Source organism: Dioscorea cayenensis, chromosome 17, assembly GCF_009730915.1.
Source record: "Dioscorea cayenensis subsp. rotundata cultivar TDr96_F1 chromosome 17, TDr96_F1_v2_PseudoChromosome.rev07_lg8_w22 25.fasta, whole genome shotgun sequence".
Lineage (NCBI taxonomy): Eukaryota > Viridiplantae > Streptophyta > Magnoliopsida > Dioscoreales > Dioscoreaceae > Dioscorea > Dioscorea cayenensis.
Window position 1 is genome coordinate 16,704,874 of NC_052487.1, and position 70,574 is coordinate 16,775,447.

A 70,574-nucleotide genomic window follows, 5' to 3' on the forward strand; every position below is an offset into this window, starting at 1 on the left:
AATTAAATGATTGAAGTACGTAACTTGGACATTAATGACAATTACAAGGGAATTACCACGCTCTCTTGTGTGCAATGATTATCTTGTGTAAATTTCTGAGCTGTTGCATCTCTCTTTGTTTGTGCCTTTTGCAAATAATGAGATACACTGGTCTGTAATAATTGCTTTAGGGAGCCTTGCCATGATTATTTACAATAAGGCACACCCAAACAATATCATCTGTCCATGATGATTTACACCAACAAACGGAGCAAATGGCATGTCATACTTATTCGTCAAGTATGTTGTATCAAAGGAAATCACATCACCAAAAAGCTTCATAAGCCGCTATAGACCTTGCATTCACCCAAAAGACATTTCTCAAACTTCCTTCTCATCCATGTCAATCAAATGGAAAAAGTTTGTGTTTCTTTGTTGCATGTGTGAGAAATATTTTTCAAGTGTCACGGAATCTCCAACGCCAAGCCTAAATTGCCTTGCTTTCACAATATAATTCCTTAGTGTATGTTAAATTTTCATAACATCCACTTTCAACCGCTAGAGAATGAAAAATTTTGCTTAGGCTTATCCCTACTTGGTTGTTTAATTCAAGCTTTCTTTTCACATATGCATCAATTTTTTTATTGCACTTTTGGAAATGAGCTTTTTTGTGGGCTAAGTGCATGATTATATTCCAAATTAACACTAGAAATAGTAAATCGCCCATCATTGCCAACAATGACATTAATCTTTGCCGGACAATTTACTTTGGTGGATAGCCTTGGGTTGAAGGAGTTTTTTGAAGTAGATATTCGTTTGCCACCTCTTGCACATGCTAGAGTGTAATATTTCAATTTTCCATCATCACCCAATCTCGTGCTTTTTTTCGTGATGCCAAACCCTTCACGCGGCGTATACTAGACATACAATTTATAAACTTCTTCTTCAGAATCAAGCATCATACCGGCCTCTGGCACAATATTTTCAATTAAATCCAAATCTGCCGGTTTTTCTTTGGCATGTATTTCATAACTTGAACATCCAACTTCTACATTATCTTTTCCTTCCTCAGATTACCCAAATACCATTTCTTCCATGTTCTTGCTTTAGGTATATGTCTAAACACAAATTAGACAAGCAATAAATTCATAAATAATTTGCATTATTTACTGATTTTAGAATTTACTTTAAAATAAATTTCATGATCAGATTACCAACCAATAGAAATCATATTTTAAAAGAAAAATGCACACTCATGCTTTGGTGGAAAGAGACAGTGAAAGATAAATAAGTATACCAAATGAGTGACATCATGGAGTTGGGGCACAGGCGAAAGAAGAGTGGAGGCACACGACAGAGGGGAGCAGCTACCAGGCACTCGTGCAGCAAGAGAGAGAAAAGCTGCGGTCAGGATCAGTGGTGCAGGAGAGAGGGGAGTTGGGAACCAATAGAGGGGGGGGGTACAAACACGAGGGATTCAAAAACATTCTCATTTTACTAAATTTTTTTAATTTTTAAAATAAAAAAAAGTAAGAGGGAAGAGAAAACCACTACCACGTCACCGGTCACATTGGTCGTGTGGCTTGTTCGTGTAAGCGGTTCACTCTATATAACATTACTTTTTTACTAACATCTGTTATTTTTGTTTCATTGTTAGGAACACGATTGTCATAGCACATTTGTATGGGTTTAAAATAAATAAATAAATAAATGATTGATTTATATTTTAAAAATACTTCTATTATGTGTTTTTGTTTCACTTTGTTCTGGATTGTAGTACATAAACACATTTTATTGCCACGTGCTTTCAAATTATCATCAGCTTTTGTCGTTGAATTTTTTTTTAATAAAAATATTTTAAAAACAATTATATAAATGAAAAATATAAGATATAATATTCAAAATAGTTCATTTATTTTAGTCAAAATGTCTTTTCTATTACTCTATGTGTTTGTTTGGGTGTATTTGGTTTTACATGTAAAACCAAATACTTTACTTTATAAAATTCATTGTTTGTTTGAGTGTATTTGCAAATCCTGATGTAATTGGGATTACATCACAATAGCTTTTTTGGTGTATTTGATTTTACGCCCAAATTGGACGTAAAACCAAATCCTGGGTGTTGAAAACCAATGTATATATATATATACGTACATGCATACATACACATACTGATGCGGGTCGTATTGAGGAGATGGCATGCGCTTTCATGCGGAAGTGGGACTCGAAGTGACTGAAGGGTATTTTAGTAATGCATGATTTCGGCCAAATTCCATCGTTTAGGCCTCGAAAACCCTGATTTTACTATTTTTAGTAATAATTGATTTCGCTATTAATTTGGCTAGAAATCTCTGATTTGTAAGCCGTTTATGGCGTTAGCATTTATTTTGTTAACTCTTTTATTTCTTGCCGGTATTTGAAAATTTACCATTTTTGGTATATTTTTGAATTATCTCCGTTTTAGGATTATTTTCATATCTTTGATTTTTTTACTATTTAATGTAAACCTATGGGCGAGAGTAAGATCAGTTTTGTAATAGTTATTCTCTTGAGTAATAAAATTTACTCTCTTTTTTTCCAATTCCTGGCTATCTTTGATCAACAGGTTTTGAAGACTTGTACTGGGTATTCGTGTGCGAATCAACAGTTCAAGTATACCGCTGCATCAGTTTGGTACCAGAGCCAAAGCGATCATGGCACCGCGAGGACGTGGTACGGGACGACCTACACAAAGGATGAAGGAGATCTACGATCGTGATGACGATGCTAGATTTGAGCAGTGTGTTGGCCGTGTCTTGGATGTTTGGATGGAGCGGATGATGGAGGAATTGACTGAACGGATTGCCCAATTGACGGGTGGCGGCAATCAAGGGCGTGTCTCCGAGAGTGGGAGTGATGACACCATGGAGGAAGACAATGATTACTTTGTGGACATCGCAGTGCGTCGAGGAGGACGAGATCGTGGGGTTGACACCCGTCACCACCGCGATGAAGATAGGCATTGGGAATCGGGCATACGGGTAGATATTCCAGAATCCCATGGTGGACTACAAGCGGAGAAGTTCCTTGATTGGCTTACCACGGTCGAGGAAGTCTTGGAGTTCAAAGGAGCCCCGGAGGATAAAAAAGTGGCGCTAGTGGCAACATGATTGCGTGGGCGTGCAACCGCATGGTGGCAACAACTGAAACTCAACCGCAGTAGGTTGGGAAAAGGCAAGATCAATTTTTGGGAGAAGATGAAGAAACACATGCGTTCCAGCTTCTTACCCCACAATTATCAGCGCATAATCTTCAGCCGATTGCACAATCTTCGCCAAGGAACGCACACTGTGGAGGAGTACACCACTAAGTTCTACCAGTTGTTGGCTCGGAATGAAGTTCAAGAATTAACAGATCAGTTAGTAGCAAGGTATATTGGTGGCTTGCGTACTCAGATCCAGGAGACAGTCAACCTGTTCGATCCAATCTCGATCTCGGCAGCCCATCAGCAAGCACTAATTATTGAGCGACAGCAACGACGATCATCCTCTATGAGCTCGGGTGGGGCTCCCAGCGGTAGCAGACAGATCGGCACTAGCCTGAGTGGTGTGACTCGGGGAGCGGCTCCCACCGCTCAACCGGCGGATGCCACTGCTGTCAGAGGAGGTAGTAACAATAATATACAATGCTTCAGTTGTGGAGAGAGAGGTCACCGCCAAGCCGACTGTCGGAAAGGGGGCAAACGAGTTATGTTGGCGGAGGAGGAATAAGACACAACCGAAGTACTTCCACCACTGTATGAATAGGGTGACCTCGATGAAGAGATAGTTGAGGGAGATGTGGGGACGGCTCTAGTGGTGCGTAAATCTTGCTTGACGCCTCGAGCTACGGAAGACGCATCGGTTGCGTAACCAATATCTTCCACTCCTCCCTGCATTATTCTTGGTAAGGTATGTCGGTTCGTAATTGATGCAGTAGTCGCGAAAACATCATATCTCGAAGAAGCTCGTGCGAAGCTCCGGATTTCCACCCGAACAACATCCCGCACCGTCATAAATTAGCATGGCTAAAGAGAGGAGGAGAGTTGACAGTATCCAAACGAGCTTTGGTTACGTTCTCCATGGGCGCGAAGTACAGGGATGAAGCATGGTGTGATGTCGTGCCATGGATGCGTGCCATCTATTATTAGGAAGACCCTGGCAATATGATCGGAGGGTTTTCCATGATGGGCGTAAAGTTGGTGCTAGTACCCAGCAAACCAATGGAGAAGCCACCATCAACCAACATCAACCTGTTGTCTTATGCACCATTCGAAAAGGAGTTGAAGGGGGCAGAAACGACGCTCATCTTACTCTGTAGAAGGCGCCATCGAAGGCTTGGAAGATGTAGAGATTCCAAAAGTTATTCTTCCTCTTTTGGAGAAGTTTCAGGATGTCTTCCCCGATGACCTACCGGAGGGCCTGCCACCTCTTCGAGACATCTAGCACCATGTGGATCTATAGCCGGGCTCTGTCCTGCCTCACCGACTACATTACCGAATGAGTCCAAGGGAGCACGAGGAATTAAGGCGACAAGTGGAGGAGCTGCTGGCGAAGGGGCACATCCGCGAAAGCATGAGCCCATGTGCGGTCCCAGCCTTGTTGACCCCAAAGAAGGATGGCACTTGGCGCATGTGTGTCGATAGTCGAGCCATCAACAAAATTACTATCAGGTACCAGTTTCCTATCCCTCGCTTGGATGACTTGCTCGACCAGATTAGTGGTGCTACGGTGTTCACGCGATTGGACCTGAAGAGCGGGTACCACCAAATACGCGTGCGGCCTGGTGACGAATGGAAGACCGCCTTCAAGACGTGTGAGGGACTATACGAATGGATGGTGATGCCATTTGGATTGTCCAACGCCCCCAGCACGTTTATGAGGGTCATGAATCAACTACTACGGCCCTTCATTGGCAAGTCAGTGGTGGTATACTTTGACGACATCCTCATCTATAGTCCAAACCAAGAAGCGCACCTTTTGCATGTTCGGGATGTCCTAGCTGTTCTTCAATCTCAACAGTTCTATGCAGTAAGAAAAAAGTGTGTTTTCTTCACACCCAAGGTATTATTTCTTGGTTATGTTGTTTCAGGAGCCGGAATACAGGTGGATGAGTCCAAGATCACGGCAATACAACAGTGGCCGACTCCCACAAGTATCACTGAGGTGAGGAGTTTCCATGGCCTCGCTTCATTCCACAGACGGTTCATCTCACATTTCAGCAGTATTATGGCACCTCTTACTGAGTGTGTGAAGGGAAGCAAGTTCTTATGGACACCTGAAGCAGATGCGGCGTTCCACCTCATGAAACAGCGCTTAACCATCGCACGGTCCCCGATCATCGCCGGACTTCAACCATGCATTTGAGTTGCATACTGACGCATCGAAGGTCGGCATTGGGGGTGTGTTAAGCCAACAAGGGCGGCCCGTCGCTTATTTTAGCGAGAAATTATCTGGGGCCCGCCTGAACTACAGCACATACGACATCGAATTTTATGCAGTGGTCCAGGCTATCAAGTGATGGAGATACTATTTGATTCATCGGGAGTTTATCTTGTACACTGATCATGCCGTTCTCCGACATATCCACCAACAAGATAAGTTGTCTGTGCGCCATGGCCGGTGGATGAACTTTCTCGATGAGTTCACCTTTGTTGTCAAGCATAAAGCTGGCGTCTCTAACCGTGTGGTGGACGCGCTCAGTAGGCGGAGCAACCTTTTGGTCACAATGAGAGTCGAGGTACCCGGTTTGACTCTTTTAGTGATTTATTTGCTACTGACCCATATTTTTCGGAGATTTTCTTGGATGTCCAAGCGGCAAAGTGAACGGATTTCGTGCTGCATGATGGGTACTTATTCGGGGGAAATCAGCTTTGTATTCCATATTGCAGCCTACGGATGCAGATCATTAGGGAGTTGCATGGCGAAGGGCATGTGGGACGGGACCGAACACTCCACTTGGTTCAGTCTTCCTACTTCTGGCCGGGCATGCGCAAGGAGGTGGAAAAATTTGTCCAACGGTGCCGGATTTGCCAGATCTCCAAAGGGGGAGCCACCAACGCCGGCCTTTTATACGCCACTGCCAAGATTTTTACTGGTCGTGATGTACATCAAGCATGGGCTTTTGTACTTAGACTACCCCGCACTCCAGCGTGGCAGTTGATTCAATTTTTTTGTTGTGGTAGACCACTTTTTCCAAGATGGGCGCACTTCATCCCCTCGCGAAAGAAAACCACTCGACGTCGCTAATGTCGCCCAACTCTTCTTTCGGGATGTCTACCGCCTCCATGGCCTTCCGTCTCCATTGTCTCTCGACGGGGATACACGTTTCTTAGTCACTTCTAGCTAAGCCCGTGGAAGATGTTGAATACGCAACTTAACATGAGCAGGTATATCATCCTCATCGGATGGGGCGGATCAAGTCGCCAACCGCCTCGGGTAACTTGTCACGCTGCCTTTGTGGGGGACCATCCGAAAGGGTGGGACATGAAGTTGAATCAGCAGTAGTTTGCTCACAACCATGCTACCAACAGAGTACTGTGGTTCACCCCATTTCGTGTGGTGTATTCGGCGCTTCCATCGTGGACCACTTGACCTCCTTCCCTTCCGTGCAAAGACTAAAGTCCATGGAAAGGTCGCGATTTTGTCACGGGGTTACAAGACATTCACAAGACCGTCTTTGACAATTTAACCTCCTCAAATGCATGCTACAAGAGGCATCGTCGACCAACACCACCGCCATAATGAGTTCGAGGTGGGTGACTTTGTGTGTCATGTGTTATCTAAAGAACGCTTTCTGCTGGGGAGTATAATAAGCTCAAGGTATTGGGCCCTGTCGAGATTATTGAGAAGATTAATTCCAATGCTCACCGGGCTTCAACTCCCTAGCCATATCCGAACGGCGGATGTCTTCAATATCAAACATTTGTTACCCTACTATGGAGACTCTTCAGATGATGAAAAATTCAGGGTCGAATTCTATCCCGCCTGGGGAGAATGATGCGGGCCGTATTGAGGAGATGGCATGCGCGTTCATGCGGAAGTGGGACTCGAAGTGACTGAAGGGTATTTTAGTAATTCACCGGGTGGTGGAGTTTTTGGGTTTCTTGGGCCTAGTCTGATGGGAAACGGGCCAACAAACACAAGTCACATTGTAATTAGAAATCCACTGCATTTAGAATTACATCCAACCAAACGCCCCCTAACATTTTGTGTTCGTAGAAGATTTTTCTTGTATTTCTTTTGAAAAAAGTTGGTTTTTTCATTAACGGCCGTTAGGATTTCCGTTGGGAAGCTGACATGGCATTAAATAATATTAAAATATTATATATATTATTTAGAAAATTATAAAAATTTCAAAAAAAAAAAAATATTTAAAATATTATTAAAAATATATAAAAAATAAAAATATATAAATTTTATTAACAAATTTAAAATATTTAAAATAAAATAATAATTTAATAATGACAATTTAAAAGGAGTAATTTTTATGCTTATATTTATATTTATATTTATATTTATATTTATCTATTTTGTTAAATGATTTCTTTAATTATACAACAATTTGTTATATTCCAAAAAAAGATTTATGTTATAATTTATTTATCCTAATTAAGCTTTGACATTTACATAATATTTATTTATCTTATTAATTTCATAGCTATGGATGATACATAATAAGTAAATTTATAAATATTTTAATGATAAATTTTAATATAAATTATATATATAGGATGCATCATCAGTGTACGTTCCTAGATTTTAAATCTACGAACGTTGCCATCAATCGTTGGATTTCGATTAAATGGTTCTAATTAGGTCTCACTGTAGCACCTTAATGATCACTATGCTCAACTGCGGACGTTCCTATGAACGTCTAAAGATAATGTTTTCTAATATATATATATATTTGAAAATTTTAATAATATCTTAATATTTTTAAAGTTTTTAGAATATTAATTAATATTTTAATAATTTTATAATATTTTCATATTATTTAATGCCACATTAGCTCTCCTAAGAAAAACTTGATGACATTAGGGATTAGTATCGGAGCTAGAAATTATAGACAAGGGGGCAAATGAAAACTTAATAAAAAAAGTTCAACTACAATTAAAATTATTAATCATTTTTGTTAAATAAGTCTTTTACATAAATAAATATTACAAATTATCAACAAAGCAAATTCACAATTGTCCCTACGAGTTTTAATATTTTGAAAATAATAAATGATTGTTTCATTACATATCAATATAATCAAAGATATTTTTCTTGATGTATATCACAAAGCAACAATTAATCACTAATTCTATTACGTAGTTGAGTTTTCACAATCTTCATTGCAGAGAAAACCCTCTCCACAATTACAGCTGAAATTGATAAAATTAGAGATAAATATAAAACATCAAATAAATACATAAATAAATAAATATTAAATAAATTTAATTTCTAATCAAACAGGAGTCACAGCTTCATCATTAGATAAGATGAGACTAGTCTAGTGGCGGAACCAAGGGGGGGAAAAGTGGGGGCTTCAGCCCCCCCTTAGCTCCAGAAAAACCATTGACATGTTGGTCCCTATTGCCACTACAACCCAACCCCCCCTCATTGCCCTCAATCAGCCCCCTTGGCCTTGAGCCATGTTTGGATCTTGGATGGCTTATGAGTCATGGCTGTGAATGAGTCATGAGTGAATCTCCATTGAGTCACTGACGTCGACGCGGACCACCGACGGGCGATGGTGAGCTGGACGCTGATGAGCAAATTAAGGACTCTCCTCAGGACCTCAACCACGTCCTGCGGATATCCACTTGTCCACCACCAACACCAAGTTACAAGTAATGCTGAGTCATTGACATTATTATGATTTATGGCCATGGGTGCATGAGTACATCAATGATTCAATGGGCACTAGACAAACAATGGATGATTTTGTTATGATGGTGTCATGGTGATGTGGTTGTTAACTAAACAATGAGAGACAGAGTAATTAAGAATTTAAGACGTAAATTTGTAATTAGTAAAAGCATGATTGGTTGTGAGCAATCATGAAGTTAGTGGGGAATGGGTTGGCATAACATATGTTTGTAGAAATGCCTCATAGAGTTATAAGAGCTACTACATCTTTGTAAATTTGTTGTCTTCTTATGTATGTACTCATCTATTACAAATTACAATGAAAGATTGAATCATTGAAACTTGAAAGGCAGCCAAATTAATTTGCATCATATTCTCTTCCTCTCTTTTTCTTCTCCTTCTTCATCCATTCCCTTCTCTTGCAAGCTGCAACCCATTTGGGCCATTTCACAAAATCTCAAAATCTCAAAATTGGCAACCTGGATTCCACCATTGCTGGACGCCGATGATAAGGCTAGCTGGTTAATGGTGTTAATGGTTATAACTTATAAGGTTATTAAATTTAGTTTCATGGAGCTAAAAGTCTAAAATGCTTAATGCTTATGCTTGTTAATGGTTATAACTCATTAGTCATTACTCATGTAAAGCAAGACTAGCAAGTTATATTTGTGTTAAGATTTTACATTTTAGCAACGAGATTTTTATAAATTGTGATTTTGTGAAGTGAATCATAGACTCATAGTTGATGTCCATGCAATGTTTTTTTTTTCTTTTGAAGAGATAATGTGGACCTCGTTATTGGTTAACATGTACATGTTGTGGGAATGATGGTGGAGGAAACATGCTTGGAGGGGATGGTTCAGTGGTTTGAGTGGGTTTATGAATTTATGATGGATTTGACTCAATGGTTTAGGACATAGAAAGTTAGAAAGGATGCATGATGCTTCTTATAAAATAACCCCACATTATGCAATCAAAGTGCTCTTTGACTTATTCAAATGTTGTGTGTCAGGTTGTCTTCATGAATGTTGGCACTTATGTGAGTATTCCATCTTTCCATGGGGGTTGGGGCAACAACAATGAATATATCATATATGGGCTTGGGATAAATAAAATATTTCTAGTTTACTTGTTAAATTGGTGAAAAAAAAACTATGAATTTTATGAGAATTTTATTAGGAAGAAAAAAAATGATTCCATACATACTCTCTTTTTGTCACTTGCCAAAAGTTGACTTGGAGAGTGGAGATCAGTTCCCATGAATTGACTATCTCTTTTTTGTCCAAAATCCATGAGACACGTAGGGTTCCATACATGAAAAAATTGTACTATGTATGTATTTGTACTATTTTATTTTATTTTTAATAAAAAATGTTTATTCTACTAAAAAAATATCTTGCTATGTGTTAAATTGCTCTTGTTAATTGATTTCTCTTGGTTATGTGCATTGTAGTGTGGAGAAAAGTTATTATTTATTCCTTATTGTAATCATGATGTGGAGGAGTTCCTAAATCTAAAGCCTAAATATTGTGCCATCATCTGTAAGTTGCTCGGTACTTATTTTTGAGAAAAAAACCCTTTATTATGCACCTAAAGTAGGTTATCTACTTAATTTTATTTTTCAATTTATTGAAATGTGAACTACGCAACTAATGAAATGGCATTCATTTATATATTACAAAAAATGTTTTAATTAAATTAGCAATATACACTTTTATTTATATATTTTTAGCTTTAAATGTCTAGCTATTATTTTATTATCAATTTTTTTATACTTGTTTGTTTTGTCTTTGGATAGCATTATACACTTTCATAGCCATTTGGACACGGATAAATTTTTAATTAAACGATCACAAAGTGAAGAGTCATCCACTTCTCCAAAAACACCAACAGGCTCCGAATCAAGTGAGAAAAAGACCAATGTGAATTTCAATTCTAATGACATTATTAGTGATCTGGGACTATGAAAACCAATTGAAGACTTTGATATTGCGGTTAGAGATCAAGTTCGAAGGGAATATTTAACTAGAGGGCCTTGCCAACCAATTGGCCATAATTTCCCACAAAAAAAGTATGGCAAACAAAGGAGGAGTTTTGAAGATGCTTAGTTTAAACAATATCCATGGTTAGAGTATAGTGTGACTAAAGATGCAACATTTTGTTTTTGGCGTTATCTTTTCATACCAAGCAGAGGAAATCGAGTAAGAGAAGATGCTTTCACTAAAACGGGGTTCAATAATTGGAAAAAAGCTCTAGAAAATTTTGTAGAGCATGTTGGTGCTGTGAACAGTGTGCATAATGATCCAAGAATACAGTTTCAAAGTTTCCAAAATCAAAGACAGAGTGTGTCACACCAATTGGCTGCACATTCACATGAGATGGAGGTTGAATACCGCACTCGTTTAATATCCGTTTTAGATGTGACACGTTGTCTCTTGAAGCAAGGATTGGCTTTTCATGGACATGATGAGTCCTCGAGCTCATTAAATAAAGGTGATTTCCTTGAGTTACTAGAGTGGTATAGCCTGCGGAATGATAAAGTTTTTAAGGCAGTTAATCAAAATGCTCCTGGAAACAATCAAATGACTTCACCAAAGGTTCAAAAGGAGTTAGCAAATGCTTGTGCAGCAGAAATTATATGTGCTATTGTTGATGATATTGGAGACAAGTACTTTTCTCTTATGATTGATGAAGCCCGGGATGTGTCAGTGAAGGAGTAAATGGGAGGCATTTTTGGAGGAAGTCAGCTCTTTTGGTAATGTGATAGAGCGGTTCCTTGCTATGGTTCATGTGTCAGATACATCAGCTATTTCATTGAACAATGCCATTGATTATCTATTTGCCAAACATGGGTTATCTCTTTCAAGACTGAGGGGACAAGGATATGATGGGGCTTCAAATATGCAAGGAGAATTTCAATGGTTTGAAGGCACTTGTCCTAAAAGAAAATCCATATGCAAGGTATATCCATTGTTTTGCTTATCAGCTCTAATTAGTGATTGTTGTTGTTGCTAAAGACAATCGAATTATGAGTGATTTTGTCCAATATGTTATTATGATTGTTAACGCGGTGGGAGCATCATGCAAAAGAAAAGACCAACTTTGGCAACATCACCATGATAGGTTGGTTCAGCAATTGGAAAGGGTAGAGATAGTTTAGTGGTAAAGGAAAACATCAAAACTCTAGCTTGGCAAGACCGGGTGATACTCGTTGGGGATCGCATTACACTACCATTCTCCGACTAATCTCAATGTGGACTTCAGTGTTAGATGTCCTCCAAAATGTGCATGATGATAGTGCTTCAAATGATAATAGAGGCATAGCGACAAGTTTGATTGAAAAAATGGAGAATTATTAATTTGTGTTTGTGATGTATTTGATGAGGCGTTTATTGGGAATAACAAATGAGTTATCACTGGCCTTACAACAAAAGGATCAAAATATTGTTCAAGCAATGTGTTTGATTGAAGTTGTAAAGGCTCATCTTCAAGACTTAAGGGAGACAGGATGGGAGGCATTTTTGGAGGAAGTCAGCTCTTTTTGTGAAGAAAACTCAATCCTGGTGCCTAATATGGGGGATAATATGCGAATCCGTGGTCGTTCTAGCGGGAAGGGTAAGTCATTATACCCATTTCCACCATTACCATGTTGAAATTTTTCTGTGCGGTTATTATTCTTTATATTTATTTGATTTTTTGTAAATCTCATTAATTTAGTTTCTTAGAAATATTTGTAATTTTATCATTGTTGCAATGTTAGGTTATTGATTTGATTTCACAAGAAATGCAAAACCGCTTCCCAGAAACTAGCACAAAATTACTTCTTCCGTCTGTCATGCCTTGATCGAAGGGACTCATTTTTTAAAATTCAACATCCACAATCTACTTCGTCTTGCAGAACTTTATCTCAAAGATTTCACAATGATTGAGCACATGATGCTTGAGGATCAACCTGATACTTTTATTTATGATGTGCGGCATGATACAGATTTTATAAATGTTGGGGACTTGGGAAGGTTTTGCTAGGAAGATGGTTGAGATAGGCAAACATATTATTTTTCCACTCATTTATCGCCTTATTGAGTTGGCATTGGTTTTACCAATTGTGACAGCTAGTGTTGAAAGAGTGTTTTTGGCGATGAATATTGTGAAAACTGACTTACGCAATAAAATGAAAGATGAGTGGATGAATGGTAGCCTAGTTGTCTATATTGAGCGCGAGGTTTTTGCAACTATAGACAACGAAGCAATTCTACAATGTTTTAAAAAAATGCAAACTCAGTGGATGCAATTACCTCCTCTTAGCCACATGGCTCACATTTCTAGCATTAACGCTGGCATTGTGTTCAAAGTGTATTTAAATAGCTATTGTATGTTTTTTTTTCCCTAATTATGTATTCAAAGTGTGGTTGTTTTAATCAAAAAATTTATTATCTCATTATTTACATCTCGGACAAATGCTTATTTAGATGTATTTTTATATATATATTTTGAATTAGCCCCCCCCCCACACCAACTACTAAATCTTGGTTCCGCCACTAGACTAGTCTATTTTTATTTTTAGTTAGTAAAAAGTTAAGGGGGTCAATTGTAAAATAGATGTGGGTAATTATATCATCAATTAATTAAATTAATATTAAATTAACTTATTCTCAAATTATAAGGGGGACAATTGCCCCTTTCTCCACCATGTGGCTCCGTCACTGTTAGAGAGACATGAATATTTTGTAAAATGATTAATAGGAGGTGCGTAAAAAAAATATTAGAGTGACAAAAATGTATTTTGACTATAGTGGAGGGATTATTCCCGGTGTAACTCTAAAATTTAATATTCCAATGCCATAGAAGGTGGATGATTCTATTATCATTATAATTGATTCACAATAATATCTATACATACTATTAAAATAGATGTATAATCTACTTCGAGAGTGTTTCAAAGAACAAATTTAATTTTTTTAATAACATTTAAGTTTTTATTTATATTACTTATAATATTAATAATTGAAAAACATTAATTACATATAATTATTTATATAATTAAATGTTCATAAGACTTTTTAAATCCAAGATATAAAATAGTTTCTATGATAGGAGTTGTTTAATTATATTTTTTTATATGATATTGTCTCAAAACTCACAAAATTTTAAAAACCCCGATGCGAAATTAGGGAAAATGCCTAGAATAATATTAATTTTTATGCATAAAGTTGATGCATGGTTCTAACTCTCTTTCAAAAAGTATGGCTAAAGATTCAATGCATGTATGTGAGGTAAATTATCTACTTTGTTAAAGAGAAAAAAATATTAATGATTCTTTGTGATGACTACTTTATAGATGTTATTAATTTTTCTTATTTATCTATTATCTATTATTTATTTTTGTCTTAAGAGTGCACCTTTGTGATGATCCATGAAATTCATGTGAAATTCATGTGAAATTCATGGCCTTATGTTATATTTTTTAAAATAAATATATTTAAATAACAATTGCCAACTTTTAAGTTGGAGAGATGCATACTCTCACATTTTAATATGAAATAAATCACTCTTCAATTATAAGAGCGCTCATACTTATTTTGTTTGGCCGGTCATATTTAATTCTGATTTTTAGATGTATTATATTTTTCATCTATTTATAACCATTATAATTATTATTGCCAAATATATATATATATATATATATATATATATATATATATATATATAACACTTAATAACATGTGGGGTGTATGGCAATTCCATTTTAAAGGGCGAATGAAAAACACTTGGAAAACCGCAGCAGCCAGAACTATTTTCTTGAATCTTTGGTTTGAAATGAATAGATGTATTTTTTATTCTTACTTTCGGGTTTTTCATATCTTAATTTAAAATTACTTATCTATTTATTTTTTAAGTATCTATAACTTTTGAGCACAAAAGACAAAGGTTGGAGGAGTTGGTCTAAACTGTGAATAAATGCTTGAAGTCTATTGAGCTCAGAGTGGGTGGGCCTAGTAGCCCTAGAGAGATGCACATCAGTATGGGACCACCCTGATTATCTTTTGTTCGGGCTACCGAGGGAAGCAAGTCTCCCTAGATTACATCTTGGTTCTGTTTATTTTGTGCTTTTTTTTTCTGAGTATTTATATACCACGTCTAGTGGGCTTTCTTTTTTTGTTCTGGTTCTTTGGACTCTCTTTGCTCAGAAACTGTTATTTTTTTATTATATTTTTTTTAATAAATTATGGTTTATCTATTTTTTTGAAAAAAAAATAACAAAAAACTAATGTTATCAGAACCAAACCGGACCGCCGGTCCAACTGGTTGAACCGGTGAATCGGTCATGAAACCAGTTCGGTTTTATAATTAACCCAGCGTTGCAATTGATCGAGGATGAACCGTGGTGAACCACTGATTTAATTAATAACCCATTGAACCACTTGATTTTTAATGAACTAGACCGGTTTTGTAAACCTTTAAAATGACATTATTGCTTTTAATAGAATTTTTGTATACGAAAAATACTAGGATTTTTCTATGCCATTTTAAACTTAAAATTTGTTGTTATTAATCATGAGGCTGTCTATTGAATGGATCATGGATGTGTTGATATTAATTATGTAGACTTTCAATTATTTTTTTTTCAATTTTAGTTTTTTAATTAAAACTTAAAATTTGTTGGTGGTATCATGTTTAAATTTATTTGTAAATTAATAATTTTTTACTTTTCAAACATTAAATTATTTAACATAATATTTTTTTTTTTTATCACATACTATGATAATTTATTATTAACATTTATATATATATATTGTTCTGATATTGATACGATTGACCTGTGATTGAACCGATAAACCAATGATCCCAGATCTCAAACTGTTCGATGTCCAGTCTGGCCATGATAATATCGCAAAAAACAATTGAAGTTTTTGTGGTTGAGATGAACCAAAGAAAGTTGAAAAAGAATGAGAAAAACATACAACAAACAGCATGGTACATGGTACAATGGAACAAAGACTGGAGTAATGATGAAAACCATCCAAATTCCAAAGCAAATGACACATCATAATCATCAAGAACAACAACAACAACAGTAATAATAACAACAGCATACTAGAGAAAGAGAAAAGGTGATCTAGTTGGGAAGAACCTCATGATCGGAGCACAAGAAGGCGTAAGTGTAAACGAGTCCGGCGATTCCACCGCCGATAAGAGGGCCAACCCAGTAGATCCAGTTGTCAGTAAAATTACCACTGGCAACGGCGGGGCCAAAGGAGCGGGCGGGGTTCATGGATCCGCCGGAGAATGGGCCGGCGGCGAGGATGTTGGCGCCGACAATAAGGCCGATAGCGATGGGAGCGATAGTGCCTAGGGATCCCCTCTTGGGATCAGCGGCGGTGGCGTAGACGGTGTAGACCAGTGCAAAAGTGATGATGATCTCCATCACCACTCCTTCCACTGCTCCCACTCCTGCCCCTAATCCATGCACTGGGGTTGCCTGTTTTCCAAATTTCATGCCAAATTTATTAATTTCCTATATATATATATATATATATTTAAAAAAACATTATATAATACCGTGAATAAAAAAAGGAACATGGGACCTGTGAGTTATACCCATTAATCTGGTCTAATATTATTCAAACTCAGAATTGATAATTATACTTAAATTATAAAATTTTTTTTTGGGGGGGAAAAAAGATAAACCACTTCAATTATTTATAGTTTATTTTTAACTTAAATTAGATTCTAAATAACAGAAAAATTATGAGTATGTGTAACTCTAACATTGAATAGGTACATCATATTAAAATATGGTGTATATATATATATTGGATTAATGCATGATTAACCATTATGAAAATAATCCAAAGACATGATTATTTGTTCGACATGTTGAAAACAATTACCATTCTCTAAAAGCAAGATGATTTAAACATACCAGTCCAGTAGAAAACTTGATGAGAAAAGCACCCACAACCGCACCAACAAGCTGAGCAATCCAGTAGAAAATCCCAGTAAGAATAGTAATATGCCCTCCAAGAGCCAACCCAAACGTCACCGCCGGGTTAACATGCCCGCCGGAAATGTTTGCTCCAATTGCCACCGCCACAAACAGCGCAAATCCATGTGCAATTGCAACCGCCACCAACCCAGCCGGATCCAACGCCGCATCCGCCGTCACTTTGTCTAATCCAAAACAAATTTATAATTAAAAAAATAATTATATCAAAATAATTTTAATTATATATATTTTTTAATAAATGTTAACAAGTTACGTATCTGGAGACATTCTGAATTTTTTTATGTATATACCAATAATACTTTACTTTATTAACACTGAATTTCATGTGTGCAAATTAATATCAGCAATCCAATCACTGTCGCGCAAGATGAAGATGTGCGATATGATTAAAAAAATTCACACACAATTTTGACTCATGGCTTATCAATATATATATATATATATATATATATATATATATATATATATTACTTACTGTATGCCATGGCAGAGCCAACGCCAGCAAAGACAAACAAAAGAGTGGAAATGAACTCGGCCAAATAGGCCTTAAGTGATGCTATGCTGAATGAATCATCAAAGCGGCCAAAAGCAATGCCGGGCATTTTGGATTTGGTTTCAAGAATTCAAAATAGAAGAAAGGGAGGTTAATCAATGAGTAAGGAACTAGGGGTGGTTATATATATAAGTGGGGTGAGATGAGGTGGAGGACTTATCCAATGGGGTCATGCCAGCTATGAAACAACGTGCATCGAGGTCGAAGCGTCGCGAAACCAATGAGTGAACTTGGTCCATGTGACCGACCGACCAATCAAATGTGGTGAAGGTGTGGTGGGACCGGGTATGATGGGATAGGACATGTTTTCATGTTGGACTTGAGATTCATGAGCTGTAATTGGAAATCAAATAATTCATGGATCAGTAATTGAACTGTAAAATAGTATTTATTCATTATGTATTGAATCTCACAATGAGAAGATTGGTTTTTCATTCTTTTATAATTACATGGTGGAAAAAGATTTATTAATTTAATTTCGGATTTAAAAATTTTATATGTGTACATATATAACATGACTCTAATTGTTTTATATATTATTTGATGGAATTAATAAATTTTTGAATTGTTAATTAAATCATTATACTTAATATGTCATCATTCTTTGACAAAATCTTGTGAGGGTGATGATTGTCATTTTATCAAATAATATCAATAATAAATAAATAAATAAAATGAGATGGGATTGGGATTGGATATGAAGGAATGGCCACAGATGGCACCGGCCATGTATGCAAGTTGATCACGTTGTTTTCATGTATGTCACTAGCGGTTACACATGACTCAAAATTTATGTCATGCAAGTTGATTCTATTTAGATTTTTTGTCTGTCTAATAGTTATGAAGGGATGATTTTTTTTTTTCAAGAAGATTTTTAATTTCAAAGACTTTAAAACTTAACAAAAATATTTACAGTGGATCATTATTTGTTATTTGCTTTCCAAAAAAAAATAATAAAATAAAATGTTTTTTACAATATTTTTTTATTTTTTAAGCAAAAAAATATCAATGGTTGATTTCACCATGTAGTAAAAAATTTTAAAAAATGAATTTGATTAATATTTTTAAAAATCAAATATTTATTCATTTTCAGTCGTTGATTTATATATTTTTTAATGTGATGTACTGTGAGTCTTATAAGAGGTAAATCTCTTCCAACAATTTTTTTTACATACACACAAGTTTTAACTCAAAACTAAATTGTTTGAATGCATTTCTTTTATTTAATAATAGATATATATTAAAATTAGAAATTCTTAAATTATAATTAAAATATTCTTTTTAAACATAGAATGGGAGAATGCTTAATTTATCACGTAAGGATGATGTGACTTATGAAATGTCTTAATCCAGATCTTATTAATCCACATAATAATAATAATAATAATAATAATAATAATAATAATAATAATAAAGGAATATCCCATGGATGGTTGGAGATGATGAGCTTGTGCACAGTATTTATGAATGAGTCACAAGGACAAAGACATGCATGGCCGGCAAGCAATGCATGAAAAAAGCTACAAAAGGATGTGAGGGAATCTTCTTCTCTCTTCCACCAACTTCTTCACTTGAGATTATTTATTATTATTGGTTCTAATTAGTTCCAGATAATTTAATTATGATATTGATAAGAGGCTCCAAACTCCAATCATTGATTGGTTGGAATTAGTTTAATAATTAAAGGGAGAATATTCATTTTGATATTCGTTGTGAATCCAAAGAAGCTATGGACCACAAAAGTAATAGGATTCCATAGAGCTAAAGCTTCCAATGAAGAATAGTCCAAGAGGAGGAGGTGAAAATTTGTTCACAATTGGAAATGGAACGTGAGGTGGGGATCATACGAAAGAAATTTGATTTTTTATTTTAACTTTTTTTTTCTAGGAAATTATATTTTTTATTATTACTTTTATTACTTTTGTTTGAGGAAGTTATAGTTTTAAGAAAAATTATATATATATAATTATATATAGTTAAATTGTCACACTGTAAGCCAGCATCATAATAAAACTTATTTATGCCAATATATAGAGATTGCAATGGATAAGATATACATAGGATATATCAAAACTTTTACCTGTCATGTAACTCTTACTCTATATCCATATATTTATCTGTACAATTTAGTGGAAAAAAATATCATACCCCACAGGGTACCCGTCAACCTGTTAATAATAATAATAATAATAATAATAATAATAATAATAATATCATAATCCATTACAATACAATGTTTAAACATATACCCATAAATTCAAAATTTTCATAACATTCAAAATAATATATTTAAAGTATTATTTTCAAATTAATCACCATAAAAATGGATCTTGGGTAAATTGTGGATAAATGTTTAGCTTTATAAAAAAATATTATATATATATATATGAGGATACTGGTAAAACTCACACCCTTTTCAATGAGTAAAGATACAGTATGGTAGGAGTATACGCTTACTCGACCTATACCCGCTTAAAAAATAACGGGTAATGCTCTTACTTGTACCTGTAACAGGTTAAAGAGGGATATATCCGTTGGGTAAGGTACAGATTGCCATCTCTATCAATATATGTATAGTCCAACGAGTAACGGAGAACAGTCTCACATGATTAGAGATCGAGTATTCAATCTTTATGTACTATAGGTGGTGGATATTGTAAGTAATGTTGGTTGCCCAATTTTGGCAGAAAAAAAGATTTGTGACTAATTTTTTTGAAAGAGTTTTTTAGCTTATAGAAATTTTTTTAGAATAAATAAATAAATAAATAAAAATCATGGCCAACCATGCATCAATTAAATTGATTATATAATGAGAAATACATTTTTTTGTTTTTGAAAAACAACATAAAATAATAACTTCTTTGCTTGCATGACATGGCACTGTATGTCATCAACATGAAAATAAGGAAAAGAAAAAAAACATAACAAATGAGAAACTATATATAACCATATTAATTTTCCATTTCTCATCAAACCGTATGATTTTAAATTTCTCCAATAACTCATTGCATGTGAAAGTTGATACTACAATCTATCCATTAATTTATATTATCCTATTTTTTATTAAATTAAAATTGTTTCCATTACCCTCATTCATTCTATCTCAGTATCTATATACATATAAAACAGTGATTCTAATTTTATAAACAAAGTGTACTACCTGGAATTCAAGATTGTGATGTTGGTATATATCCTTAAAAAATATAAAAAAGAAGAAGAAGAAGATGAAGAAGAAGAAGAAGAAGAAGTTAATAGTGATCAATAAGTTAAGAATTCTGTTCAGAAAATTAATCTAATCTATAAAAATATCATTACTCTAAATATAACTTTCAATCTTCATATTCAAAACACTTCACTAAATTATTAGGCACAATTTCTTCATTCCACCATTTTTTTCTTAAAACTGAAACACACACACACACACACACACAAACACAAAGGTTATCATAAAACAAAAACAAAACCCTAATTAATATGAAACCCCTCTCTGCAACTTCTTCTCCACCCACAAAGGTGATAAAACAGGACTCTCACCAACCCCACACTCCTCCTCCTCCTCCTCCCTCTCCCTCACCATCACCTTCACTCTCCACACCTTCACTACCCTATCCATACTTGCACTATAAACCAACACCCCTATAACTTCCTCCACTACCTCCACCCTTGCCACCAAACTCCTCACAGGCCCTCTATGCCCTTCCATCACTGCAACACACTCATGCCCTCCTTCTCCATCCCTTCTCCAAACCCTAATTGTTGTATCCTCTGACCCACTAAACACCAACCTCTCCACCACCCCTAAACACAACACCCCATATCTATGCCCTTTCAAAACCCCTCCCTTCCTATACCTCCCTCCCACCTCCTCCTTTTGCATCACACTCACACACCCATCTCCTCTCCCTGCATAAACCCACCACCTCCTCCTACTCCCTTCACTCACCACCACTTCATTCACCACTGTCCCTTCAAACCTCATCATCCCCACCAACGCATGTGAACTATCACCAAACACTCTCCTCCACACCTTCACCACCCCATCTGACCCTCCTGTAAACAAACACCCATCTTCTTGATTCACTGCCATTGCATTCACTCTCTCTTCATGTGCCACAAACGAGTCCACACACTCCCTCTTCACCAATCTCCATGCCTTCACCATCCCATCCCATGACCCAGTGTACAAAATCCCTTCCACGTAGTTGCATGCAATGCATGAGATGCAATCCTTGTGCAGCTGGTTCCCACGTCGTCTACGTTGCAAGCTCAAGAATGAGTGACGTTGCGGGAACGTCGCCAATTTCTTCGCCCGTAGACGGTCCGTCACGGTCACCGACCAGACACGAACCCGGTGATCTTTGTGGCTGGTGAACACTGTGCTTCCACATGCCAAGATAGCTCTTATCTCACCATGACCAGTTTTGATATAACCTTGGTCAGTGCAGTCTGGTTGTTTCCAGACACGGAGACGTTCACTCTCTGAACCTGTGTAGACTATTCCTCTTGATATTGCAATGGATAAGACATTGCCTGCTTGACTTTCTAGTGAGGCTAAGCACAAGTAGAGGATTGATGGACAAGGTGAACGTGGAATAGAATGGAGTTTTTTCCATGGAGATCCTCCTGGACTTGATACTGAGTGCCTAGAGAAACTTAACCTTGGTTCATGATCAGTGGATGGGTGAAAAGATGGACATGAGTGACGTGCTGGAGAGCTTATTCTTTGCTCTTCTTCTAAAAGGTCCCATGTCTTGCTGCCATGATACTCCATTTGCTTGTGTTTTGCTGTGTTTGTGGAACAACTGTTGATTTGTTGAAGGAGGGTTAGACTTATATGGATGAGTGAATGAATGGATGGTTGAATTAAATGGAGAGATTTGTGTGATCTTGAAAGAAAGTATAGTGTACTTGAGATTGGGGGCAGTGATAGGGTTTTTGAAATCTGTGGTCAGATGACAGTGGAAATGAATAAGGGATGGGAATTGAGATCCTAAGTTGATATGTTTGAAAGTATTTTGTGTGTCATTGTTGCTGTTTGAAGGTTTTGCAGCAGGAATTTAATGGTATGTTCAGTCAGTCAGTTGAAGCATGTGCCTGTCTTGGCGAAATATGTGGTCTCATTACTGTTGGATTTATGGTCCCTTTCTTAATTTCTCTCACTGGCTTCTAAGTTCAGTTTGATGCTATAAATGTTTATATATAATTATTTTTTTTAGTGAAGGCATTTATATAAATTGTATTTCAAATCAGTAATGAAACAATGAAAACCATTAATAAATATAAATAAAGAATATAGAAATTTATGTCAACATCCCACAATTATAAGAAAAATATAACAAAGGGGATCTCACGTACTATATAAAATTATTTAAGCATACATTGAGCACCAACGGTCTTTGGGTCAATTGGTACCGGGTCCTTTACGTAGGGCGTTCGTTTTGGGAAGGACCCGAGATCGAATATTATGTCCATGCAAGGTGAGGGCACGGGGTAGGTATTAAACTCTGCTCCCCACACTTGCACGTCCCCGACCGTCCCCCTTAAATTAGGCTCAAGGTCAATCAAGCTCGATTCATTTATTGTTGTACTTATAAACTTATGTTGAATTTTTGAGTTATACAGAATTTCTTTTGGGTCAATTATGCTTAGTTTTTAAACTATACAAAAAAATTCACATTAAAATATAATTTTTTTACATAATTTTTGTGTGAAAAATGTGACTAAGTGTAAGAAAAAATCATAATGTGAAAAAGTTCCTCTTGAATGCACATCTCTTTGCTTGAGAGGAGCAAGACATAACATTTCATATTTAACAAAATTGAAAGTGCAGATTTGTGCAATTACAGGGCATTTAAATGTCTATTTGTAAGTTAGTCCGCACTAATATTACAATTGATTCATGCATTGAATTTAAAGTTCATCGTTAAAATGGAGGGATCTTGTTCAAGGACTGATAAGAGAAGGTTCTAGAGAGACATTTATCAAACTAAAAATAATTTCTAATGATTTGTTTGTAAAAATTTTGACCAAGGGCTAAAAAAATTCTCTTGAAGTTCTTGAAAAAGTATTACATATTAACAAGCAAAGCTTTTAAATTCACATTTATAAATTTGTACAAACTTCTACTATTAACTAATTAATTAATGGTATTGAATCCAAGTTCATATTTCAAATGGAAGGAACTTTACAAATGATGCAAGTAACGGACACGAGAATTAATGAATTCTCATGGTCATTCAAGTGTTAGAAGTGTAAGGTATCATATCAACATGAAAATGGAGATACGGCGAACTCCACAAGAAGAATTTATCCTTTTTTTTTAAAATAATTATGAATATGATAACATGTATGGCATATTAATTTGCACCAATCAAGAATTACAGGTACACATTATTCAAATTTAAGCAAGAGAAGCACTTAATCAATATTTGTCCATGGTCAAAGGTTGATATGCATTTATACATTATAAGTGTGTTTCCATATCATAAGTGTGTGTGTATATATATATATTACGAAATGTAGAAAAACCACTTGTCAGGAGAGTGAACAAGTGTAGTGGAGTTAGTATCTCAATATACCTACGCCCTTACCCTATTAAATTGAGGTTCAAACCTGTCTCCTCAGCAAGACATGAATAGAAGAATGGCCACATGGCGGGGTGGAGAAGGCGAGCCCGGCCCACTCATCCACTCACTTCAAATCCCGGGCAAGGATTCCCCATCCCCTCCTGGTTAGGAAACTGGGTAGGAGGAAGTCCCCTCCGTAGACCCCGCCAATTGTATGGTTTTGGTGGGATTGTTACAAGCTATAGTAAATCCCTATCCTGATAAGATATCTGAATTTTTATTTGTAAACTATTGTGAGGACACTACAACAAATTTTTCAATTATTGACATATGTGATAATGTCATAAAATAATATATTTTTGTCACTAAAATTTTTTTGTGCGACTTTTGTTACTGCTCACCACATTTTGTCGCCTTTTGCTCCGTCACTAAAGCGGGTTAATGTGGCGATTACATGTTCAGTCACATAATGATACCTTTTTATGTGATCGAAATTATCATATTTTACCTATTTTTATAATCATTAATGACATGCATTTTTTTATCACTAAATGTTGTGTCAAATCGTCATAAAATGTTATGAATTGTCACTAAATATAAGGTAAAAGTTTTATCATTCATGACATTCCATTGATTTTTCAAATAATAAATAATAAAAAAATATTTGTCACCATTTCAAATAGAATAGCGTCATAAAAAGTGGTTAACATCACTATATATTGTTAAAAAATTATAATATTTAGTGACAAAAGTCTATTTTCGTGATGATGAAAATGCGTCACTAATAAAAATATGCCATAAATTAATTTTTTTGTAATATCACAATTAATTAAATATTATATAGTTTGTAATATTTTTTTATAATGTCACAATCAATCATGTTTTTTTATGATGTATTTGTAATTTGTGATATATTTTTAGTGAATATTTTTTTAACAAATTATATAAATTATCAAAAAAATTTAATTTTTTTGATAATATATCATAAATAAAAATTAAATCAATATTATTGCAAAAAAAGAAAAAAATAACACAATTATCATAATTTATAGTTAACCTTATGGATTAACAAATTTTTAATTTTTGTAAAAATTTCAATAACATTAAAAAAACTTATAATCTTAAGTAAATCATATCAAAAATAGATAACTATTCTTCATGCAACTCTTGTGGCGTTCGTGTTTATGGTGTTTTTGTTGATGTAGAGCTTGCCTCATTAAAAACCCCGAAATAAATATTTTTAAAAATAATAAATATTAATTTATAAGAAGAGTAAATTAACAAAAAGTAAAGTTCAAAAATATAATTATATATACATATACATATATACTAATATGCATCCAAAAAAATTAATAAAAAAAGCACAATAGATAGTCATAACAAAAAAATTAATTGATTAATGACAAACTTTAACAATTCAAAGTGTTAATCAAACAACTATAGAAATTATAACAATAATTCCATTATAAAAATAATGATAATTAAAAAAATACATAAATTAATCAAAAAAACACAAGAATCAATATTGTTAGCAACCCTTTGGAAAGAAAACTTTTAATCTAATGATTGTAGCCGATGTCAATCTCTTTCCCATTCAAATATTCCCTTCTCCAACGGAACCATTATCACTACAAAAACCCATAAAATTAGAAGCTGAATCAAGCAATTATAAAAAATTTATGAACTAATTGCATTGGAACACTAATGCAAATACTAAAAAGATTCATGAGATCTTTGATGAAGTAGGAACTTACACAAGCATTATAAAAAAAATCAAGAACTTAAAAAAAAAGTGGAAGTGTGCCTTAAGATGGAGGCAACAATAAAATAAAAAATAGACGGTAGTATAGACATTGAGAAAGAGAAATATAATGTACCTTAGTAATGATGAGAGAGAAAGAAAGTTTGAGAAAGAATAGAAATTGAGATAGAGATTTATATAGAATTTTTGTTTTTTTAAATATAGATTTTTTTTTAAAATTTTTTTATAAACTTTAAACTAAATTTAGATAAATTAAAATTATTCAGAAATTTTTATAGGATATATCTTTTTATTGAATGAAAATCTATTCAAAGTCTATATTAAAACTAGTGGAAATTGCCAAAAAAACCCTTTAAGTTTGTAAAATTGCCAAAAACACCCCGTTAGTTTTGCAGATCCCCAAAAAACCCCCTCCTTTTTAAAAGTCTATGTTTTTTTCAAACCCCCAAACCCCTAGAACGGATGTGAGCGGAGTGAGTTTCAAATTTTTTTGGACGAAAATGCCCTTGCATGGGGGAGTCGTGGGCTGCAGACCATCTCGGCGATTTGAGAGGAAGTGGGGGTTTTCCGTAGGGTAACCCCGAGAGGCAATTTATTGGAGCCGTTTAATTGCTTTTTCTCAACTCACGTCTTGACTTTTCCATTTCGAGTCGTCTCGAAGTTGTCTCTCTGCGAAGCCTCCGTAATTGGCATTTCATCGACTTTTCCCTTTCCACAGTATCTCGAAGGAGAAGTCCCCAGCGCAACTAGTTGGCATTTCATCGATTTGCAATCTAAGGTATTGAGTATGGTTTTATGTTAGCTGATTACATTACAGAAAGATTTTTTTCGGTTTTGTTTTGTGCTCCTGTTTTTGTTGGAAGATATTGAAGTCTGCGGGGGATTTCTCAGTGGGGTTTTTGTTAGTCTCGAGGGAGATTTCTCGGCTAGGGTTTTGTTTTTGTTTTGCATTTTCGTATGTATACACTATCGAAAATAGTTTTTTTCGATTGTTATGATTTAGTGTAATATTTATAATGTACATTTCCGTTTCGTTTGATATGGTTGCTGATTTTACAAATGAGGGTTGACGTTTAAGAAATGAGATGTTACAGGTTTAACATTTGTTGTCTCTGTTTAAAGTATTCTCGTCTCTGTTTAACAAAAATGGGTCTCTGTTTAACATTTTTATATCTCTGTTTAATAAGCGAGAGTTTCTGGTTTAAAACCTTATATTTCCGCTAAACTTTTTGTCAATCATCTGCGAGGCTTGTGATTATGGCGGTCAACCTTGTTAATGGGCGTTGCTATTTGACACCGGTTGTGGAGACCTTAGTCGAATTGAAAGTTAACATGACCCCTCGACCTTTGGGAGATTATTCGAAGGACACCGTTTGCGTGTTCATTGAGTGGAAGCCATATACCAAGAGGGCCCTTCTTGATTCTCTTTTGCAAAGGTGCGATGGTCGCACCAATAAATTCGGGGATCGGGGAAAGCTGCTGAGTTTCGAGACCTCAAGATGTGGCCCTCGTTCTTGAGTGCTGCGTTGCGATGGCGGCGCAGTGGTCTTTCGGAAGAAGAAAACCGGTCGGCGTTCGAAGGCGGTATCTATCAAAGACCTACGAGAGACAGGAGACTCCATCAAGAGCACTCGGTGCAACTTGTTCGACGAGAGGGAGAAGAAGATAATTTTTGTCAAACTCGATGGTGTACCTCATGGGGGACGATCCTCTTCCCAAATACATCATGCTCGGTTCGAGCTGGATCGTTGATTACGTCGATGATCTACCCGACCATGGGGGCGATACTGGCGTAGGCGCGAGCGACGCCAAGTGGCTTATGGAGGATATTCCACAGCGGCCGCCCGAGTGCAAGATAGATCTGCCGGGAAGAAGACCAACACGAGAGTACATTAAGGGTTGCTCGGTCGCGCTTAACGTCCGGTTTTCTGGTGGCCGGAGCGGGGAAGAAAGTCCGTTCGGCAAGATCCCAAGGATCTTTGTGCTACGGTGAAAGTACTTACGGAAGCAAGCGACGGTGAAAAGCGAGCTTGTCATCGCTCGATGGAAAAGAGGTAATAAATCATGGACGATGTCTAACATAAGTCTTTAATGTTTAAACATTTTTATTTAGCGTTTAACTTTAGTATTTACCGTTTAACTATTATTCATAACCGTTTAAATATTTTTGTTCTCCGTTTAATTATATTCTATAACGTTTAAATATATAGTTTTTTTATAGTTTAAAATGAATGATCTCAGCTGAAATTGTTTTGGTTTACATATGTTAGTTTCTCGAGATGGTTCGGCGAATCTTTGAAGAAGAAATATTTGTTGGCGCCAACCGAGCGGATGGATGCCATTGCTCCGGAACCACTTGCTCGAGGCGGGGATGAGGAGGCGACCTCTATCGTGCCTGCTGGGACGCCGTTCTCCTACTTCCGACCCACCACGCAGCGCACGCATTCCTCGGCCAGGAGAAGCCCTCCCCTACCCCGCGATTGCAACAACCCCCTACCACGACAACGAGCGGTCCCCCGACCATGGCGCCCCTCCGGCTCAGTGGCGTCCCACCCGGTGACATTGGGCGAAGATGTCACCGCAACTCTTATGCGGGCGTGCCAGATATTGATGACCGAGTTTCCTCGGCTTGTCGCTCGTGTGGAGGCGCTGGAAGGGACGTTCTGCACCGGTCGCGCCATCCCTCGAAAGAAAGAACAGCACCCGGGACGAGCGAGGCGTCGGAATTTGACGACGAGCGACATCATCGGGAAGGTCGTTTCAAAGGCGGCCACATTCGAAGAGACTTGCGAAAAAGAGGAGAACAATCGCCTCTGTCTCCAACGCCGGTGACGATGAAACAATAGCAACACCATCGGTGCGATCGTCATTCTCGAGTCTGTCGCCGTTGATGACATGGCCATGACGGTGGAGGACATCGTAGATGATGTGGCCGTTGCCGCGGTTGAGAAGGTCGTTGACTCTCTTCTCGATGAAATCGTCGACCCGGTGGAACCGGCTGCCGAGATTGCGGCATCAAAGATGGACACAATCCCTGAAGGTCAAGAACAAGTTAAGGGTGTGTCTCCCGAGTGATCGTCGTTGTCATGGCCACGGTTGAGAAGATCGTCGAATCCGTTGCGCGTGGCCGTGGCCGACGATCAGCATGACCCAAGCGGGACACAATCCCACCACAACAAGAACCATGTAAGGAAGTGTACTGCGGTTGATCTTTCGTCGCTGTCGTCCCGCGTCGAGCCGGACACAATCCCACAACAAGAACAACAATGTAAGGATGTGTCTGCGGTTGATGTTGTCGCCATCGTCCCCGCATCGAAGGAAGATCTTGATGAAGACCCCGACCGAGCAGCGAGAGAGATAATCGAGGCCAATAAAAAAATTGGACGGGACGGCTCGGGAAAGCTTTTTATTCGAAGAAGAAGAAATGGGTTGGCTCGAGTCGTCTTAACAAATCTGAGCGAGGAGTTGATGAGGATCTTCCTCAACCGCTCTATGGACGAGTAAGTGTAACGTTTTTTATGATATTGTTTAAAGAGTTTCTTATAGTGTTTAACTATTACCTAATAGTGTTTAATACCATTATGTTATCATTTAAGTTTTCGCCTTACCGTTTAATTATATATAATATCATGTAACAATTGATAATATCATTTAAATATTTACAATATGGTCCTCTAATATCTCGTTATCGTTTAACCTCGAGCATCGTCGTGTGGAAGAATGACCCTTGTCGACCTACACGCTGACAGAGTTATACATGTCGCTTGAGGGGAAGGAGATGGTCAGCGATGATGTGATGGGACGCTTTCGTATGCATAATACAAAAGTCGGCGAGCAAAGAGCCATATCCTTACAAGAAGCGCGCCTCCATCATCGACCGCTTGCTGCTGTTTATGTCAAAGCGAGGACGACGCATCATGACACAATTATGGCTATGATCGGGGATCGTCATGCGCAACCTGCATGAAGTTCAAATTGTCATCCTCCCGATAATCATGAATGGTCACTTCCATGTCGTCGTCCTGGACAATGATAAACAAGAATACAGGCATTATTCTTCATGTCCGGAGTACGATAAGGACGCGTTGGACATGGTAAGTTCTTTAATTATGTCCGATTAATATCTGTTTGGTATTTAAATCGGTATTCTAATCTCGACTTGCATATCTCGACAGTCGGAATCTATTCGACCTTTGTGTCGATATGGAGTTAAGCGAGTCGGCGGCAGACAAAGTACCCGCTCGTGCACGACACGAAACCCCACGCGAAAAACAAGGAAGCGTCGATTGCGCCGTCTACGTCATGCGGTTTATCGAGCAATTCGTGGGGTGAGAAGTTACGGCTACTGCAGACGGAGCGTTCCTTACCTCGGATTACGGTATGTTACTCGCATACTTAAGGAGGGAGGCGGTAGGCGTCCATGACAAAGGGGTCGTCGCAAGCGGGTTAAATTACATTTTTGAATAACATGTCTTGTATATCCGATCGTCGATTTTGTTTTTCAAATGTAAATCTGGACAAATTCAATTCATTGTTTTCGTGTTCGAAGAACATGACTTGTATATCTTAATGTGAATTTTGTTTGTTTTGAATTGTAAAGCGGGTTAAATTCCATTCGGTTTTTATTTCATTGTTTAATTTACGTTGTGATTGTGTACATTTCACTTTCATTGTTTAAATATAGTATATATCGTTTAAACATCGGTTTTAAATATTTCAAATTACGGTGTACCCGTTTAAAAATAACACTTTCTCTGTTTAAATGAATGCACTTATTGTTTAACTAAATACGGAAAAGTTGCCCATCAATACACAATTCAATTCATTGTTTTTTTGTTTTCGAAAGAACATGACTTGTATATCTCAATGTAAATTTTTGTTTGTTTTCAATTGTAAAGGCGGGTTAAATTTCATTCGGTTTCATTTTCATTGTTTAATTTACGTTGTAGTTGTGTACATTTCCGTTTCATTGTTTAAATATACCATATATCGTTTAAACATCGAGTTGAAATATTTCAAATTACTGATGTATCCGTTTAAAAATAACAATGTCTCCGTGTAAATACATTCAATTCGTTATAAATACACAATGTTTCCTGTCATCGTCGGTTTATTAACAATGCCTAGTCGGCGACGAGGAGTGGTTGTCCATGGGGAAGAGGAGGAAGAGGAGGAGGAGGAGGAGGAGGATGATGAGGGACGACGAGGGTGGTTAGTCCGTGGGGAGGGTTCTTCCCGGTTATTTATGGTGTGAAGTCCACAAGCGGTGACTCTTCGTGTCCGAGAAAAAAAGTTAAAGCGCACGATGGGCCGACATTGGTCGAGTGAGAACGAGCGGGTGTTCGGAAATTTATGTTACCGTGCATAGAATTAATGCCGTCATTAATTCTTACGCAGCGGGATACTCATAACTCTTGCCACCGCCACGTGCCACATGCCAACAATTCGGATCAAAGCGAAAAAGATCACCGTTTCTGCAGAGACTTTGAGAATTTACACGTTTATGAATAGTTATACATGTAAAGATAATGTTAAGCGGAGATGGGAAGTATTAAGCGGATATGATAATTATTAAACATATTAGTAAAAATATTTAAAGCGGATAATAGCAAATAGTTAAACATTATTTAAAAATATACAAATAGATAACCATAAAGCGAGAAGAACTTTACAACGAAATGAACTCGTCAGTAATTCTTTCGTTCTTCTCGTCGTAATACAACTTTACAACCATAAAGCGAGAAGGCGACAATGGCACATGCTCGCCTCGACAATAAAAATCGACTACTGACTCGTTTTGAAGATGAAGTGCACTTGACCAATCCGATGGAAATCAATTTCATTTTACGTTAGAAACCGATTTATATATTTCGGGTATGATAATGAGGGAGAATAACAAGATGTAATGTAACTCCTTGGCATTGTCTATCGAAACCAAGCGAAAGCCCTTCAGAGGTTGAACATGATGTGATTTGGCGCTTTCCTTTCCCACCATTTTCGGGGCCAAAAATGGGATTTCACAACATGGACCCATTTGAAGTGAGCGGTAGGGGGTAAAAGGAAAGTTAAACACTAACGGAAGAGTCGTCCGTGGTGTGTAAAAGTAGGAGGGGGTTTTTGGGAAGTTTTGAAAATTACGAGGGGTGAACAGTAATTTTACCTTAAAACTAACATATTTTTATATTTTTTAATTAAATTCGCAATAATTTTTTTTAAAAAATTATTAACAAATTTAAACTAAATTTAGATAAATTAAAATTATTTTAAACTTTTTATAGGATATATCTTTTTATTGAATGGAAATCTTTTCAAATTCTATATAAAAACTAACATATTTTTATATGTTTTTAATTAAATTCGCAATAATTTTTTTTTAAAAATTATTAACAAATTTAAACCAATGAAACTTGAATTTTAAATTATTGTTTAAATATATTTCGCAATAATTTAAAAAAAAAAATCTTATAACAAATTTAAATCAATGAAATTTGAATTTTAAATTAATACTGTAGTTATAAAAACTTCTTTAATATCTATATAAAATTACTTCAATAATATAAAGGTCTTTTATAATTTAGTCCTTATTAATAAAATAAATTATAATATATATGAAGGTGTTAATATAAAAATATCTCTAATAAACTCTTTAAATATATTCAAAAAGAGATAAATAGAGTTATTTGAATAAAAAAATAATTTAAAACTAAATCAATATGAAATTAAACGAATATGGGGATGCTACAACCCCTATCTTCACAATTTTTGAAAAATAAACAATGTAGAAATTGATAAATATAGTTTTAAAAAAATTATATTTTTTTAGGAAAAAAAATATTTGCAAAATTTATCCCCTTGCCCCTAGGTATTAAATTGGTTTTATATAACATGAAAAAAATTTATATTCTTTTTGCAAAAAAATATATTGTTTTTGCTTTTCTCAAGTTTTTTAACTTGCAAAAGCTATTTATATTGTATAAAAATATATGATTTTAGAAAAAATATTTGGAAAAGTCTTTTATTTGCTTTTATATTCGAAAAATTGGTAAGCATGATATTGAAAATTATATTTTATAAAAATATTTATAAAAAAAAATTGTTGTTTGGTTTATTAACGTTTTGCGTGACCCACCTAAAAAAATTATTGTTATGTCCTTACTCATATCTATGTCAATTTATATAAATAATTTTGTTATATTTTTCTCCTAAATTAATTGTAAAGCATATAAGAATGTTTACGTCATTTAGCATTTTATCTTTCAATGGTATTTAGCATTTGACTACGAAAAAAATTATTAGTGAGAGATAATTAGTGTCATTAAATTTAGTAACAAATAGTGACATTATTCAATATCATCAAGTAATGCGATATTTATTTGTAACAATATTATAATATCATTATTACTTATATTTTGGTGACAAACCTATGTGTCACAAAAATAAATTAAGGTACATAAAAAAATTCAAATTGTCAGTGATAATATATGTTAATATTAGTAACATTATTTAAATTTAGTTTAAAAACAACAAATTTTAAAATTTGTCACGAAAAAATATTATATTAATGACGTACTATATTTGTCACTTAATATTTAAACCGTCACTAAAAGTACGAGTGCATTTGGAGCTAATCCTTTTGTGACAATATCATGTGACAATTTAAAGTATTGTCACATAAAATTATCAAACAAGTAAAATGAGTGACTAAATAATGATTTCGTCACATTATATATTTTTTTGTGACAAAAAATCAATATGTCAAAATTAAAATTGTCACTAATCATCAATTTTGTTGTAGTGGGAGATGCTCCCCAACCCTACCATCTTTCATTCAAACATCTGTCTGAAGAACACCAGTCTCCATGGCCTTGTATATTAACCAAAGTCCATGTATTCTCGGTAAAATTCTAGCTTTTGTCCCACTGTTGTCACCTTGAGCCAAGGCTTAAGTTTTGATGAACGAATTTGCTTCTTCTTCTCCACTTTGGTATGGTTTAAAGGTAGAGAAATTGAAGACGAAGCACTGGTGGAATTCTTTGATAGTCGGGGTGAGGCTAAGAGGAGAAGTGAATTGCCAATTCTTTAACAAGTTCTAGGTAGGTTTCTTTGATTTTTTGGTGGTTGTAGAACTTGATGCGTAAGTAGTTATTCCTGAAGCTTGCTTGAATCTGACTTTTGGTGCACGATATTTTGCATGTTAAAACCTAGTGTGTATATCCTTTGTAGTAATGATCTAAACTGAATTCTCTTCTCTTTCATTTTATTAAATTGAGCTCGCTTGAACTGGGATTGTTTAGGACCTTATCTTCTTTGCTACTATTGTTGGTGGCTTAGTTATCATGTGACACTACACCATAGTAGGGCTTTTATAGTGCTTTTTTTTTTGAATAATAGACGACAAGCGCCCTTTTTTTATAGTGTTTTTTTAGCGGCATTTTCTATAAACCCCACCAATATTTTTTTTGCGGCGTTTTATTGACATAAATGCTGCCAAGTTATTTCGCGGCTTTTAGGAATTAAGACGTGGAAATATATTTTACTTCTCAACATTTTTTGAAAAAAAAGCTAGTAAAATGTTTTTTATTTAGCGGCGTTTATTGACATAAATGCCACCAAGTTAATTCGTGCGCTTTAGATTTAGAATAGCTTGTCAGCTAGTAACCTGCAAATTTCAGGGCAACACTATAGCTATATTTGATACTGGCTTGTGAATTGTATTTGTTAAAAGGACTAATCTGGGTCCTCTCAAACCCAAGTTGAGATCCATACATGAGTGTATATATAGCTACATGTAGTTATGTATATTCTAAGCTGCAATTTTTTTAATGAAAGTATATATATATATATATATATATATTCATGCGTTGGCCTGCAGCCATTGTTGCCAAGAGATTTCATGAGTGATGTTGAATATTTATTTTCTTTTCTTCTTATTCTTGTTCTTCTTGTTCTTGTCCTTGTTCTTCTTCTTCTTATTATTATTACTAGCATTGTTCTATTCTTCTTCCATGTTGTCATTCTTTGGAGTTCAGATATGTATATATATATATATATATATTTGTGTTGTTGAACCTCATTTTGATGCTAAACTAGTTGAACTTGAGATCTACTTCTGCCTTTTGAAATATATATATATATATATATATATATTTTGTTAGGATGGTGCTTAGCGTTGATTTTCTTTCACATGTTCAGCCTTTAAAACTTGAAGCATTTCATGCATGGCTAAGTATTGAATGTTTCTGATGTATTCTTAGGTGGTTAGGGTTTAACTCATGTTTAGTTAATGCATGTGCTCACTCATGCATAAGTGTACATCTGTAGGGTAGTTTTAAGGTAAAATTTGACTATTGTCAATCTTTGGCAATAATTACCATCCTGAGAAGTGATATTGGAATTCAAATTGTATCTTGGAGTTAGGTTACTAGGTAAGTAATGCACTCAAACTCTTTGTATTTTTATTTTTATTATTGTATTTCAGAATTACTGGTAAACTACACTCAATTTTTCATTTATTATCAACCTATTTGTTTATTTACTTAATTTTTGGAAATATAAGTATACTCTTAATTTAATTGTTCATTTAATTACTCTATATGCAGTGAGGAAAATAAAAAACCCTCTCTCCCATGCAAGGCATCGTCTCCAGCAACCTTGTGCACTCATGCTACACCTCCCTATAAAGCATCCTCCAATTTAAAAACAAGAGAAAAAAAAATATACTTAAAATCCTCAAAATCCAAAACAAAATTAGGTTGAGAAACAAAGCTATGACTTACGAGTTATGGGAGAATGAAGGGAGGTTGTCCGGTGGAGATTGGTGGATGCGATAAGGTGACAAAAACTTGAGAAGAAAAGGTACTATTGTTATGAGTTATGAGAGAAAAGAGAGAGGTGGTGGAGGCAACTTATGAGTAAAAGAGAGGGAGGAGATCTGGTGGACAATCTGGACATCGATAGAGATCGGTCGAGCGAGAAAAGGTTTAGAAAGAAAATTAGGGTCATGTGTTTTTTTTTTAAAATTTTTCTTTTAACCCATATTATATATATAGCATTTTAGGGCTAGGAGAGCACTTCTTGCCCCTCTACTGCATGACTACCGCTAAAAGATAGACTACTTCGAGAGCACTCCCAATCCAATTAAAAAACTAGCCTCCTTAGTGAGATATTTCTCACTGTTTGACAAAGGATGTGACTCGCTAGTGGTTCTTGCCCATATAAATTTTTGGGATGTAGACTGAAGCGCCTCTATGATCTTAGCAAGCAATTGTCATTTTGAGCAAAATGACATGATAGTAGGCTACGCAATTAGGTGTGAGTCTTTTGGAATCATTTGAGACTTTTCTATAGAGTTCCTACTGAAGCGCTTACTCCTTGTTGGATGACAGCCCGTCTGTTGTGGCAAAAAGCCATTATCCCTCATCCCTAGGATTATCAAATCGAAAAATATAACAAAAATACATCTTACATAAAAGACATAAAAAATAACTAGCCTTCAAGCAAAGAAGAGTTGAAGGACTTCATAACTAAAATGAAGGATAAAAACGGTAGATGCCACCCAACTCGCTAACTTAGGCTCGAATTGATGACTTCCACCACGTCAAGGTGGTACTTTACTTGCAGATATTTTGAGATCAACAACATAAAATAGTAGAGTGTTACATGGATGACCTCATTGGAATTTGAAAGTGTCAGAAATAAACTTGGATACTGCTTTGAGGGCATTGACCCCTCGAATATAGCAACTTTGAATGGGTAAATCCCCCGGGGGTAGGGAGTCCTCGCTCCATGCATGCCTATTTCCAGACATGAACACGCTATACAAGAGACCCAATGCTAATAAATCAAGAAGTTGCTGGCTATAAGTGTATAATTAAGTAAAAGTATACAAAAAGAATCTCATATGAAGAATTTAATAATCTTGCTATTAAACTTAATTTGTTTTTTATAAGTATATGCAAACACTAGAATAGTAGCACAAGGAGTGGGTGCTAATTTGTCAAAGCCATTAATTTTTGCTTCTAAATTTGTATGCAAAATGAGTTATAGTAGAGTAGTATCTCTATAAATGTAGAATGGTCTATTGTTTTAAGATAAATAAGTTATGTAGAATAAATTTGAGCAACATTGACCGATAATAATCCCATAAGATAATGTAGAGTGATAGAAGATCGAGATATGTATTTAGCCAGCACACCAATGGATGACCCCTTTGGGTCATATTTATAGAACAAATAAGTATACAAATATAACTATACATATGTATATACACATATACATACAGAATGTACATATATCAAAATATACATCTAACATATCACTCTAACACACCCCTCAAACTCATGGTGGGTCATAAACTGAGAGTTTGTCAACCAGAAACTGAAACTGAGAGACAGTATGTGCCTTACTGAAAAGATCAGGATGCTGTTGTGTAGAGGCAATATAAGGAAGAATAATACTGCCAGCAATATAATGATACGAACAAAGTGAAGAGCGATCTCAAGATGCTTTGTACGTTCATTAAAGACAGGGTTGGCAGCGATTTTAATGGCACTCTAGTTGTCTCAGTACATAGGAGTAGGAGCAGAGCCAAAGAACCTCCTTAGCAGTAGAAGAGATAGCACTATACTCAGCCTCAGTAGTAGAAAGAGCAACAGTAGAATTGTTTCATGCTTTTCCAAGAGATAAGAGAATCTCTAAGAAAAATATGAAAACCAATAGTAGAACATCGATCATAGGCATCACTTGCCCAATCAGCATTACAATAGGCATGCAACTCAAGCGAAGACGTGGCAGAGAAAAGTAAAGAGTGAAATATAGTGCCATGAAGATAACGAAGAACTCGTAAGAGGGCAGCGTAATGAGTAGAGTGAGGAGCACTCACAAATTGAATAAGAACACGAACAACATATGCAATATCAGGCCGAGTATTAGTCAGATAGACAAGAACACCAAAAAGTGCATGATAGCGAGTAGGATCAGGCAAAGGCTTACCATCAGAAGAGGAGAGTCGGTGATGTAGCTCAATAGGAGTAGAGGCAGTGTGAAGATCGGTGATATCAGCTCATCGAAAAATGTCAGATATGTACTTCTATTGAGACACCAAGTAACCTCGACAAGAATAAACAACCTTAAGACCAAGAAAGTAACAGAGAGGGCCAAGATATTTCATCTGAAACTTGGTGTGTAACTGCTGTTTCAAGGAAAGAACAATATCAACATCATCACCAGTGATAACCATATCATCAACATAAAGAAGAAGAATAGTGATGCCTCGAGGAGTCTGCCCAGTGAAGAGGGCATAATCATGAGAGCCCTCAATGAAACCAAGAGTAAGAACCACATTGCGAAACTGCTCAAACCAGGCACGAGGAGCCTATTTGAACCCATAGATAGCTCGACGAAGATGGCAGACATGCTGAGAAGGATGAGAGAAACCAAGAGGAGGAGTCATGTAAACATCCTCAGAGAGATCGCCATGTAAGAAGGTATTGGTCACATCTAACTGATAAAGTGGCCAGTGACGAGCAGCAAAAATAGCAAAAAGAAGGTGAATAGTAGTCAATTTGGCCACAAGAGCAAATGTCTCCTCATAATCAATGCCATACTCCTGAGTAAAACCACGAGCAACAAGACGCGCTTTGGCGCTCAATACTACCATCGGCTCGGGATCATAACTCGATAATCCCACCGACAACTGATAGGAGTAACACCAGATGGAAGAGGAACAAGATCCCATGTATTTATGTGTTGTAGAGCATCAAGTTCCTCTGACATAGCCTGTTACCACTGGGGATGTTTCACCGCCTCAAGATAAGACTGCGGCTCAAAATATGAGTTAATAATAGGAAAAAAGGCTTGGAAATCAGGAGAGTAGGAGGATGAGAGAGAAAGAATGTACCAAGCAAGAGGGCAGCGAGGACGGTCTGGGTAACAATGGGGAACAACAGGAACAACTTTAAGGGAGGATGGGTCGGCAGAGAGAGGAGACAAAGCACCAGAATTATCAATGCATCCAGAGGAAGGGGAAGGAGGAACATAGGAACTGTCTATAGAGATGTCTGGAGAGGGCACAGAATTGGCAATTGTGGTAGAACTCGGAAGAACTACTGAGGGGAGAGAAGAGGATGCAGTAGTAGTGGAAGACTGAAGAAAAGAAAGATTTGGGAAGGATGAAGAGAAGTAAAGGGTATCTTCAAGTAAAAGTGATATGAAGACAACCACATACGTGACAGGATGAAGGCTCCCATCAACAGTACGAACACTAGAAAAGGTATGAGGCATAGTAATAGAGACTAGGCTAGAGGTATCGTTAGTCATATGATGAGTGGCACCATAATCTAAAATCCAGGAGGAGGAAGACATACCAGAGGCAACAGACATAGTAGAGGAAACACTAGAGGGCAGAGCGCACTGCAAAGCATGAATCTGCTCAGTAAGCTGAACAACCTGAGAAAGAAGATCAACAGAAGAAGGAGAGTCAGAAGCGGAGACATAAGCAGCATGAGGTGAGGAAACAGGAGATCGAGACGGAGGGTGAGACTGTGATGACTGCTGCTGCTAACGATGTTGAAGCTTCAGACACTGATTTTTCATATAACCAGGATGTTTGCAGTAATGACAAATAACAGAAGACTGAGTGAAGCTTAATGAAACAGGAGCTGGTGGCATAGAAGGTATTTTAGTGGAACGTGGTGAGATCACAACAAGAACTGTGTTTGTAGGGATAAGCCGTGGAGATAATGTGTTGAGACGTGTTTCTTCGGCAATAACACTACGAATAACATCATCAAATGATGGAAGAGAGTCTCGATTGAGCAGTTGGCTGCGAATAGCCTCAAAATCTGGATGAAGACGCATTAGAAATTCAAAGATGCGCTGTATTTGGCGAGACTGAGTGCGAGTTTTGCAACATGTGCATGTTAGGCAAGTGGACGCCTCCAATGAATCTATTTGACGCCATAAGGACAGTAGATCACTGAAATATTCTCTGACGAAACGCTTATGCTGCTGTAAAACACGGCATACTGACGAGCAGAGCTGGAATGCTCAAACATATGAGTTAAGTGTTCCCACATTGCATGATCAATGGGAAGATGTCCAATTTTCATACGGACATCAATCTCACAAGACTGACTAGATAATGGTCATGGTATGATGATCAGCAAGGATCCATGATGCATCAGGAGTGGAAGGTTGGGGAGAGATACTGTCGACATGGACAAGTAGATCCATACCAAGTAAAACGATGCAAACAGTAGTAAACCATTCTCTCTAATTAGCATCGTTTAGTTTGATATCGACTGGAGCTAGGAAATGTGGAGCAAAGGAAGTTGATGCCACCATTTTTTTAATTTTTTTTAATTTTTTTAAATATAGGGATATGAAATAATACTAGATGCTAGTAAACGGAATCATTTTTTTTAATACACACACACACACATATATATATATATATATATTTAAATAATAATAGATACTGTAAAAGATAAGAAAAGAATCAAAAGAAAAGGACTTTTTTTTGTTTTTGGTTTTGTTTTGTTTTGTTTTTTTTATAAATATGTATTATATATTATATATCATATTATATATATATATTCTTACTGAGAATCAAAACAAACACAAAAAATCAAAATCTCGGGACTTGAAGTGCGAAAATTCAGGGCGGGGAGTTCTGTGTTGGTCTTCTGGTCGGGGAAGTAGTGGAGGTCATCCGGTTGAGAAGATCTTCTGGTCCGGTTGGGAAGAGTGAGAGACAGAGGACTAGCAGCGAAGATCGGGCAGCGAGAAGTTGTGATGGTGATGATTACGGCGGAAGGGATTTGAGCGAGTGACGGTGATGATCACGGCGGCAGAATTTGAGTAGATGGTTGTGATGATCACGGTGGTGGGATTGGAGCAACTGAGAGGTGTTGGCCAGTGCGGATGGGTGCCGGAGATGGTGGTCAGTGCGAAACAAAACAACCAAGGAGAGCAACAAAGGAGAAACAAAACAACTAAGGAGAGCAACCGAAGATGATGATCACGAAGGCAAGAATTTCAGATTGAACCAAGCAATTAACCAAGAAGAAACAATACAAAATGCTTGTTGGAGAGCAACAAAAACAAACGGACGGATCATCTGTCCGGCGAGATCGGCCAGCGACCGATATTTGATACCATGATAGAAGATGGATATATGTATTTAGCCAGCACACCAATGAATGACCCCTTTGGGCCATATTTATAAAACAAATAAGTATACAAATATAACTATATGTATGTATATACACATATACATACAGAATGTACATACATCAAAATATACATCTAACATATCATTCTAACATAGAGTATGCAATCAATACTGATTGTGAGTGAATTAACAGGAAGATGAATGAATATATATAATGTAGTAATCGAAGTAGGTGAAAGTGTCTTGGTAATAATTAATAAAGGATATGAAACATCAAACAAACACAAAATGTAAAAATATTTCAAAGAAGAGAAATGTTAGTGCATGTATAGCATAGCATTGTGTCAAAGCTTTACTATTTTGGTATTACAATGCCAAGTAAAAAGAAAAAAGAACAAAGTTGATTCGATCAGTCTTATATATTTATGCCCATGTTGCCCAAATTAATTAATTGATATGGGATTACTAGTTACTGTAATAATTCTCACATAGGCTTTTTATGGCATATGTATATATGTGTTGAGAAGATGGATTTCTAGAATAATAGAATGCTGTGGGGAATCAAGTGATAGTCCTCAACGTGGGATGTTAATATAGCATAATAAACAATTTGATTACTTGGATTTTTTAGTGGAGTTTGTAGAATTATCTATCCCACATCGAAGTATATATATTAATTCAAATAAAACAAGCATGCCCCTATCATAATAAGGACATAATAAACCAATTCAAATATGAAATTTTAGACAACTCAAACTACCTTGTGCATGTCATCATTCATAGGCCATAAAATTTATAGTTTGAAGCATCCTAAGATTAGGGGAAGGGGGAAGCAAGCAAAACCATGTTTATTCCTAATAGCAAATAAGTTTTAGTTTGAACAAAAGTCATAAGAAAGGGCCCGTTTGGTCGGAGGGAATGGGAAGCAAACCATGTTTATTCCTAATAGCAAATAAGTTTAAGTTTGAACAAAAGTCATAAGAAAGGGCCCGTTTGGTCGGAGGGAATGGGAATATGGGGATGGGGATGGGGACGGGGAAAGGGAAGGGGAAGGGGATGGGAATATAAATAAGGAAGGAGGATTTAGGATGGGAACAAAAGTAATGTTTGGTTGGAGGGAATGAGAATAGGAATAGGATAGAGAATATGAGAAAATTTTAGTAAATTTGCTTTTGTACCCTTTAATATTTTAATTAAATAATATATCTTGTAAAAGAAACAATTGTTATTAAATAGCTCCAATTTCTATAAAAAAAAATTAAATGAGTTATTCATTTTCTAAATAAAAATTTAAATTTATACATTTTAATTGACGAATACAATTTAATTATTTTTATTTAAAATAAATAAATGTCCAAATTTAATTATTTTTAAATCACTAAAATATAAATAATTCTAATATTTTAAATATAAATACAATGTATATCATGTCATTTCTTAATTTTCATCTAATACAAAATGTAAATTATTATAATTTAAATAAATATAATATTTTATTATTATAAGGGGTAAAAAGGTCATTACCTCATCAAGGCATGCTCAATCCCCTCAAAATGAGGGGATGAGCATGAAGAATTTGAGGGACATGCACTCCCCCCTCATTCCCTTCCCATGCCCTTTGGTGCATGCCCAAACATGGGCATGCACATGCCACGAGGGTTGATCCCCAATCAACCCCAATCCTTGGGGATCAACCTTTACATCCAAACACACACGATTCAAGAGCTGAAATGGCTTTAGAGAGCCTATACAAGCTTTTATTACACTCAACTTTAGTCCAACTATAAAAACGTTAGTAAAAAGAAATTAACATTGTTAAAAAAAAACACGGTAAGTTTAAAAATGGCTACGCTAAAAAATGTTTATTTAAAAATTTATAATATTGATAGTAGGAAAGGTTATTTGTGATTTTTTGTAAAAACAGTGCCATATTAGCATCACTTTTTTTTTTAAAAAAAACCAAGAGGCGATAAAATAAAAAAATTAAAATAAAGAAATGACATAGCTGTAGGTAAAAGTAATTCATAGAGAAATATAATTTAATTGTAAGAAAAGTTTATTTTCTATGAAAATAACTCGAAGACCAAATCTTCAAGAATGCCCTGTAGGTAAAAGTATTTCTCTACGAATTTGTGTTTCATCGCCAAAAGTGAATACTTTCGCTACTTTTGTTTCCGTATAGAGAAATGCAAGAAATTTCTTTGTTAAAGTATAGAAATTGTGGAGGGTAAAACATTTTGGCTACGAATAAAATTGTAGGTGATGGTTACTTTCTTCCTCGACGATTATTATATCGTAGGTAATGAATGATCTTTTTCCTATGATTATTTCATCGTAGGTAATGAATGATATTTTCACTATAAATATTTAATTATAGCTAATAAGTGATCATTGATTACGACATTCAAAACATAGCGAATTTGAAATTTAGCTACATTATTTTTCATAGAAAATAGTGACGTTTGCCTATAATTTTCAATGCCGTAGTGATTTTGTCTTGTGTTTTTTAAAATCTTTAGTCATGATTATTTGCGTAGTAAAACATTTAACTTTTCTCTACAAAATAAAAAATCTTAGCAATATTTAACCCAAATGTGTACCTATAAATATTCATTTCAAAAAGTTCCAATCCATACATTTACCTACATACTCAATCGAAGAATTAAATGTTTAATTCAACCATTTGTCTACAAATATTTAATTGAACAATATCAATAAAACCACTTCTCCACAAAAAAAAAAAAATAAAATAAAAAAATAAATCTCTACAAACCATATGCAAAATCATAAATGTCAAGTATCGAAAACAAAAGTATAAATGTCAAATTAGATCTCCATCACTTGTATCATAAAAGAGAATAATCCATGCCAATTTGTGAATCACTTCTTCATTAATAATGCCTAACTTCCTGCAATAAAATTAGAAATAAAAAAAAAGTTACCAACCATACTATATATTTAAGTAGATAATTCAAGCCTTAAGTCAAAGATAGGAGATGTGACAAAAGTCAAAGATAGGTACATGAACTTCATGAGAGCCAAAAGTTACATCATTAAAAATAAGGTGGAAAATAATAGAGATATGTGATTGACAAGATGGAAGATAACTGAAATATGTGATTGGTGTTCATCATTGCACTAAAAAAAGAAATATATGTCTTAAACATGAAATGAACCAGTTACAAAATGATATCTTGAATGCATGATATAAGAAGAAAATTCTGAAATAATAAAATCTATGTCTAATAGATAAATTTTCAGATACCGGTTTTCCAGGATGGAAACTAGATTCTTGCTATAACCGATCCCTAGTTCAATTCTAAGATCAGTAATTTCTTTTTAAATTAGCCATAAAAAAGATCTAAAAAAATCTTCAAATGTAACTGAATCAAACCAATAATGTCCCTGTGCTTAATTTTGTTTAGGTCTCCCTAAAAAACTTCAAGGAACAAATGGATGGAAGCATAATAATTATAAAAAATAAAAAACCAACACTTGATGCCAATGCAAACAATCACAATCTAGTAATATATATATATATATAAAATCAATGTTTTGAAAATTGCCTCTATGATTTTGATTAAGAATCACAACCAAAATCAAGTACATCAACAATTTGGTAGTATATATGGGAAGTAAGAAACCATGAACTTGCCTGTAGAAGTATGTCATCTCCCACATGAATGGAGAAAAAGAACAATGGAAAAGTGACAAAATTTCCACCAAGTATACATTGAAAGTGTTGAAGTTTGTAAGCATCATAGGATGGAGAATCTTCAACTTGCCATAAATAAGCAAAGTGGCAAAAATTTGTTGTGAAGGATAGTTTTATAGGTCATGCTATCTTGATAAACAATTGAAACTTACAAAGGCTGTATGATTATGATCTACCATAAACCGGAATTCAGCAACATTCTCAAAACAAACAACTAAAGTAGCAATCAGTGAGATGATTAAACTTGTGAAGTAATAATCTTATACACATTATAACACATCAAACTTGGGATTCCATTTAATTGTTGGGAAATCCTAAATTGAAGAACAACTTAAATTGAGATTTCAAAATACTTATATACCTAAGACCGCATATATGAACCAAGTTCAAACTTACCAAGTATCCAAGAAACTGAAAATCTTACATATATCCAAGTCTTCTAGTGAAAATGTGGAAGAAAGATAACATCCAAAAGCCAAAAAATCAAGAAACATAAGAATTCAAAATCCCATCAAATCCCAATCTGCAACTGAAATTCCACTCCTTCAAACCCTAAATCAAGAAAAGAATCTCCTTGCATCGTTGATTGCCAAGAAAATACCCTAATTTCACCGAATTCTGAAACTGAAATCTAAGATTCAAGAGACAGAGAATCCCCAGCTCTCACCCCAAATGTTTCAAGAACAACACAAAACAACAAGATTCAACAAACAGAAACCTTTAAAATAGCAAGAACAATGAAGACAAGTTCCAAATGGGAAAAGAGATATCACCTTGTGATTTGAATTTTGGGCCATTTCTTTGAAAAATAACAAGAAACTAAGAAAGTATACAAAATTTGAAGACCAAAGGAATTTAAATGAATATGAGAAAATAACAATTGATAGTAATGAATAAATGTGTCATTCAACTACTTGGATGTTCATTAGCTTCTAAACCATAAATACCCATTTATGAATATGAGTTTAAGGAATATAATAAACAACAAGGAACAAAACAACTAACTTGATAAAGAATTATGTGCAAGAAAAAAAAATTTAAGGTTAGATTAAGACAAAGGCCTAAGCACAACACACAAAAAATGGTCTTCTAATAGATCTTCCAACAGCTATAAGATGTCCCTCAAGTAATCAGATAGCAAGTGAATCATACATGACTTGGTGAACTTACAACAAACATAAAACTGTTATCAATCATGAATACAGAAAAGATTAAGAACCACATACATCATGCATGCCTTGCTCAAAGAACCCAGAAAAATTAATGCAGATGAGAATACTGCGAAAAAGAGAATTCACAAAAGGAGAATCACTTTGCACACAACCAAGACTGTCCAAACTCACAACACATAAAAGCTCTAATGCAATCAAAATTATAATAACAAAGATAGGAAGAAAGAAATCAATATAGGCTCAAACTTTGGCAAAGAGATTAGCAACAAATGAGAACCACTCGGAACCCATAGCTCCACTTCTCCTACAAGGACGGGCACCGGGGAAGCCAGCCGTTGCAGACTTCTTCAATAGTAACACAAAATTGATATCTGCGATGGTCACTCCAGCCAAGAGCTTCCCCAACTCCTCATTATCTTGGAGAGCAATGATTGAAAACCTTAGACTTTTGGAGTGCAAAAGGAGAACAAAGAGTGGAAGAGGTCCAACATTTTAAAAAGGAAATGTATTTATTTTAATTTTTTATATATAAAAATAAATTTTGAGTGAAATAAGGATTTTTATATTATGTTGAAGAAAAAATTGAAACACTTACACACTTAATAAATACTTTGGACATATACTTTTGATATTTGTTAGTTTTATTTAAAAAAACGATGTGATGAAAATATAAATTCTTTAGAATATGAATCATGCGCATGCAACTTTATTTAAATATTTTAGTATCATTTATTAATTTATATTATATTAAACTATTTTTTAATTATAATATTAAATTATTGATTTATATAATTAAATTTAATTCAATATAGGTAAATTCTTTGAGCTACAAAAACAATTGTGCAATTTACAATAATAGGTTGTTAGAAATAAAAGAATAATGTAAAAGAAAATTTTGAAAAGATAAAAATTATATTAATCAAAGAAACAAACTCTCCATTTTAAATGCATTAATCATTTTTTTTACAAAATATGAACAACCCACTTGCTAGAGCTGTATCTTAATATACATATGGGGTTGTTTGGTTACTCATAAGTAGTTGTAACTAGCTGTAATGTAACTAATTTTACATGTAAAAAGTTGTTTAGTTTGCTGTGAAATGAGTTTTATATATAAAAATGTTTTGCAGTTTTGTTAACTTTTGCAGCATTTCAACTTACAACAAATTTTGCTGTAAGTTAAAATGCAACAAAACATTTGGGTTAAAATCACCATTCTTTACTCTCCACATTATGCATCAAAAACAAAGGGAAGCTTGCATGGTAATCAATTATTAACATAATTAAACTTATAGTTATTTATACTTTATTTAATTTATTATTTAATTTTAATTACGAAAACATTTTTTAGGCATAAAATTAAAGAATATTATATATTTTTATATAACAAATTATCATTAAATTAATCAATTATTTATTTTTTTACATTAGTGTTAATAGCAGATAGCAGATAGTAGATAGTTAGAGTTAAATCAATTAATTATTTTTTTAGACATAAAATTAAAAGATATTACATATTTTTTTAATTTAATAAATTACCGTTAAATTAAGTAATTAATTATTTTCTTTTACATTATTGTTGATATTAATGATAGATACTTAAAATTAAATTAATTAATTATTTTTAAACAAAAAATTAAAGCATATTACGTAATTAAATGATTTTATGAATAATATTAAATTACTTGTGTTAATGATGAATAATGGGGGTAATCTTACCATTTTATTTGTATGGTGACTATACCCCTCAAGTTACATCAAACCAATCAATGAAAAAGTAAATACAACACTTCTAATTACAACAAACCAAATAACAATGATGTAATTTAAAATATAGGACTTTAACTTACATGTGATTTCACTTACATTGAAATTTCACTTACAGCAAACCAAAGAACTCGCTTCTCGTTAGGACAAGATCACCCTACTCAAGGACCGATGTTAATAGACTAAGGATGCGTTTGGTACGCCACTAATTAGTACAACACAAGCAATATAGAACATAACAAGTAGTTGTGGTACAACACAACCATTTGTCATGTACCATGTTTGATATTTTATAGACAACACAAAATTTTTTGTTATATTATTCATTCGATTTCTAGAGTACTAGATAAAATATTATAAAAATACATCTGATACCCTTTGTACTATCCTATGTTTGTTTTACAATAAACAACTTCACAACAAGCTCTTTTTTCAATATTTTAATTAAAATTTTATAATTAATCAACTTATTAAATTAGAATTATATTTTTAAAAATTTTCATAATAAATAAAATTTAATTTCTTGTTAAAAATACATGATAAATTCAGTTAATATATCAATCGGCTAAATAATAATATTTTTTTTATATGAGATTGCTAATATTTTTTATATGTCTATGAAAATCATATCCATGATTCATGGATATAGATATAAACAGATTTATATTTAATTTTTATACAATTTAAAATTTTAATTTTTGGATAGAAATATAAAAAATTATGTTACTTTTTTTATGATTTAAAAATTTTAATTTTAAGTTATCGATCAAGATATTTCTCACTTTTATTTATCCATTTAAAAGGCAAACACACAACCTAAATTAAAAAAACCTCATTCTTCCACTATTTAGTTGGAAAGATTTTATTATATAGAAATCAAATACTAATTTAAATGAAATATCTCTGTTACATTAAAAAAAATTGTATATTATTTAAATTGAAAAGAAAACATAAACAACATTTAGAAAACTATAAAATATAGCAATATAATTCTAAATTGATCATAAATATAATTAAAACCCTTGTTTATTAAGTAATTGAATGAAATAGATAAAAAAAAACTTATAATCTCAACAACATGTGCCTTGTCAGTGTGAATCCTTAACCAATATCTCTAGAGTCCCTAGAAACCCTGAAATTTCAAAGAGGCTCTAAAATTTTAGAGAGATGAGAGAGCAAAAAAAATAGAAGAGAGGAAAAGAGGAGGAAAGGGAAAGGGAGATGATGTGGGAGAAACGGACTATGTAGATGAGGAAGGGAATCCGTGGAGGAAGAGAAGCAGGTGCAAGGTCAGGGACTGGATGAGCGTCGTGGGATGTGATATACATGATTGTAATTTTTTTTCTTTATTAAAAATAATTTAGTCTTTAGTTGTGCTGTACCATGATAAAATTTTTGTACCGAGGTTTTAGTGGTACAAAAATTTTAACTACTTGTGTTGTATTGTGACATCTTTTTGTGTTGTACTCTCAACTTTTTTACAAACGAAACAAGGAACAAGAGAAGTTGTGCTGTCCTGTACCTCAAAATTTTGCATTTCAAATGGACCCTAAGAGATTGTTTACCATATATCAATAATCTTTTCATTATAATGTTAACCTATGATATTGTTGCATTTATACTTTATTATTATTATTATTATTATTATTATTATTATTATTATCATTATTATTACATGCATAAAAATGCTTAAACTTAACTCACATCAAATTAGGATATCTTTTTTCAAAATATATTTCGTGGAAAAAAATGTTTTGCTTTACCTACAAAAACTAATTGTAGCTACTTAAAAACATTCATAGGTCATGATCTTTCCACATATGGGAAATATTTGGTGCCTCATAATATTTATTTTGCCCTACGAAATCTAGAAATCATAGATAATATAACATATTTGTACCTACGGTTTCATGCATAGATGAAAACCAAGCTATTACCTATGTTTTAATATTCGTGGCCCAATGTAGAATATCTTTCTTCTACGTATATTTCAAAGGCAAAAAGGTTTTTCTATACCTACAAAAACTAATTGTAGCTATTAAAAAAATTATTCGTAGCCCATGATTTTCCCGCGGATGGGAAATATTTAGCCCCTAATCATAACATTTATTTTGGCTCTACGAAATCTAGAAATCATGGATAATGGAACAAACTTGTACCTATGGTTTCATGCGCAGATGAAAACAAAACTTGACGTAGTGAATGAACAGCAAGTAATGATAAGGTTGATGGCTTGTTTAGTCTGAGAATGCCCAAGTCAAACAACAGGGACTAAAACCCTATTTAGTCTGAGAATACCCAAGGATTTTAGAGGAGAAAAATCAAAAGAATCACTTTTATTTCATCAAAATCAACTATTGAACATACCCAAGGGATTACAATTAATAAACTAAGGAAAACAATAAAATAAGCCCTAAAAGGAGACAAATTGAAAATTTTCCAAAAATGGCACTTTTTCAATTTACAGCAGGAAAATAAAATATTTTAAAAATAAAGCTAATGCCCAAAACGACATACAAATCCAAGATTCGTAGCCAAAGATATAACCAAATCAAATCTTTGCTAAAATGGCAACATCCCTATTTTCGAGGCTAAGACAATGGAATTTAGCCAAAAACTGGTATGACCCACAAGCAAAGCTTATGACTTATGCTTGTTGACCTGTTTTCCATCAAATAGAAGCCTCAAAACACCAAAACTTTACCACTAAGAAAATTACCAAAATACCCTTGTTAGGTTTTGTCCCATTTTTCCAAAAAAGCATAGGCTAGCTCCTCAATACGCTCACATCAAAACTGTTATTTATGTTTTATTAATTTGTGGCCAAAGTATAATTTTTTTGCTCTATGACATATTTCGTAGGCACAAATATTTTTGCTTTACCTAACACAAACTAATTGTAACTATTAAAAATTATTCATCGGCTATGATCTTCCTGCAGATGGAAAATATTTGGCGCCTCATAACTTTAATTTTGCCCTACGAAATCTAGAAATGGTAGATATGGAACATATTTGAACCAATTGTTTCGTGCGTAGATGAAAACTAAACTATTACCTACATTTTACAATTTGTGACTAAAAGTAGAATATCTTTTCTCTACAATAAAGTTCGAGAAAAAAAAATGTTTTACTTTACCTACAAAAACTTATTGTAGCTACCAAAAATCATTCAGTAGGCCATGATCTTCCCACGGATGGAAAATATTTGGCACCTCATAACGTTTATTTTGCCCTATGAAATCTCAAAATCATAGATAATGGAACATATTTATCTATGAAATTGACTACGTAGCGAAAAATAACAAGAGAATACCCAAATTTCTTTTATAGGGATGTAAAGGATTAGGTTATTTTATTTATTTTTTTATTATTTTTTTAACTCAAAAGTCATTCCTCCCTTTTTCCATAAAATTTCACTTTTAGTTATAGGAGCTACATTACGCGACCTACTATTCTCCAACCCTCTCCATTCACCATTGTAAAAGGTTTGATCTCTAGTTGCTCTCTTGTTCATTCTAGGGAGCATTTGATGTTGCCCTTCATGTATTTGTTTGATTGTTTGTATTGCTGCAAAGAGTGTCATCTCTAGTCAGGTATATAGGGCCTTTGCCTTTGGAAACTCTGCCAAATGAGTGCATGATCTCTCCATAGTTGCTAAGAAAGCAAGTGTTGGGACATGTTCCAGTCATTAGTAGTCACTTCATTTTAAATTCACTCTCCATTTTGTTTGTTCAATAAATTTGCTATTTACCAGAATAATTCAATTTTTGCTTTTCTTGTTAGAACATTCATTTGCATATGTGTGTTTTTATTCCTTGGTGATGTAAAATTCATTCAACTTTTCTATCAAATTTATTTAGCTATGTCATATTTCAGTCAACTACAAGAGCTATAGTTTAGCACTTTATGTTTATTTCAAGGCAATATGAAGACTCAGTGACTAAAGTGGAAAATTTTCATAATGAAGATAAAGGCTTCATGGTTTTGGCTTGTGATGTTTTTGATTTGCCAATTGGGAAAGACGTTGTACATTAAGTTGTAAAGTGTTAGATTTGTCAAGCGTTAGCAAGTATTGTATAAATATTTTGTTCTTTTTATTAATTGCTTTTGCTAAATAACTTTCAAGGTCAACTCCCAAATAATTGGATAGTAATAGTTGAGAAGAAAATTGAGGCTTGAATAACTACTAAAGTAGAAAAAATATGGGTTGATATAGCAATGTGGTAAAGGAACAATGTAAATGAGGCTTCATTCACTACCAAGGTTCCTGCAATTAATGGGAAGAGATAGAAAACGTCTTCTTTTGGTTTTGTGATTGGAGTAATTTGAATTAATGGGAAGAGATAAAGAGAAACGAAAGGGTTGATTGTTGTCATTGGTCATGACGTAGCAGCAATAGTGGCAAAAAAACCTCTTCTCGTGTATAAAAGAAGGGGAAGACATCAAAAGCTATTGAAGGATGGCATTGTTGACTAAGATGGCCATCATAATTATTTATGTTTGGATGCTTGAATTTCTTTTTGTAATACATTGTTCAGGAGATTACTTTTAGCTGTGAATTTATGCTTTTGATATCAATTTTCTTTTTCATTCTATTTCATGATTACATTTGTATGCATACTCTATTACTCGTTAATTATAAGTTATATACATCTTTGATCTGGATGGACTCTAGCTCTATGAACTGAATAATTATGTCAATGCTATAAAGTTGGATTCTCAATACAAGGATCACAGTAATATCTTTGAAGTTGTTTAGTTGTGTTTTATTAAAAAGAATAATTGATTTAGTGGTGCTTATTTTGAAAAAAGAATCCCCTAAATTAGTAGTGATTATTTTTAAAAATCATTAGGAAAATAACAACACTTATTTTGAAAAACATTGCTAAAGTTATTGGTTCTTAAAAAAAACACTATTATCCTAAGATTAGCATTAGAGGTGCTTTTATTGGTGTTTTTACTAATTGCTACCACACTATTTAGAGTTGTTTTAAAATGCTATGAGTTACATTCCCTGAGAAAAATGCCGGTGAAAAGCTTGTGTAATGTGTGTTTAACTAAAAGCTGTGATCTATTTGACATGGACAGAAATGGTGATACCTAAGGCAAACAAACTCCAAATAGAAAGTTAATCAATAGTGTTTTTCAAGCAACCACGAAGATGAAGCACAAATTTAATATTTAAAATAAACATAAATATAGAAATAAAATAAATGAAGGACTACATTAAGACACTATAACTAATCTAAACTCTATGAGATTTTTCACAAGACTTACATGACTATATATAGTAATCAAATTAAGAGAACAAAGATGAGAAGGGTAAATCTTAAATTAAAATTTAATCTTATGATGCAGCGATAATCTTGAAATTGTTGATCCGCGCATGAATGCCAGTACAAGCCTTCTAACCTATTGATCAGAGATTACCAAGATTGGGTAGAAATTGGATTAAACTTTATTACTCGACAAAAAACTATTACAAAAATTGATCCCACCTTAACCCGTTGGCTTACAAAAATAACCCAAAGAAAGGTACGGAAAACCCCAAAAAAAGGAGGAATTCAAAAATTTGCCAAAAATGGCAAGTTTTTAAATTTTAGCAAGAAAATGATGGACTTAATGAGTAAAAGCTAATGCCGAAAATGGCGTACAAATCCGAGATTTTTAGCTCAAGATATAATCAAATCAAATATTACCATAAATGGCAAAATTATTGTGTTTGAGGCCAAGACAATGGGATTTGGCCAAATTCCAGTATGCCTCACAAGCTGGTATAACAAGCAGGTAATTTGTGTTCGTTGGCTTGTTTTTCATCAAGTGGACCCCTAAAACAACTAAACTCCACCACCTGAACAATTACCAAAATGCCCCTTGCTAGTTTAAATCCCATTTCTTCATGAAAGCACAGGCAAGCTCCTCAATACTTCCCGCATCATCTTAACATTATAATAAAATTTAATGATAAACTAACAATTCCTAATATGTTCACCTCTCAAGTTAAATATGCATTACTTAACATAGAGTTTGAATTTGAATTGTGGTAGAGAGGTTTGGAGATTTCAAATGATGATGATGAAGATAGATGAGGACACCAGTGTTGCTAATATCACACTTACAAACAAGCTCATGTTGGTCAGTAAATGAATGCTAACATTAATAATGAGCAAATAAAAAGATGTAACTCTGCACAAATAAAAGCAATGCATGGTGAGACAATGAACTGTTAAGTCAAAATTGCCTTTAAGTGTTCACTTTAGAGGGTAATTTATGACTCAAAATTTCAAACTAAAAATGTTGAGCTAAAAACCCTTTTCACATGAAATGTTTGAAATTCCAAAGGATAACCCTATGCTATGGAGTCCATACTTGAGTTTTTGCTTTAGAGAGTGATTAATTACTTATAATTGACCTAAACCTAGGAAGTCCATGTCTTCTCATAAAAGATAGATTTGAATTTAGAATCCCTTGAATAAAAGCCTAATGAAGAGTTTAAAGTTTTAAGCAACTTTCAAAGTAAAAAGAGAATACTATTGAATTTACTTCTATTTTGAAGTAGATTTAAACTAGAACATTTTCTTATAAAAGACACTTTGTTTGGAGTATACAAATTCATTTTTATAGTGAAATAACTAAGATTTTTTGTTAAGGGCATATTTGGATAACCCAAAAATATGTCATAATCCATACAATATGCTATAATTTAACATTTAATGAGAATTATGCCATATGGAATGTTTGGGTACTTAATTTACACTATAAAATTATGCCATAATGTGGGAGTTATGGCATAAAAAAATATTCCACTCAGAGTAGAATATTTTTTTTATGTTGAAGTGCGTGGCTTAATGCTTGTGTCTTTCTCTCGTTCTCTCTCTCTCTCTCTTTATCGATCGAGGCCAGCAGAGATCTATGATTTCTAGGGTTTGAAGAGGACGCCGAAGACCAATAACAGAGAACCCAAGACGTCGGAGCCGAAGGCCAACGCCGGAGCACCTGATATAGTAGAAGCAAGATCCTAGACCACTTCTAATAAGAATTCATCCTAATCCTTAGTTACCACTGGATCCCAAGACTTATCCTCGGAGGACACTGAATCCCTAACCTCTCAGTTACACCGGGATCCCTTGCTTCGATTACAAAGCATCTTCTTCTCTCCTCGACCGCTCTCACTTCGGATTCCTCATCACTTGCCCCATGTAACTACTCTCTTCTTCTTTTGTCCATTTTTTTCCAGATGAAATCAATTTCGTAGAGCTCATTTGTTATTTTGTGATTTTTCACTGCATTTCACAAGCACTGGACCAATGTTTGTTATGAGAATGCTTTATGTTTATCAATATCAATGGCAAAGTTGAAGTATTGATTCAGGAGTTAAATGCATTGAAATATTGGATCATAATTCCTTGTGTCATAATTTTTTGATTGTTGCAAATCAATTTTGAATTGAACCCTAAAGAACTACATAGTTACACCTTTGTTAATACATAGAGAAGAAATTATTAGAAAAATGTTTAGTTTGATAGGTTGATTATACAACTTTCTTTGTATTGTCCGTTTGCTCATGAGATGTAGTGTGAGAGAGCGCTTATGATTCTTAATTAAGGATTAGGAAGTGAGTAATGTAAGATGTGGGGTTTCAGTAGGTGGCTCTCTATGTACTCTCTTATGTTTATAATGAAATATTGATGCCCTTTTTAGGTTATCTCTGATGCGTTCTTAGTTTGTTCAATGCCCTTGAATTCAATGTCTTCCATGGAGGAATTTTCTTCTAGTGGTCATCACAGATCATAGGATGGAGTTTTATGATGTATAACATGAAATGAACCTAGTGGGATATGCCTAATTGCATTTATACAGGTTGGTATATGATTTTTGATTTCATTATGAATTTTGTAGGTCTGATTTGATGCTAGTTGATGTAAGTTTTGATTTCTATTCTACTTCTCCATATATTGATTTTTTTGTTTCATTTCCTTGTTTAGCAATTCTTTGTTCTTCTTTTCCTAATTCATGTTTTAGATTTTTTATTTTTGTTATCTTAATTAAGAGTATGTTGTTGCTCCATCAATCTAAAGTTAAGGTTTTTGTTCTGTAACAATGGTAGAACTGATTGTTTCATAGGTTCTCTAAATCCCAGATTTTGTAAATTTACTATTGTTTGTCATCGTCATTTTTTTCATACTCAGACAACAGAGACATAATGCTCTAATTGTTGGCTCAATGAAAGTATTAGGGTTCTTATTGTCTAAGAATCGCAGAACTGATTGTTGTATAGTTTTAAAGGGTATTGGAATTAGTCATCAGTTACTGGCTGGGTAAAATTATAGTTTTTATTAACTTGTTGTTGCTTTGCATCATAATTGTTTCATACTCAAGCGACAAGAGCATATTGATGAAATTATTGGAGCAGTGGATTCTGGAATGCTAAATTTGTTGTTGTTATTATTATTATTATTATTATTATTATTATTATTATTATTATTATTATTATATTTTTTTAATCTTAAGTATGAGGGCTTCTTGTTGTCTAATAATGATAGATTTGATTGTTTTTATAATGTGTGATGATGAGAACATAGCTTGCATCGCCTACTATCTTTTGTTCTTAAAGCTTGTCTATTGCCATGACTATGAATATAAGCTTTATGAGGTGTGAATATTTGGTGTTTGGTTGATGATTTATGTAGAGATAGAGTTTTGTTATATCAAAATATCAACATTTGGTATGGCAAGTGAAGGTAAACATGAAAAAGTAAGGCAAAGTCGAATAAAATTCACAAGCCTCACCTAGTAAGATTTTTGGGTGAGTATAATACTCATGCGTACCATCTACAAAATGGATGGACTAAAGAAGCATGGAACAAAATGGTATGCGACATGATAAGCAAGTTTTTCCAATCCAAGCATCACTATAAACCAAATTAAAACATTAGAACAAGAGTTGAAAAAAACCCTACAAGCTTTCAAAAGGCTTTTCTAAATTAAGTGGCTTTTGGATGAGACTATGAAAGACATTTTGTATTAGCCCTTGATGATGTTTGAGCACCACTACTGGAAATATGTATATAAATAATGAATGATGTTTTCATTAATTACTTTTATCTAATTTAGAGCAAATTAAACAAAGGAATAGAGATGTGAGGAAGTGGCATAAAAGACCATTTCCATATTTTATGGCATTGCACGAGGTTTATGAGGGTAAGCATATATTTTCTAATATTTGACTTTTAGAAATTTTTACTTTTACTAACATATTATGTATTTGTTATGTAGGGAGATATGTTGAAGACAAATGCTCTCTTGGCATAGAAGATTATGAAGATATTTCTGATTCACTAGTGCACACCCCAACCACAAGTGTATTTACTTCAAATGACCCATTCCAACCATCACCTACACACAAGACGGAGGATGATGATAACATGCAAGTGGAACTTCCTTGTTCTCAACCACAGAATCCTCAAACTCAAAGTTCAAGCATTGAAATGCTTCGGAGAATAAGAGATTAAGATGGACAGAGAAGAAAAAGGGAGCAAAAGGAAAAAGCCCCAAGATCCATCATTCAACATGGATAAATACATTGCTTTCGAGAGCATGAGAATAAAGAATATCTTGATGCTCTCAAGGACACTCAAGTAGAAGAGAAGCATATAATAAAAGATTACATGAAGGTGTTTAATGTAATGAGTGGCATTTGTATAGAAGAAGAAATGTTCAAAGTCACCCAAATTTTCATTAAAGATAAGAGTTATCGTGAACTCTTCTTGTGTCTTCAGGAAGAGCATAGAGTGCCATGACTTAAAATGCATGTTTATGAAAATGGAATAATAAATGATGAGTGTGGCATTGTGGAATAATAAATGATGAGTGTGGCATTGTTATCGGTTTTCTTGAATGCTTTCATTATGATTGTGACATCCTTTTGTTTTATGATTGTTACGGGAATGTTTTGATTACTGTTCTTTTTTTTTTAGCATGAACTTGTTAAATATGCTTTTGGCTTGAAATTTACTCTAAATTCAGGAACTTGCTAAATTTTCCAATTTTAAAATTCTTTTCTCACATTAAATCAACATAGCCAATGGCTTTTTATCAAGACCCAATATTGTTTCATCCAAAAGACCTAAAGAAACAATTTCATGATAGCCACAAACCTATGTTCTAGCTCGGCGTTAGCTAGAATAATCATCCCACATCTGCATTGTTATTTCATCTCTTTTATGAGCACCTACATTTCGTTCAGAGTTCATGGTGTCAACATTCTCTTCGTATGAGTCATCTCCATTAGGAACAATAGTTTCTTTGGCTTCATCATCAAATTTATCAACAACATTTGGACCGTTATGTATACTAATGAAGTTATGCAACATACAAGAAGCAACTACTATATCAGTTTGAGAGTTAATTGGGTGAAAAGTTGCTACTTTAAGTATCGAAAATCTCATTTTCAAAATACCGATAATGCGTTCAACATAATTCCTTAATGAAGCATGTTGCAAATTAAATAGTTCTTTATAATTGCTCGGTTTAGATTGCGCTTGTCCTCACTCCTGCAAATGGTAACGGACGCCTCTGTATGGAGTAATAAAATTCATGATATTAGCATATCCTACATCTACAAGATAATATTTACCCCTTGGAACTTCAAAACCTTATTTGATCGAACGTTGGAGAATCCTAGCATCAGAAGTAGAACCTTCCCAACCAGCTTGTACATATACAAAACGAAGATTAAAATCACATGCGACCACAACATTTTGTGATAGCGTTTGCTTCCTATTTTTGTAAAGATCTTGTTTATCCAAAAAAATTGTGATAGGAATATATGTTCCATCAATGGCATCAACACAATCCTAAAAAATAAACAAATATATAACATTTATAATGACTAAAATAAATTTATAAAATTCATAATATATATAGCTTTGCCTACCTTGAAATATGGGAAAATTTTTCTGTAATTCTAAATAACCGGTGATGTGATTATTGATGAAGGTTCTCTGTATTCACGAGCAAGTCAATTAACAGCTTTAAGTACTTTACTAAAATAACAACTAATTGTTTTGTAGAATGTTGAAATCGCTCTTGCACATCTCGGTTACTAGCATTATGAGCAAGAGTGTATATAAACACTACTGGTTGTTCCTTGCTGTTGTCCGTTTTAAGTTGCAGAGGAGAAATTTTTCTCTTAAATGATCAGCCAGTGCTCAAAATATATAAGGCTCCATACAAATTTTTTTTTTTGCAACGTTCCTTATGACCTTCAAGAATTTCTTGTACATATGTAGCACCTGTAAGAATGGATGTGTAATGTTCTATCCTTTTGAAAGTCACTAAACATCATCTCGATCAATTGCTGAGCATTAATAGATCATCTTTTTCATTTTTCCCCTCCAAAGATTTGAAGAATCCATGTTGAAACAATGGTTAGAACTATAAATATTTTCAACTAAAAAAAGAGTATGTTTATAGTGTAAAGGAGTCATGTTATGTATAATTAGATAAAAATGATAACGGCTATATTTAAAATGATTATTTTCTAACGACTATTTTTCAAAATTTAATTACCAATATTTATTATGCTGACCAAACACTCATTCTGTAAGAATAAAATATGTAATATGTAATAATTTTTTATTTTGTTACCCAAACACTCATTCTATAAGAATAAAATATGCCACAATTTCTGTACTAGTCACTTGCATTTCCTACATAATAAAATTATGGCATATATATTTATTTTGCAACCAAATAGGCCCTAAAAGGCATTAATAAACTTTAAAACTAAATTAATTGGTTTAGATTTTCAAATGTTGTTGATATTTGTAAGGTGGGGTTTGCCCTTTGTTAAGTTATTCCCATTGAATAAAGAAAAGAAAAAATAAATATATTATTTATATTTATTGCCTTTGTTCATATACATTCTTTTTAATAAGACATTTTTGTAATTTCATTCAAAGTTAATTAGCAATATGGGTTTCCCACCTAATGGAAGTCATAACTAATTTTAATTTGTAACTTAATATGATGAAACAAAAGACACGTGTAGAACACATACATCTAATTTATTTTCCTACTATTTGATTTTAAATCGGGTGTAAGAAATAGATCACAAGATGTTTTATTTTAATATATTTGAAACCGTTGTTACCTAATATGCATGTTTATTATATATGTTTTTTTTCTGTTATAAATTACCATGGTTAAATTGCATTATTCGTATATAGCAATTTACTAGGAGTTTTATAAACTACGTTGAATTTAAAAGCTAGTTAGATTTATAATTGAAAGAATTTTATACAAAGATGGGACTATTTGTATAAAGGGGCATAGTTAGACAGACACACAAACGAGATCATGGCTCACCATGTATAACAAGCTTTCCGATAAGGCATGGCCTAAAACACTATGGGTCCATTTGATACGCAATTAAGAACTATACATGCAGTACAATACAGTATAAGGAGTTGTGGTACAGCACAACTGCTTATTCTATACCATGTTTGATGTTCAATCGACAGCACAAAATTTTTTGTGTTGTTCTCGTTTGATTTGTACAAGGTACTAGACAAAAATATTGTAAATTATTCTAATACCCTTTTTACTATCCTATATGTTTCTTTAGCAATAAAAATCTTCACAAGAGAATAAAGTTTGAAATTTCTCTCGTTATCAATATTAACATGATTAAATTTTTTATAATTAATAAATTTATTAAATCATAATTATATCATTTTTTTAATTTCAAAATATATGTAAAATAATTGCTTACTAGAAATAAACACAAATTTTTTTATATAATAATTTTTATATGAGTTCATTAATATTTTTCAAGAAAATCATATCTCCTGATTCATAGGTAAAGATATAAAAGGAATTATATTTATTTTTAATAAGATTTTAATTTTAAATTTTTTAATAGAAATATAAAAATATTTATGTATATTTTTTATATGATTTAAATTTTCAATTTTTAGATATTGATCACTTTTATTTATCCAAAATGATATAGATGTTACGAATTAAATATCTATTTGAGAAGAAGAAAGCCTGTAAACCCTAAAATCTTGAAATTTTTGAAAAACGAGAGGACAAAAAAATAAAATGGAGGAGAAGGGGAGAATATGGAGATGGAGATGAAGAGAAGATCGTGTAAATGGGAAAGGCCGTGCATCGGCGGAGGAAGAGAAGGAGGTGTAAGGTCGGGGAGTTAGTGTCGTGGGATGTGGTATGTCATGATTGTAATTTTAAATTTTCATTGGGTGTGATTTAGTCTTTTGTTGTGCTGTACCACGATAGAATTTTTGTACTGAGGTTTTAGTAGTACAAAACTTTGATCCACTTGTACTGTACTCTAACAACATTTTGTGCTATACTCTTTGCTTATTTATAAATCAAACAACGAACAAGAAAACTTGTACTGTGCTATACCTCAAAACTTCTCGTATCAAACAGGCCCTATTAGGCTCGCACTTGTCTAGGTTGAACTAGGGCTGTAAATGAGCCGAGCCAAGCTGAGTATCACCAGGCTCGAGCTCAGCTCGAGTATATTATTCGAAGATTCGAGCTTGGCTCGAGCTTGATCGAGCCAATTTTTTTGTGCTCGAGCTCGGCTCGCTGAAAAGCTCAAGTAGCTCAAGCTCGGCTCGTTTAAGCTCAATTAACTTGTCACAGTTGGATAAAAGAGTAATTTTATAATTTAATATAGTTTATATAATTTATATAATTTATATATAAATAATTTAATATTTTATATATAAAAGCTCGTTTAGGCTCGTGAGCCTCACGAATTGAGTAATTTTTGGCTCGAGCTCGGCTCGTCAATATAAACGAGCAGCTCGAGCTCGGCTCGGTTCGTGAAAAGTAGAATCGAATTCGAGCATTGACTGAGCCGATCTCGAGTAGCTCACGAGTAACTTGGCTCATTTGAACCCCTAGTTTGAACCATGTAAAGTGAATTTACATTTATTTGGTATGGGGGATTGATGAGAGTTAGAATGCTGACAGAGAAAGAGAAGTTGAAACTGAACAAAAAAAGCTGGCTTGTTTGGATTGGCTTTTTAAAAAAAAGTGTTTTTTTAATTTGTAGAAGAACTTTTGAAAAACAATGCTTCAGAGTAAGTTAAGTATTTTTTTTGTATTTTATGTTTGGATAAGCTAATGCTGAAGTACTTTTATATGTGTGAAGTTGTTTAGATGTGAATTTTTACAAGGACTTTTAGAGGTAGCAAATTACTAAAATGGGCATTCATTGAGTTACTAATATACATTGCTATTAATAATAATGACAACACTTATTATTATTATTATTATTATTATTATTATTATTATTATTATTATTATTATTATTATTATTATTATTGTCGTAATTGTTGTTGTTGTTGTTGTTGTTTAATAAGAACAAAAGAACATAAGACTTGAATTTTAAACACCAAACATGAGAACAAGAACAACAGTATTTTCAAAATCACAAACAATTAAAAAAAACAACATTGCCATGCTTACAACAAAAAACTTACAATAACAACAATAACAACAACAACAATAACAACATCATAACATGGAAAAAATAATAAAAAAAATGATATCTAATATTTTCAACTTCACAATAACCATAATATCAATATTGTCATGATTATTAATTACAAGAATAATTAACAGTAATAACATTAAGGTTTTGCAACATCTTAACAACCATAGCAAACAACTAGCAACACAAACATTAAATTACAACCTACACAAAAGATAGGGGACAAATATTTTTTTAACACCACAATAACCATAATAATAAGTTATAAATACTACAAAATTAACTCATATATTGATTGCAGAGTTGATCCTAAATATTGTTCCTAAGTGTGATCATTTGTTGAGTGCCCTCATTGGTAGGTTGTCATACAAATGAACTTTCACTATCATCATCCTCAAAGCCACATTCTCCTTCTTGAATTTGGTTGATGTCTTCAAGGCTCTCAAGAACATCCAAATCATTACTACCCATTCTACGAATAAAATTATGGAGAGCAAAACATGACCATATAATTTGGAATTGAACCTTCAAAGTACACTTGGTCATATTTTGTAGGATCCTTCATCTTGCTTTGCAAACTCCAAATGTTCTTTCTATAACACTTCTCAAACTCGAGTGATGATTGTTGAAAACTTCATTTGGAGACCTAAGGCATGAGCATCCTAAATTGTAGAATGTGATATCTTGTACTCTTGTATGCCCCAAAAATAAATTTTTCATCATAGGATACCTAGAATCCATAAGATATTATTTCCTTATAAAAAGTATAATACCATAAGAAATGAAAAATAGAACATAGATGGATTTCTCAAAGCCTCAACTCATATACGTGTGTGTCATGTGCTGATTTCTCCCAACCAATAAGCGTAAATGTGAAGCACATATTGAAATCACATGCGGCTAGAATATTTGTTGATATGTACCCTTTCCTATTCATAAATGGAACTTGTTTCTCAGTTGGGACAAGAATGACCACATGTCTTCCATCTATTATGCCAATGCAGTCTTTGAAGTAAGGCCAATATCGAACATCACTCTGGATGTAATCATCCACATTTCTGAAATTTCCATCTACCGATCTGATTATATCATTTCGAAGTTTGTGGACAACTTTTAACACTTGATGAAACTGTATGTGCACTGTTTTTCCAGAATGTTGAAATCTCTCCTCCACATTCTTATAAGTAACTCCTTGTCCGAGTATATACAGGAACATTATCACTGATACTTCTATAGTAACATTTATCATGAAATTATAAGCCATACTTTTTGAGCAAGTTCAACCACCAATCTTCTCAATACAATTTTATTCATTCGGACTTACTCAAAGAAATGACTATCTGATCCGTTTATTATTTCATTAACCCACCTATGACCAGTTAATGAAGATTTCCTTTTCTCTTCCTTCAACATTGACTTCATATACTGGTATTGTGCAGCTGTAGCACATGCATACATCCTTCCAATGTACTCATCCATTTGCATATCCAAATTGTTAGCTTTCTCTTCTGAATTAGACATTAGTTCTTTTGATTCTATATCTAAATCAAACAAGAACTCCACTTTGGTTTTACACCCTACATAAACAATATCAAATATTTAATGCCATGTAGAATACAGGAAAAAAATACTCAACACAAAGGTACAAATAAACAAAATCAAATACTATACAAAAGTTTAGTATAAAACAAATGCATGACAATAGTCTAATATAATATACAATGTATAAGTACAACATGTGAAAAGTTCAAGACAATGTTGGAGACATAAACTCAACACATAAAGCAAAGACATAACAAACAAGTTGATGGCATAAGCAAAAACTAAAAATCCAAACATCCCCTAGACAAATGATCATCCGTTGAAGTCAAAGTCAGGTGAGGTCGTCCATACTGAAAATGTGACACCAACCTATAGCAAGTGATGGATCCTTTTCCACTAGTGCCACAAAAGTCTCCTTATGATATTTTTTTACAAACAACCTCACCATGGGAAAGTAATGTGGACTTCCTCGTTCCATCCCCAGGGTTGTGTCCAACAAATCCACACATCTAGTTATACTGCAAGGATCATCATTCTGAACTCTTACATTACTTGTACATGATAATTTATCCATCCCAGAGAGTAGGCGATAAAATGATTTCTGTAGTTTCTCATTTGCACTTTTTTCTTTTCTCTTTGTGATGTTTTTTTGTCTCTTTCTAGCTTGTGTTGTACTAGTTTTTCCCCACGTAGCATCACTGTATTGTTGAGGACTGTCACCATCATCATCAAAGTTATCTACCTCTACGTCCATGTCATTCATCCGAGCATAAACATTTTTGTTAGAAACTTCATTCTCTGATGATGGTTCTGCATATGGCACCAATGTCGTGTAGCGTGTCACCTCTACATCTTTGAAGCATATCTCCTTCATGTCTAAGAACTTTGGACCCTTATTTCTCCATTTCAGATATTCTGGGTTTTCCTATTTCAGTTAAATAAAAAAAGAAGACAATGTGTTATTATTTTTTTGAAATAAAAATTATAAAATAAATAAATGACTACATTATTATATAATATGGATTCATAGGCTTAGTTGTCCTTTTCTCTCCCACCAATCATCACTTGCTAAAACTGTCCTCTTAAAAGGGCCCCAACCAATCCCTGTTTGGTGCTCCACTAGCTTTGCCCATATGCCGAACTCTTTCTTGAGAGAGTTCCCACTTGTTTTTCAGTTGCTTGTAGTTGTAACTCACTCCTGTTTTCATAGCAAACTTTGACATTACATTTTTTCAACTTTCTCTTGTAAAGTGTGCGTGTAGCTTATTACTAATCTGGATCTCCTTGACACATATATCTTTAAGAACAATTTAGTATTTAATTTATACCATTTGGCTTTTGGAATATTTTTACTTGGAACCACATTCACATCACCCACATTTGTCGCTTGCATATCTCTTCTAGGTGAAAGTTTTGAGGCCATATTCAAAAATAATCCTTTAAACCTTTATTTCTAGCAAACCAAATAAGAATATATGAAAGGTTTTTTCTTTCCACATATCAGGTGAAAATAATTCATAAAGAACAAAAGACAAATGATATTATAATCCAACACTAGATGACCACAATGTTAATAATGAAATGCCAAAAAAATAAAAACAATTAAAATATTAATATTATGCTCAAATCACAATGGCATGCTACCAAACATACTGAATATTTAAAAACAAACAATTCATCTAACTTTGCAATTCCATACAGCACTACTATTAATGAATCTACTAGACACACAACAGTACAAAGTTGGAAACTCTTCCCTGAATCCACCAAACACATAGCGGTACTTTAAGAAACTATTGTTTGTTTTGATTTGATTAGTGATGGGTTTCATTGCCTCCACGATCATTGTTCTGCAGACTCAATGTGGACTTTCTAGAATTGATTTTTCTCAGCAGTTGCCAGCTAGTGAAATCCCAAAATCCATCACTTGGGTTGGAAAGTTTACTCTTTTAAGTGACATGATGAACTTGAAAAACCAGTTAGTAGTTAACAATGAGTTGAAATTTTTTGAAAGTTTAGAAGAAAGTGAGAATGATTTTGGTGTTAAGAAAACAAATGAGAATGGCTTGTCAGCATTAACATATTGGAAATGAATAGATTACTAGTCGGAAACAGGGTTTCTTATCATGCTATGGTTTGTGCTGCATTAATTCTTGAATTCTTTGTTATTTTTCTTTTCAAGGGAAATCTCAATTGTGTAAAATATTCCAATGAAAATTATTATTGATAAAATTAAAGAAGACATAAAAGCTTATAACCTATCAAAGAAAGAGAAAAAATTACTCCCTAGTGTCTTCAACAAAATATGAAAGATAAATCAAATCAATTTAAGCTTCCGATTTTGTTATAACTAAAGATAAACAAATAGTATCTAATTGAAGTAATCATTTGAAACAATAATCAAAATTATGTACTAGAGTGATCAAAAAGCTTGAGCACAATTCACTTAGAATTCATACCATTTTCAGGGCTTGCAATAATAAGAAATCTATGTTGGATTCCTACTCATTCAACCAGGGGATCAAATTCATCAAACAAAAAGATAAAAAGAAACATCAGAACATCCAAGAAGAATCTTTGAACCAACCACATAACGAACCAAAGATCTCAACAACAAACCAAAATCTTCAAGAAATCGATGGAAAATTTTCATATAACCATATAACAACCCAAAGAATCTCAAGAAACAAACCAAATCTTCACAAAATCATTGGAAACTCTAGACCTCAAAATGGAAATTAAAATGATCAGGGAGCAGTAGGAGTAGAAGGGTGGAGAGACGCACCAAAGAAGAAGATCATCGAAGAACGAAGGAGACCAGCCGTGAGAACACCAATGGTAGGAGGAGAGATCAAGACGAGCTCCCTAGACTTTCCTCTGTCAAATGGAAATTCGGAGATAATTGGGGAAACAAAAAGTATAAAAATATAGTCATTCCTCTATTTGATAAGGGTAACTTATTAATATAACAATCCCTAAAACAACTTCTGAGAAGTGCTTTTTCCAGAAGCACCACATAGCTAGCTTATGGAAAAAACTGGTTTTCAGCTTTTTCACCAACTTCTACCTCTACAGAAAAGCTAATACAAACATGTTTTTTTTAAGCCCGAAGTGCTTTTTATAAGTTAAGCGCTTCTAAGCTTTCCAGATGCCAATCCAAACATAGCAAAAAGCTTGCTTTCCACAATCATGGCTTCATTCAAGAGATCATTTTAGAGATCACTTTAAAAGGGCTTATTTATTCTCTTCTACAAAGCATTAAAAGTTTCAAAGAGGTATGAGTTTGTATTTAGGTCTTGATTACAACTTGTAATTATTCATTATAGAAGTGGCTTGCGTTCTTAAGATATTCATATTAGCTAGTGTAGCTCTCTTATATTCTTTATTCTCTCATTGATTAAGAATTCATTGTTATATTTCATAGTCTTTGCTATTTAGATTTTCATACAAATTATCTTGTTATAAGGTGTTTATTAGCTTTATTTCTTCTTAGTTATCTATTTATGACCTTCATGGTATGTTATCTTTGTACAAATTGACATAATACCATAGATGAGTCAAGCTAATTAAAGGCCTAAAGCTAAATTTCATAATTAGGCCTCTAAAATATTCAATAAAACTAAAATTTATTAAAAATAAAATAAAATAAATTACCTGAATGAGATGTTTGTAACTCTTTTTACTATAACTCGTTATCATTTATGATAAATGAATGTATTCTAAGTTTGCAAGAAGATCTCAAGAACAAAGAAAAACATAACAATATAAATAATTAGAAAATGTTTAATTTACATAAATTTGCAGTTATCTGGTCACAGCTTTCTTCTTGCAAGTCGAACACTTCTCTTACTGGAAGGCACACATGTCGATTCAGTCCTCTTAGTTATCCCAAGATATTGGATGCCTATATTTAAACTCTGATATTGGGTCATTAAATTTATAGATTAGATTTGATGAGATTTCCTACGGTTTTGGATGGACATTATCTAGAAAAGTTGTAAACTAGTAAATTGCAAACAGATTTGTAGACCCAGGAATAAGGGGGTTAGGGAATTCTAAACCTTAAAGAATTTAGTACAGCTCTTCTAGGCAAATGGTGGTGAAGGATTTTGATCAAGTCCTTTAGTGTGGAAACTAAGTGATACACTTCAACTACTTGAATATCCTCTTTGGAACCTCTTAAAAATCCCAATAGGATCTCTTTATTCTAAAATGGAATCTCGCCTTGTCTTTTTCAAGGCGTGTACTTCCCAGATAATTAGAGGTGGCGCTACTATGCTCTTCTGATTAGGTTGCTGGGTAAATAGTTGTGCGCCTATTAACCTATGTCTAGAAGCCATGGGGGATATTCTCAAACCATTAGGTACTATCAAAGATATGATGTCTTATGTAGAACTTTCCTGTTTGCTACCACAAGCCACCCTTTTAGCTTCCAGTCTCGTTGGAGTTTCAAAGGGTGGTATTGACTCTAAATAGTAGTGCCTTCAAATGACTATTTCATGGTTCAATACTTTTATCAGTTCTTGATCTATGGAGGTTTACATTGCAGCGTAACCTCGTTTATAGATGGAGCCTTACTTCAAATAACTATTTCATGGTTTAATCCTTTTATTGGTTGTCGATCTATGAAGGTCTACATTGTAGCATAACCTCATCCTTTTGGAAAAATGAGAGCCCTATTAAAGATAATCTTTTTTTGTTGCCTTGCTTAGGATAATTGGATCCTCATTTTGGAAAATCTCACAAAGCGGAGATACATATTAGATAATTAACAGCAACTTATTTCCTATATCACTCAAATATTGAATCATCAAACCATTTTTATCAAATGTTCATTTTTGGAGGGAATATGGAATTTCTTCAGCTATTAACTTGGATTACCTAGGTACTTAAGCTCCTTAAAAGACATATGATAATCCTAGAGATTCAAACTCCAACCCCCACACACAAGGAAAGTTGAGAGTTTTCTTGTTACGGCTCTATTATGGAATACCTGGCTAGAGTGAAATAAGTCATTTTTAATCAGAAGTTTCATTATACTTGTTTGTAAAATTGCTCATACATTCTTTCTCTAGATGCATGTTTGCAGTTCTTATTGGCTTTTGGACCACACATCATGTACGGATCTAAGGATATATGTGCACAAGTTGTGTAGACATACACAAATACATCTATAATTGTTATCATGTTTAATTTTGAATGGGCCCAATTGTACTGATCTAATTAAAGTTTGGATAGGGTATGTTCTAATTATCTAAAATTAGATGTGTGGATTTACATAATAATAATATGATGTGTAGAATTATTAGGGGCAAAATCGTCAAGTCTTTGATGGGCAGACTTGTAATTAGCCTCGTAAAGATTTCTTATAAATAGGGTGCATGTGGTCCCTGACTGAGCACGCAACGATCTAAGATTCAAAATTAAGTTTTCTGAATTAGGGTTCACATCTCCTCTCTCTTTATGTGATTAGTTTGAAGAACCACAATGCCCTAATCATCATCATTGTCATCAATGGATTCATGTGCAAATACACTTCCGCAATTTATTATTTATGCCCAAATAATTTTCAATCAAAAAGATCCTGGCTTTTTGTAGAGATTATTCCCATTGTGAAATCCATCAAGTTCTTTTAGTTCTAACCTTAAAGAAAGTCATGCTAGAAAATTCTATCTAATACTGTCAAGAGAAGCTTAGAGTTCTTAGGGGTTCCGCACAAGTAGGGTGAGTGATCCTGATAAGCTGGAAAATGATTTCGAGAACCGGCTTTGACTTGAAGTTTTTTTAGTTCCTGGTGACTAAACAAGTGTTCTTTCTCTTTGCTTCAACGAGGGGATGCTACCATCCTTCTCTTTTTCTCTCACCCACTTGTGTGGTCTCTGATGGAACTTAATAGGAATAATCTTTGTAAAGGCATGGATCATCTTGTTGAAATTGTTTGGAAAATAAAAAATATAGTAGTAGCGTACCTGCAATTAAATCCATTGATGTGGATAATTGGGTCTCGTGGATTTTCTAACAAATTGCATATAGAGAGGGAGATGAGAACCCTAATTTAGAGAAAACCCTAGAATAATTGCGAATCTCAATTGTTAGCATGTTATAAGAAAATTTATAGGGCTAATAACACGTATGCCCATCATAGAATTACAACTTTGCCCTACAATTCCATATATTATTATATAATTCTACCGATCTAATTTAGATGATTACAACCTAATCTAAAATTTAATTAGATCATTACAATTATGTTTTTTAAATCAAATATGGTAATATATACATCATTAGTAATGCAAATCATATATACAACTTAGTGCACGTATGATGTTTGATCACTACACAATGTGTTGTCCACAATCCAAACAGTTTTCACATCTAGTTTGTTATCCTGATTTCTTCTTTTTGAATTTCTTGCTTTACTTTTGTAATTCTCTATTTCCATTTTATATTATTTGTAATCCTCCATGTTTAACTCCTCTTTTCTTTTATATATCATGATTTATCTTTTTTTTATAAAAATAAATAAATAAAACATAAATTTCACATTAGTGTTAGGAAAGGTAATATTTTTGAAATAAGCTATTAAGAGGATAAAAAGAGAAAATTTATAATTCTTATAAAGAGTTGGTTGAGAAAAGATACCCCTATATATAATTGATTAAGTATTAAATTAAAATATTTAAAACTTAAACTTATTATCCTAAGTTTTTGAAAAAGTTAATTGAGATTATATAACACTTATTAAGTATTAAATTAAAAAATAATATCTTAACTTATTCTAATACATAATTATTGAAAGGTTTCCAAAGACCCGGAAATTATTATTAAAAAATTATAAATTTTAAAATTAATGATGAGGTCTTCAAAATTAGGATGTTTAAAATAACTGCTTATGTAACCGTACTTTTTAAGTAAGATTTATATATATAT

The 70,574-nt window shown here is 33.8% G+C and overlaps 3 protein-coding genes and 1 long non-coding RNA gene across 4 annotated transcripts; 1 reads left to right on the plus strand and 3 right to left on the minus strand.

The window, feature by feature from the left end:
* Positions 1-15,834: 15,834 nt before the first annotated feature.
* On the minus strand, positions 15,835-17,514 carry LOC120279963 (probable aquaporin TIP2-2). Its single transcript, XM_039286649.1, has 3 exons — positions 17,336-17,514; positions 16,777-17,024; positions 15,835-16,332 (listed from the first exon to the last, which is right to left on the minus strand). Exons 1-3 carry the CDS (start codon positions 17,460-17,462, stop codon positions 15,970-15,972), a joined length of 738 nt encoding a protein of 245 aa, XP_039142583.1. The 5' UTR covers positions 17,463-17,514; the 3' UTR covers positions 15,835-15,969.
* A 3,368-nt stretch (positions 17,515-20,882) lies between these two features.
* LOC120281168 (protein JINGUBANG-like) lies at positions 20,883-22,184 on the minus strand. The gene has a single exon (XM_039288069.1). It carries the CDS (start codon positions 22,182-22,184, stop codon positions 20,883-20,885), a length of 1,302 nt encoding a protein of 433 aa, XP_039144003.1.
* An 11,361-nt stretch (positions 22,185-33,545) lies between these two features.
* Positions 33,546-35,733, plus strand: LOC120280928. The gene is made up of 3 exons (XR_005542449.1): positions 33,546-33,637; positions 33,739-33,834; positions 35,341-35,733. It is a non-coding gene; the product is annotated as an uncharacterized LOC120280928 (long non-coding RNA).
* A 1,345-nt stretch (positions 35,734-37,078) lies between these two features.
* LOC120281169 (uncharacterized mitochondrial protein AtMg00810-like) lies at positions 37,079-38,515 on the minus strand. Its single transcript, XM_039288070.1, has 5 exons — positions 38,417-38,515; positions 38,154-38,243; positions 38,012-38,090; positions 37,488-37,801; positions 37,079-37,162 (listed from the first exon to the last, which is right to left on the minus strand). Exons 1-5 carry the CDS (start codon positions 38,513-38,515, stop codon positions 37,079-37,081), a joined length of 666 nt encoding a protein of 221 aa, XP_039144004.1.
* Between the last annotated feature and the right edge of the window lie 32,059 nt (positions 38,516-70,574).

Excerpts from the sequence above, each read along its gene's own strand:
- LOC120281168 (XM_039288069.1), bottom strand. The coding sequence starts at position 22,184 with ATGGAGTATCATGGCAGCAAGACATGGGACCTTTTAGAAGAAGAGCAA.
- LOC120279963 (XM_039286649.1), bottom strand. The coding sequence starts at position 17,462 with ATGCCCGGCATTGCTTTTGGCCGCTTTGATGATTCATTCAGCATAGCA. Across the intron at positions 17,025-17,335 it reads TGGCTCTGCCATGGCATACA|ACAAAGTGACGGCGGATGCG; the intron begins GTAAGTAATATA and ends GTTTTGGATTAG. Across the intron at positions 16,333-16,776 it reads TCAAGTTTTCTACTGGACTG|GCAACCCCAGTGCATGGATT; the intron begins GTATGTTTAAAT and ends TTTGGAAAACAG.
- LOC120281169 (XM_039288070.1), bottom strand. The coding sequence starts at position 38,515 with ATGTCAGAGGAACTTGATGCTCTACAACACATAAATACATGGGATCTT. Across the intron at positions 38,244-38,416 it reads GTTGTCGGTGGGATTATCGA|TTAGATGTGACCAATACCTT; the intron begins GTTATGATCCCG and ends CCACTTTATCAG. Across the intron at positions 37,802-38,011 it reads CACTGGGCAGACTCCTCGAG|CTGATATCACCGATCTTCAC; the intron begins GCATCACTATTC and ends TTTTTCGATGAG.